Source organism: Erinaceus europaeus, chromosome 13, assembly GCF_950295315.1.
Source record: "Erinaceus europaeus chromosome 13, mEriEur2.1, whole genome shotgun sequence".
Classification (NCBI taxonomy): domain Eukaryota; kingdom Metazoa; phylum Chordata; class Mammalia; order Eulipotyphla; family Erinaceidae; genus Erinaceus; species Erinaceus europaeus.
This window is the reverse complement of record NC_080174.1, coordinates 52855475-52916422: the sequence shown is the minus strand read 5'-3', so window position 1 is coordinate 52916422 and position 60948 is coordinate 52855475. Positions and strand designations below refer to the sequence as shown.

The following is a 60948-nucleotide window of genomic DNA, read 5'->3' as shown; positions in this document are numbered from 1 at the left end:
AAATGGTCTCCAGGAGCAGTAGATTCGTGGTGCAGGCACCGAGCCCAGCAATAACGCTGGAGGCAAAAAAAAAAAAAAAAGTTAAAAAGATATTAACTACTGATAGATACAGTGACAGTTCTTGGGTCAAAATTGTCTAGGCTTAATCTGTTGTTTTTCTTGCCTTGTGCTAGTCCTCTAGGAGTGGGACAAGTGGTTATTTTCTGTATCCTGAAATTAATCTTAAACTGTAAAGTTTATCTAAGGATACTATTGATATCTGTGCAGTCCACAAAACTTTTCTTTTTTAATAAGTGTCAATGTACAAGAAGGGGCAAGTAGAATCTAACTGCTCTAAGGCATAGAAGGCCAAAGTTTCCAGGGGTGGTAGGGGCTGGGGCGGACTAGAACCAAGTATGAGAGAACACTGGGCCCCCCAGCGGTTTTCTCCCAGTTCAGGTCCCGCCTGGAGAGTTTGCCTCTCAAATTACGCTTGATGAGAATGTGCAGAGCTACTATAACAAGGTTCAAAAAACCACCACAAGGAAAGTTCGTTTTGCAAAGCAAGAGGATCCGAATTTGGCAACCAAGAAATCTCCAAACCTCTCTCAGGCTCTTTTGACAAGAGGAGCAGCGACCCGCCAACCCAACCCAGATTATTCTTGTAAAGGCAGCTCAGAGACGCTTTGTGATTGGTGGGACGGCGTGAAGGCGTGGCCTCACGTAGAAAGCCTCCTCCGGATTGGTACAAATCCTCGAGGGTGGGGTCTCCGTGCTTGCTGGGCGCGAAAGCGCGAAAGGGCGCTGACGGGTTGGGAACGGCGGGAGCAGTTGTGCTCAGGCTGAGAGAACCCAGGAGCTGCTTGGTCCCAAACAGAGTGCTGGGGCGACCGGAGTCATGACGGGCGAGGTAGTGTCTGGGGTAAGTCCATGTATTTGCCCCCAACCCTGGCTGCGGAGGCCCGGCGGAGCCGGGGGTTCCGGGACCGTAGTCGAGCTCCGCCAAGTCGGTCGCGCCCGCAGGGAGGACTACAGTTCCCGGCGTGCCCCGCGGCGGCTCGACCTCGGGGCTTGCGGCTCAGCTGTGGGTCGCGGCTGCAACTTCCCGCGTCCGGGTCATTATGGGCGCCTAGCCCATAGTGTGTGTGGCACGTTTCCCTCTGCGGTAGCCCTTTCTCTTACAGCTCCTCCCAAGAGAAGAATGCCCGGGCCGGCCGGGGTCGCTGGGAGCAGTGGCAGGGTTCTCTGTAAAGCGAGGATGAGGGTCTTTGCGCGGGGAAAGATGCTACATCTTCGGGGTTTCCCGGCTGGTGACTGGTCGCTGGCAGAAACGAGCATAAACCTGACATCAGTATTGAGACATGTGTTGTGTTCTTTTATCCGGGCTCCGGTGACACACCTCGTGAGCAGGGTCTTGGAAGGCACCCCTCAAAAAATCCCCACTCTTGTTATCCATAATATTGTAATTAACTTTTTCTCAATGAAAATAAATTTTTATTAGTGACTTAATATTGGTTTACAAAATTACATGATAAAGGGGTCAGGCGGTGGCGCACCTGGTTAAGCGCACACATTACAGTGCGCAGGGACCCGGGTTCAGGCCCCTGGTTCCCACCTGCAGGGAGAAAGCTTTATGAGTGATGAAGCAGGGCTGCAGGTGTCTCTCTGTCTCTTTCCCTCTCTATCTCCCCTCCCTCTCAATTTCTCACTGTCTCTATTCAATAAGAAAGAAAAAGAAAAAATTAAAAGCAAAACAAAATTGCATAACAGGTATAATTCCACACCGTTCCCACTACGAGAGTTCCTTGTCCACATTTCCTCCATTGGAAACTGCAGTAGTTTTCCCAAGGTCACAGACATGGCTTAACTACCTACCCTTCCTTCCTTCAGTTCGTCTTTCCTTCATTCTTCCCTTCCCTCCAGGGTTATCGCTGGGGCCCGGTGCTGGCACTACTAATACACTGCTCCTGGCAGCCAATTTTTATTTTTATTTTTATTGGATAGGACAGAGAGAAATCGAGAGAGGAGGGGGAAGATAGAGAAAGATAGACACCTGCAGACCTGTTTACCGCCTGTGAAGTGACTCCCCTGCAAGTGGGGAGCTGGGGACTCGAACTGAGATCCTTACGCTGATCCATATGCTTGGCTAGTAACTGGTCAAGTCGTCTAACATACAACACACTCCTCCTTAGATAATTTACTTGTGTCTTTTCAAATGTTTATATGTATATGTGTGTGTATGTATATATATATATATATATATTAGAATGTTTAATATAATGTAGAAAGGTTGATATAATGAACTCATCACCTACATTCAATAATCACCAAATCATACTAATCTTTCTTCTACTATATCCCTACCCACTTAGCCCTTCATGAGTCATTGAGAATCACATTCTAGACATCATATTATCCACCAATATTTTATTCTACTTCTTTTTAGATAAAAACTTTAAAAAATAATCACAACATTATTGCCTTGTAACAAAAATTAGAATTCTTAGTTAATATGAAATGGATAGTCAGTGTTCAAATTTCTTGGCCTCTGACCAGGCATGGACATGCAATGTAGTGCACACATTACCAAGTTCAAGTCCCAGTCCCCACCTGCAGGAAAGCTTTGTGAGTGGTGAAGCAGTGTTGCTGCTATTTCTTTTCCTTTCTACCTCTCCCTTCCTCTCAATTTCTGACTATCCAATAAATAAATAAAGATAATTTTTTAAAAAATTTAAAAAGGAAAGAGAGAAGAAAAGAAAAAAGATGTCTTGAACTCATACATGTGCTTTGTTTGAAAGAAGATCTAAACAAAGTCTATTTGTTATAATTGATATATGTATCTAAATCCATAGGTCTCCCTCTCTTTTTTGTTGCACTTTATTGTTACAGAGGCCACATAGTTTACCCTGTGATGTTGGCAGGCATTTGGGTTACATTTCTGTGATGTTATTAGCATATAATTTAGATACATTGAAAAATAGTTCACACAGATGAATCATACTTGATCATTTTCATTGATTTACCCTTACTCAAAATAGTGAGTTGGTACTATAACATCCTCCAGAGGTGAACAGTGAATGTTTTATTTATTTATTTATTTATTCTTTCTCAGTGAGAGAGAGACACCAGAGTATAATAATAGAGCAGTTCAGGTTTTTGGTGGTGCTATTGATTGAACCAGGGACCTCAGGACCTCAAGCATGAAAGCTTTTTACATAACCATTATGCAGTCTTCCTCCTCACCCCACCCCCACCCCTTTTCCTTCCTTCCTTTCATTCTTTTTATTATTATTATTATTTTAAAGCAATTGTTACTTTTTTTTTCTTTTTCTCCAGTGTTACTTTTTATTAAGACAGGAATAGAGCATGTGTACTCTGCACTAGGGCCTTTGGAAAACAAGACAAAGAAACAAGTTAGAACCCCTTAGCTGTTCAGACAGTAACCCTAGAAGAAGCCTTTTCTATTTGTCTTCTGGAGCCAGTGCACTAAAGGATTTCTACCAGAAGGGGTCACCCACTCAAGGTTTAAGAGCTTTACTCTGGAAGTGATTGACCTGGAGGCCCACCCAGCCTGTCACATGGTCCATATGCATCTTGGCAGCTGGACTTCACCATGGACATGGATCCCATCCCAGGCACAGTGTATATGTGGAAAGAAAAGAGTGCTTTCTTCCTCACATAAGGCTGGTCATAGAAGGAATGGCTAGGGTTGGGGAGACAGCAGCATGGTTATGCAAACAAACTCTGATACCTGAGGCTCTGAGGTCTCAGGTTCGGTTCCATACAGCCAGAGCTGAGCAGTGCTCTGGGGGAAAAAGACTCAGAAGGGACAGTTAGCCAAGTTGGGATGAGACTTGTTCCATGTAGCTCCACTGATCTCCAAATTCAAGAAGTAGTTCAGTCCAGATACTTCATGCCTGTGGGCATACAACACCTGCATCATATGACTATGGTATGTGTCACATTGTTATTTACGTTGTATTCACTGAAAGTGAAATCCAGAGCCCTGCTTTACACAGAGCCCTTCTCCTGACTTTGGTGTCTGTCATGCCTCCCATCAGGTGTGAGAATGTGACTACCCTTGTTCCATTCAGGGTTGTGGGACTCATGGCCTGGGTCAAGGTGGCCAGCAGGAGCAGGAGGATGTGCAGGGACCCAGCCACAATTGCTCTGGGAGGACTACAGCTGATACCCAGTGATCCTTGATATCATTTCATTATATATGTGTTTCCTTATTTAACCCGATGATTGATTTGTGTATTAGTGTGAACTTAAAGCTTCCTGTTACCTGCTGGTTAAAGTATGTTCTTATTTTCTAGGTGCATCTAGAAATCAATGATCCAAAACTTATTTTACAAGAGGAAGCAGATAGTCCTTCAGACAGTGGACAGGGCAGCTGTGAAACAACTGGACCTTTGCTTGAAAGAGGTTTGTAATATTCAGTGTTTTTTATTTGTAGGAATAGATATGGGGCTTGGGTTGATTTCATTATTTTCTTGACTTGCTAAACTATCAGTGCCAACTTTCTACCTTTTCAAAAATGACTTTTATTATTGAATATATACAAAGTGTCTAGAAACTGCTGCATTGCCTGATTGAATGCATTCATTCTGTAATAAAAGAATTTTAACACCTGTCAGAAGCATCAGAACAACTTTAACATTGTAAATACACATTATTACATTTCTCAGTCAGAGACATTTTTCCATGGAAAATGTTTTTTTCAAAAGTATTTTTAGATTTGCTTTGCTACAATAGTTCTTCGTGGCAGTTACATAATTTCACAATGTGACATATCACTTGGATAACTGACTTTGTTTTTTAGGAGCAGTGTGACTAGGAGGAAGGCCAAGTGACATTAGATCTGTTTTTAAAAAATATGTGTTTCCTTTAGATTCAGATGATGAACTATTTGTGAGTAAGAAGTCGAAAAACAGAACGGTACTACATGACAGTGATTCTGAAAAAGAGGACGCAAATGCATCTGCAGAAAAGACTACCTATGACAGTGATGAGAAAAATAAAGAGAATTTATATGCTGGAAAAAATGGAAAAGTCAGAAGAATTTACAAAACTCTGGTGGACAGTGATGAAAGTGACCTTGAGAATTCTTTGTATCAAGAAAATCTGGAGGCCCAAATAACACCTTGCTTAGAGCTGGGCCTCCAATCTGAAAACTCAGTGGACTTTCCAGCTGAAGGAAAGAGCTCAAAAAAGTCTATATTTGATAAAGAAAGAACTGGAAGAAAAATAAGGTCAAAGAGAAGACTTGAGAAAGAGGAGAAAAAGATGGAAAAAATCAGGCGACTAAAGCATAAGGAAACAAAAGATGAGGTACATCTTAAAGGATAATTTGCTTTTTCTAAGCTGGAATGACATTTTAGATCTGGGAAGTGGTGCAGCACATACATTGTTGGACCCTCAGTCGGGAGGTCTCAAGTTTAGTCTAAAGCATTTCACATACTAGAGTGATACTGTGTTTCTCTCATGTGAATAAATAAATCTGGCTCTGGGGATAGTGTAATAGTTTTACAAAAAGACTTTAATGCCCTGGGTACTAGAGGTGTCAGGTTCAATCCCCAACACCACCATAAACCAGAGTTGAGCAATTGTTGTAGAAAAAAAAATCAATAAATAAGAGGCTGGGGGAAGTGGCATAATGGTTATGCAAAAGACTATCATGCCTGAGGCTCCAAGTCCCAGTTACCACTGTAAACTAGAGGTGAGCAGTGCTCTGATCTCTTTCTCTGTATTTTTTTCTATACATCTGTCATTAAAATATTATTTATTTATTTATTTTTAAGGTTTTTAAAAAAATTTATTCCCTTTTGTTGCCCTTGTTTTATTGTTGTAGTTATTATTGTTGTTCATGTCGTCGTCATTGTTAGATAGGACAGAGAGAGATGGAGGGGAGGGGAAGACAGAAAGAGGGAGAGAAATATAGACACCTGCAGACCCGCTTCACCGCCCGTGAAGCGACTCCCCTGAAGGTGGGGAGCCAGTAGTTCAAACCGGGATCCTCACGCTGGTCCTTGTGCTTTGCACCAAGAGCCCTTAACCCACTGTGCTACCGCCCGACTCCCCCCATTAAAAAATATATATATTTTTTAGAAATTTATCTTTTTTTATTCCCTTTTGTTGCCCTTGTATTTTATTGTTGTAGTTATTATTATTGTTGTTATTGATGTCGTTGTTAGATAGGACAGAGAAATGGAGAGAGGAGGGGAAGATAGGGGGAGAGAAAGACAGACACCTGCAGACCTGTTTCACCGCCTGTGAAGTGACTCCCCTGCAGGTGGGGAGCCGGGGACTGGAACCAGGATCCTTATGCCGGTCATTGCGCTTTTTAACTTGCTGCTCTACCGCCCGACCCAAAATATTTTTAAAAAGAACAAATCCAAAAGAAGGAAGGAAGAAAAGAGTTGTTATTTGTAGCCAGGGAGGTGGTGCAATAAATAGGTAGAGCACAGAACTTGAAGCCCTGAATTCATTCCCTAGCACCTCATCTATCGAAGTGATGTTCTGGTTCTTGTTCTCTCATTAATAGATAAATAATTGTTTAAAAGTGGGGCTAGGGAGACAGCATAATGTTTATGAAAAAAACTTTCATGCCCAAGGCACCAAACGTTCAGTCCCCAGCACCACCATAAGCCAGAGCTTAGCAGTGATCTGGAAAAAATTTTTAAAAAGAAAAAAAAAAAGTTCCTTTTAGTTCTTGAGGTTGTTTCTACTCTCAGATAGCTTCTTCTTTTTTTTTTTTTTTTTTTTGTGAGTAGTGAAGTAAGTAATTTAAAATTTGTTAATTCCGTTCTCCTTTTCAAATACATGGAGAATACTATCAATATATGGGTTTCTGATTTTCTTTTTTATTAGAGATTTTATTAAAGATTTATTTATTAATGAGAGAGAGAGAGAGAACCAAAGCTTTGTTCTGGTGCATACAATGCTGTGTATTGAACTTGGAGCCTCGTGCTCTTTTATTTTTTTTATTATCTTTATTTATTGGATAGAGACAGCCAGAAATCAAGAGAATGGGGAGTGGGGGAGATAGGGAGGGAGAGAGGAAGAGAGACACCTGCAGCCCTGTTTCACCACTCACAAAGCTTTCCCAAGTTCCAGCCCCCTAGGTCCTTGCGCATTGTAATATGTGCCCTCAACCAAATGTGCCACCACCGGGCACCAAAATATTTTTTTATTTGTTATTGGATAGAGACAGAAATTGAGAGAGGAGGAGGAGATAGAGAGGGAGAGAGATAGAGAGACACCTCCAGTACTGCTTCACTACTTGTGAAGCTTTCCTCTTGCAGGCGGGGACCAGGGGCTTGAGTCTACATCCTTGCTTAACCAGGTGCACCACTGCCTGGTCCTGGCACCTCATGCCTTTAAGTCCAATACTTTAGCTGTTGAGCTGCCTTCTGGGATTCAGATTTCTGATTTTTTTTTTTTTTAATTATCTTTCCGCATTGGATAGAGAAAGCTAGAAATAGAAAGGGAGGGGGAAGATAGAGAGACCTGCAGCCCTGCTTCACCACTCTCAAAGTTTTTCCACTACAGGTGGGGTCCAGGGGCTCGAACCCAAGTCTTTGTGCACTCAACATGTGCACTCAACCTGGTGTACCACCACCTAGCCCCTCTGATTTTTTTTCCCTTTTGTTGCCCTTTTTTTTTTTTTTAATTGTTATAGTTACTGTTGTTGATGTCATCGTCGTTGGATAGGACAGAGAGAAATGAGGAGGGGAGGGGAAGACAGGGAGAGAAAGAGAGACACCTGCAGACCTGCTTCACCACCTGTGAAGCGACTCCCCTGTGGATGGGGATCTGGGGGCTCAAACCGGGATCCTTACAACAGTCCTTGTGCTTTGCACCACCTGCATTTAACCTGCTGCGCTACCACCTGACTCCCCCCAACCCCCTGATTTCTTTATGAGCATGGAGAGTCATTCTTTACTACTTTTTTAAATCCATTTTTAGTAGCTTATTTATTTAATTGACTGGATGGATACAGAGTGAAAGCAATAGGGAAAGGGAAGATAGAGACATCTGCAGCCATACTTCACCTATTGTGAAAACTGATGAAAACTCACATTCAGTGACCTAGGAGGTGGCACAATGAATAACACATTGAACTTTTAAGCTTGAGGTCCTGAGTTCAATCCCCAAACGTTACATGTACCAGAGAGATGCTCTGATTCTCTCTTTGTTCTTTCTTTCTCTATCTCATTAGTAAATACATAAATCTCTAAATAAAGAAAAGACTTTTATTTATTTAAAAAAATTTTTATTATCTTTATTTTGTTTGATAGAAACAGCCAGAAATCAAGAGGGAAGGGGGTGATAGAGAGGGAGAGAGGCAGAGAGACACCTGCAGCCCTGCTTCACCACTTGCAAAACCTTCCCCATGCAGGTGGGGACCGGTGACTTGACCCCTGGTCCTTTCACACTGTAATGCATGTACCCAACCAGGTGTGCCACTACCTGGCCCCTGACACTTTCTTTTCAAAAGGTTTCTTCTGTTTGTTACTCATGTGAGAGAGTTTCACATGAGGTAGAGGTAAGGAGAAAGAAAAAGAAGTCAGAGCACCACTCTTGTACATGCAGTATCGGGTAGGACAGAAACCTAGGCATGGAAGTACAACACTCTGTCAGTTGATGCTTTCCCTAGTCACAAACAAACAAAAACAATTTCAAGGGAGAATTTCTGTTTTTCTTTTTTCCTTTTTTTTTTTTTCTGCCTCCAAAGTTATTTCTGGGGCTCAGTGCCTGCACTGCAAATCCACTGCTCCTGGCAGCCATCTTTTTTCCACTGTTGTTGCTGTTGTTTTGTTGTTGGATAGGACAAAGAGAAATTGAGAGAGGAGGGGAAGACAGAGAGAGGGAAAAATAGATACCTGCAGACCTGCTTCACTGCTTGTGAAGTGACCCCCCCTCCCCACAGATGGGGAGCCCGGGGCTCGAACCTAGATCCTTATGCCAGTCCTTGAGCTTTGCACAATGTACATTTAACCTATGCACCACCACCCACCCCCCTGGGAGAATTTCTCTATGTATCCATCAACTAAAAGACCATCTCCAAGTTTTATAAACTTAGTACTAAACAAGTAGTTTGAATTAAAAATATTTACTGATTGTTAACTTTGCTTTGGAGAGTTGCATAAAGTCAGCACAGACTTCAACAGATAACTCTGGGGGTTGGCAACACAGGTCAGTGATAGATTACATAGTTTGAATGTGAGAGGCCCCAGGTTTAATTACCTAGACTAAAACAACAACAACAAAATGATTTTTGGATTAGGAACTGATGAGTGTGTTCTAGAATGCCATATACTTCTCTGCCAGTGAAACATGGCTTTTTCTGACCTGATGCAGATTGTCATATGGTAGTGTGTGCCATGTTGCATTTTTAAATATTTGTATTTTTCTTTTTCTCTGTGCATCACCCAGGAAGGAGATGTAAAGCATCCATTTAATGACAGTGGCTGTCTTCTTGTGGATAAAGACCTTTTTGAAACTGGGCTGGAAGAGGAAGATAACTCTCCGTTGGAAGATGAAGAGTCATTAGAATCAATAAGAGCATCTGTGAAAAACAAAGTGAAAAAACATAAGGCAAGTAAAAGATGATCACTATAAGCCAACCAGCTCTGTCTTTTGCTTTACTTTCTGATTTACTATTGAAACCTTGACTTGTTTATTTATGTATTTATTTATTTGATAAGGCATAGGGAGATAGACACCTGCAGACCTACTTCACTGATCATGAAACTTCCCCTGTGCAGGTGGGAAGCAGGGGGCTCAAACCCGGGTCTTTGTGCATCATAAAGCGTGTGCTCAACTGGGTACGCTACCTGGCCCTTCTTTCTTTCTTTCTTTCTTTCTTTCTTTCTTTCTTTCTTTCTTTCTTTCTTTCTTTCTTTCTTTTTAATCTGAGAAAAATGTGTCTGTACAAGTTTTTCAGCTTTTAATTTTGGAATCTTACAGTTCAAGCAATAGACATACTATTTGGTTTGGAAACCAGTATTTTCATTGCTCTTACAGAAATGTTGGGGGGTGGAGGGAGCAGGTAATTTATGTAAAAAGCAGGTATAGAATGGAGCAAGAGGGGCCGGGTGTTGGCACACCTGGTTGAGTGCAGACGTTACAGTGTGTAAGGACCCAGGTTCGAGACCCTGGTCCCTACCTGCAGGGGGAAAGCTTCACAAGTGGTGAAGCAGGGTTACAGGTATCTCTCCCTCTCTCCTTCCGCCTTCCCTCTCAATTTCTGGCTGTCTGTTCAATAAACAAATAAAAGTAATAAAAAATTTAAAGAAAATAGAATGGAGCAAGAGAAAAATTTTATCATCCTGCAGCTGCTGAGAAATGAACTTACAAGGCTAGTAGAAAGACTACTAGAGAGTGGCATTAGTCAAAGTTTTGTTGTCCACACTGTCTAGAAGAATAAATGTTCTTTCTGAGATTATTTTTAGCTTCCTGGGAGGCATTGTTCCTCCTTAGGGAAAAATGTAATACAATGGTGTAAAAAATGAGGGTTTCAACTCCATGTGAGACATTTATCTTCAAAGTATTATAGAATACTGTTTAAAATTTTTTGTACTTGGCAATTCTTTATTAATAATGCAGTATGATGGAGCAAGCTACATCTTCTTTCCTTTTAACTGTTGTCTGTATTAATCAACTTGGAATCTTCTCTTTTAGAAAAAAGAACTGTCTCTGGAAAGTGGGGTCTGTTCCTTTGAAGAAGAAAGTGAGTTGTCAAAAGGCACCGTGAGGAAGGTGAGATAGACTATATATAGTTGCCAGGTTGATTTCTCTCTCTCTCTTTGATATTGTAGCTTTCTCAGGGATCGATATTTTATCACACCTATCTTATTTTCCTGGTATCCCAGCTAGCACTTTATACGTGGTAGTGATGCAAATATGAATTGAATTAATTCTTTAAGAATTAGGAGTAAGTGGGAGTCGGGCGTAGCTCAGCGGGTTAAGCGCAGGTGGCGCAAAGCACAAAGATCAGCATAAGGATCCAGGTTCGAGCCCCCGGCTCCCCACCTGCAGGGGAGTCGCTTCACAGGTGGTGAAGCAGGTCTGCAGGTGTCTCTCTTTCTCTCCCCCTCTCTGTCTTCCCCTCCTCTCTCCATTTCTCTCTGTCCTATCCAACAACGATGACAGCAATAACAACAACAATGATAAACAACAAGGGCAACAAAAGGGAAAATAAATGAATAAATAAATAAATGTAAAAAAAATTAAAAAAAAAAGAATTAGGAGTAAGTAAACTCGAGTGTATGCTTAATAGTCTTAATATGCTTAATAGTGTATGCTTTTTCTTAGAAAGCAAATTCTTAAGGGGTAAGTATTTAGCCTTTTAGATAACAATGTTAATGTCTCATTTTTTGTTTCTTCAAGGAAAGGAAGGCAGCCAAGTTAAGTAAAGAAGCATTAAAACAGTTGCACAGTGAGACCCAACGCCTTATTCGAGGTAATGCAAATCATAACATTTCATTGTATACTCAACTTTAATTGTACAGTACTTTGTTTATTGTAACACTTTTGATGTAAATTAAATTATAATATCAAATTTAAATCTTTTTGGGTGAAATAACCATTGTCTTAAAGCCCTTGAGATCCTATTATCAACAGAAGATGTCCAGAGTAACAGTGGAAGTGGGATGCTTTTGTACTGATTTGTGTATGAACCAGAAGTATCAGGGTTTCATTTGGAATTTTCCACATATGTAAATTCTTGGGCTCTCAGAATAGAAAATCTGATTCAGTGAGAGTGTGGTGGTTTTGTTTGTTTGCTTTTTGTTAATTTTTAAAATTTTTTTTAACTTTTTTCTTTTTTAATATTTATTTTTTTTCCTTTGTTGCCCTTGTTTTATTGTTGTAGTTATTATTGTTGTTATTGATGTCATTGTTGTTGTATAGGACAGAGAGAAATGGAGAGAGGAGGGGAAGACAGAAGAGGAAAGAAAGACAGACATCTGCAGACTTGCTTCACTACCTGTGAAGCAACTCCCCTGCAGGTGGGGAGTCAGGGTCTCGAACCGGGATCCTTATGCCGGTCCTTGCGCTTTGCGCTATGTGCGCTTAACCCTCTGCACTTCCGCCCGGCTCCCATTATTTTGTTTTTAATACCATCAGGGATATCACTGAGGCTCATGCCAGCACTATAAATCTGCCACTCCTGGTGTCCATTTTTTCCTTTTTTTTTTTTTCTTCTTTCTATTTGATTTGATAAAATAGAAATTGAGAAGGGCAGGGGAGCTAGGGAGAGCAAAAAGTAGACATTTTTAGACCTGCTTCACTAGTCATGAAGCATTCCCGAGCAGGTGGGGAGTGGGGGCTCGAACCCAGGTCTTTGCAGTGTATTTTTCTAAACTACTGAGTCAGTTTAATTGCACGTGTATGTTTAAAAACCTGCAACCCACAACGACCCTGGATCCATACTCCCAGAGAGATAGAGAATGGGAAAGCTATCAGGGGAGGGGATGGGATATGGAGATTGGGTTGTGGGAATTGTGTGGAGCTGTACCCCTCGTATCCTACAGTTCTGTTAATGTCTCCTTTCTTAAATAAAAAATATTTAAATAAAATAAAAAATGTATTTTGTTTTCAGAGAGTGCTTTTGCACTTAGATCCTATCTCTAAGTTAGGATTGTTTTCTTTTGGTTGTGACGTTGGTTTTACTGTTTACTTAACTGACTGTGAAGTGACATTTCAGAATATACAGTAAATGCATTTTCTTTTTTTGTTTTATTTTATAGAGTCTGCACTTAATCTTCCATATCATATGCCTGAGAATAAAACCATTCATGATTTCTTTAAACGTAAACCCCGACCCACTTGCCAGGGAAGTGCCATGTCACTGCTAAAGTAAGAACTTTATTTTCCTTCTGATTATGATTCTCATTAATGTTTGGTTTAGTAGCAGACATCTGGTGTAAAAGTTCTGGCTCCTCACTTCCTTAAAATGATTTAACTTCTTTCATTATGAGCTAAGGGATAAAACTTTCATATTTATGTAAATTTTTAATTCTGATTCCTTTTCCTTTTCTAGGTCTTCTAAGTATCAGTTGAGCCATTACAAAGAAGTTATAAATACTGCAAATACAACGGGTGTTGATAGTGACCAACAAAACAAAAATTCTGGGCAGACAATAGACACAAGACATGAAATGGAAGTTAATGCACACACTGAAGTTTCAAAAGAGCACCAGCTCACTGCTGGATCAGATGAGTCTTGCAGTAAGGATTTGCTGAGAAGTAAAGAGCTAGACGTTAAGGAGAAACAGGAGCAGTGCAATTCTACACCTTCACTTGGAGGAAACTCGATAGAACACCAGGAATCCAGCTTCCTTGAGAACCAGGACAGTGAAGAGCTTCAAGCTGGAGTACTTGTGGCATCTGAGCCAAAGCCCTTGATGGAAGAAATAGACCTGAAAAAAGCAGAAAAAACAGATGAGAAAGTGGAAGAGCCCAGGCAGCAAGCTAGCGTGGCAGCAGTAGTGCCACCTGAAAAAGTCAGGAAGTTTACTCTGGAGAGACTTAAGCAACTGGGAGTTGATGTTTCCATTAAACCCCGACTGGGTGGCAATGAAGATTCCTTTGTGATACTTGAAGAACCTGAAACCAACAGAGGTAATCCTTTGGATTGGGGGGAAATCTCTCCAGAATGATTTGTTTCGTTGGCACTGTGGAGTATAGAGAAGGCAGGATAGCCACACATGATCTTATTCTACAGATGAAACTGATATTGATAGAACGCCAGCCTTGCCATGTGCATGACCCAGGTTCAAACTCTGATGTACCACATAGGAGTGCCACAGCATCAGGGTTCTGTGGTGTCTCTGAACAAGCTGACCTGGAGTGGTGAAATCATGTGCACACAAGGACACACACACGCAGTTTAAAAAGAGAAAAATAGATCTAGTCCTTTAAAATGAAAACCAGTTAAAAAAGTTAAGATGTAGAATAGATACATTATTATGTGTGGTACTTAGGAACTTATTTCTGCCTCTCCAACCTGAATTCTAATCTTCTCTCTGTTTTCATGTTACGTCTTATTAAGTGATTCATAAAAGGATTATCCAGTTTCATAGTCACAAGAAAGATTATTTAGTTTGCAGATAAAGAAGTGTTTTTGTTCAATAAATTGTAAAACCAAAATTTTTTTCTCACTCAATATATATATATATATATATATATATATATATATATATGCTGTAGGGGTATACCTAAGGAAATCTGACATCTATCCTACATTTAAGCTACTTACATTCTGTTAGGGTGACAGGAACTATGCAAGTAATAATAATTCAAAAGAGAAAGTGTGAGTGACATCTCCTATAATGAGCATGTCACTGATGATTGGGAAAATTCAGTAATGCAGAAAGAAGAGAGATTTGTTCTTTGCTGAAAGTAATATTTAGAGTAGAGAGCTGAGAAGTTTAGAGGATAGATTGGCTTCTTCCAATAGCTGCTTAAAAGAGGCTTGAAGAGTAGGTGGATGTAATTACTTTTCACAATCTTCCCCTTTATACTTTTGAGTGGGGATCTTCTTGTTCCCGTCTCTGTCTCTACTCTTCCCCAATGCATGACTCATTGTAAACAACCATATTTATTAAATGAATGAATGAATGATACTTTAAGACAGAACTCCAGTATTAACACATTGTATAAACTTCCTGGCTCTTCAGTAGAATGGAGTGTTCATTCTTTTTGCATCCTAGCAAAACGTGTGATATAATAAAAGCTTGGGCTCTGTAGCAAAACCAGGGGTTGGATGTAGACATGCTATTTACCATTTAACTTTGAGTATGCTATTTGGCCTCTTTAAGCCATTTTAAATTTTTTTTTACATTTATTTATTCTCTTTTGTGTCCTTGTTGTTTTATTGTTGTAGTTATTATTGATGTTGTTGTTGTTGGATAGGACATTGAGAAATGGAGAGAAGAGGGGGAGAGAAAGATAGACACCTGCAGATCTGCTTCACCGCATGTAAAGCAACTCCCCTGCAGGTGGGGAGCCAGGGGCTTGAACCGGGATCCTTACGCCAGTCCTTGCGCTTTGTGCCATGTGTGCTTGACTCACTGCGCTGCCGCCCGACTCCCTTTTAAGCCATTTTTTAAGAAACTGAGGTACTAGCACTGTCTAGGCTACAGAACTACAGTGATCACTTGTTGAAATCGTGCTACAAATGGATAGCATAAAGAGACACACAAATAGTGGATGCTGCTTCTACTGTTAATGAAACTGTTTACAGCAAGTCTCTCTTGCAGAGGGGGAGAGAAAGAGAGACACTTGCAGCATTGCTTCATTGCAAGTAAAGCTTTCCTTTATAGGTGAGAACTGGGAGTTGAACCCTTGTCCTGGCACATTGTAACGTGTGCTCAACCAGGTGAGCCAACACCAGGCTCCGTCCTTGCACATTGTATGTAATGTGTGCATTCAACCTGACTCACAGCAGGCATTTACTTTTTTTTTCCCTTTGTTGTCATTCGGATTTCACCACTCTAGGTTGACCTTTTCAGATAGAAAGAGGAAAAGACCATAACGCTGAAACTTTCTTCAACACGGCATGCACCAGCTCTAACCTGGCTTATGTGTACAATAAAGCAAGTACGCTATTCAAGTATGCTGTCTTGCTGGCCCAGCAGGCTCTTGTTTATTTATTTATTTATTTGTTTTTAATTCACAATAATTTTTCATTTAAAGGTAATATTTGACATGAAAGTTGGGTTTCCAAACCAACCTGTTCCATAATATATATGAATTTAGGATCAACATGCTTGCACTCATACAGTAAGCATTTTAGCATGGTGTTTGGTGCTGTGTGCACAAATAAGACTTACTCTTTCCTCTCAAGGACATTAGAATCTATTAATAGTAGAGGGCTGGGAAGATAGCATAATGGCTGTGCAAACAGATGCTCATGCCTGAGGCCCCAGATTCAATCCCCCACACCACCATAAACCAGAGCTAAGCAGTGTGATGGCTAAAATAAAAAAATCTTTAAGTGATAGGCAGGCAAACAGACCATTACACCACTTGATGGTTAGTGTAATGCATGCTTTTATGTCATACTTTCAGCACTGAGTCCTGAAAGCTAAGTAGAAGATAACCAACTTGGAGAACTAAAAAGGATGGTTTTCTTGGTGAAGGGGTGACCTGCAAAAGATACAGAGATAAGAGAAAGCATAGAGTATTCTGGCTGGCTGGAGTGAAAATTACAGGGGTGAAGAATTACAATTAGCTGCTAGATTATATAGAACTTATTATATAGAACTTTTATTGTTGGAGGAGGAAGAGTTATTTTTTCCTTTTGCTCTTATGCATGCCTTCTTAGGCCTGCCTTATCATTCAACATATATGTATATATATGCATATATATGTGCATATATATATATATAGAGAGAAAAAAAAATAGAGAACATAGTACAAAAATTTCCTCTCATGTAATGCCAGGGCTTGAACTTGGGTTGCACAGATAGCAGAGAAAGTACCCTACTGGGTGAGCTCTATCTCTGGCCCTGATAGTCCTTTTTGTATAGAGTCTGTCTTGTCTGTATAGTATAGGGCCTACCTATAGGTGAGATTTCCTTTTCAGATCGTACTCTTGATGCATGTTAAGTTTCACCTAGGTAACTCTCCCTGTTCTGAATTACATCTCTGACCAGATTGATTGTTTTCTTTTTCCTTTTTAAATTTGACCTTGGGTAAAACTGCTAATAAATAGTGCAGTATTGGAAATAAGGAGTTTTTAAACAGGAGACCGAGACTCATGAAAAAATAAGCCCTGGAATAATTTAAAATTAAGGTATTTTTTTTTAAATACTGTGATACTTTAGTACACAGAGACCAAGAGATATCTCACCTGATAGAGCAGATACTTTACCATGTGCAGAGACCAGGATTTAAAAAAAAAAAAAGAATTTGCTACATCTTTTTAGTGGAATCATGTGGGCATGAATCCCTAGGGAAGTCTTGGTGGCAAAAAATATGAATTTAATGGAGTTGTTAGCAGTAAAGGAGTTTTGGGTGTGTGTGAGTTTGTGTGTGTGTGTGTGTGTGTTACAACTCTATTAAGCTAAAAGCTTATCTTCTAACTTTTCACTGGAATTTTAAGGGAAGATATTTAACTATGACAAACTGATAAACCGATTGATGTTTGGATTTAGAACTGGAAGACTTGAAGCAGCGTTTCTGGAAGCATGCTAATCCAACAGTCAAGCCCAGGGCAGGTCAGAAGGTAAATGTGAATGTCATAGTGAAAAATGTGGGCAATGATGGAAAAGAAGAGCTAAAGGCAGATGTGGTACCTGTGACCTTGGCAGCTGAGAAGCTGGAAGAAACAAGTCACACAAAACCAGGTATTTGAGTCCACTTTTTTTCCTTTACATTTTGTATTGTGAATATTTATGACTTCTGAAAACCCTAGAGTGTGTGATACCACCAAGCCACCTTCCTGTCCCTATTTAAGAGAGGTAGGGGTGGAGATCTATTGGGTTGTTGAAAAATTCATGACATATTTTAGTATGTTTTTCTATGCAAGAATGTGTCATGACTTTTCCAATAGCCCAACAGTTCAGCCTATTAGAGCAACAGCCTATTAGAACCAACAGCCTCAGAGGCTGATGGTTCAACTCCTGGCAACACCTCAGCCTGAGCTGAGCAGTCCTCTGGCTCTCTCGCTCTCTTTTTCTCAGTTTCATTCCCTTTTCTCTCATCTTCTTATAATAAAATTTAAAAAAATCTTTGAAAAATGGTGAATTTAGATTCTTTTCTTTTTTTTTTACACTTATTTATTTTTCTTTTTAAAAATATTTTATTTATTCCCTTTTGTTGCTTTATTGTTGTTGTTACTGATATCGTTGTTGTTGGATAGGACAGAGAGAAATGGAGAGAGTAGGGGAAGACAGAGAGGAGGAGAGAAAGACAGACACCTGCAGACCTGCTTCACCGCCTGTGAAGCGACTCCCCTGCAGGTGGGGAGCCGGGGGCTTGAACTGGGATCATTACAGCAGTCTTTGCGCTTTGCGCCACGTGCGCTTAACCCGCTGTGCCACCACCCGACTCCCCATTTATTTATTTTTCACAGGGGTTATCTCAGGGGTTTGGTACCAGCACAATGAATCCGCTGCTCTTGGTGGACATTTTTCCCTTTTTTCTTAGCACTCAACAGGACAGAGAGAAATTGAGAAGGAAGGAGGAGATGCCTACAGCACTACTTTACCACTTATAAAGTGTTCCCCCTTCACTTAGGGAGTGGGTGTTTGAGCTCTAATCCTTATGCATGGTAATGTATGTACTCAGCCACGTGAGCCACTGCCCAGCCCCCAGATTAAAATTTAAAGACTCACAGTGGGTGTGTAGTATTAGAGTATTTAGACTTGTAAGCATGAGGTTCCAAGTTCAATACTTGCACTGCATATTCCAGAGTGCTACTCTGAGCACACTCTGTCTCTCCTTTTTAAAAATATATTGTTTATTTCTTTTAGTGAGAGATACATAGAGAAAAAGATACAGAGAAAGAAGGGAGAGAGCACTGCTTATCCACCTGGGGATGGAACCTCAGAGCCTCAAGCATGAAAGTCTTTTGCATAACCACTATGCTATCTCCCTACCTCCTAACATGCATACTCTCTCTTTCTCCTATCTCTTTCTATCTCTCACTCATGAAATCTTTTAAAAAGAGAGAAAGAGAGATACACCATCCATGGGGGAATGCTGTTCAGGGTGTTCCATGTGCTAGAGATCAAACTCAGAGCACCTACACAGCAAGATGTTTGCCATACCAAAGACTGGGCTATCTCCTGGGCTTTTCTTTCTTCCTCCCCTACCAACTCCCCCCAGCCCTCCAACCCCTCCCCCCTGCCCTACCCCCATTTACCAAAGTACTGCTTAACTTTGACTTATGGTGGTGTAGGGGGTGGGTTGAAATTAAACCTGGGGGGAACTGGGTGGTAGTGCAGCAGGTTATGTGTACATGGTGCAAAGCTCAAGGGCCTGCATAAGGATCCCAATTCGAGCCCCTGGCTCCCCACCTGCAGGGGGGTCGCTTCACAGGCAGTGAAGCAGTTGTACAGGTGTCTATCTTCTCTCCCCATCTCTGTCTTCCCCTACTCTCGATTTCTCTCTGTTCTATCCAATGACAACAAGTGCAACAACAAGGGCAACAAAATAGGAAAGATGGCCTCTAGGAGCAGTGGATTTGTAGTGCAAGCACCGAGCCCCAGCGACAACCCTGGAGGAAAAAATAAATAAAATTTAAAAAAGAAAAGAAATTAAACCTGGGACCTTGGAGTCTCAGGCATGAAAGTCTTGCATGACTATTATGCTATCTCCCAGGCTCCTATTTGTGGTTCAGTGATGGTATGTATGATCATAACACTGTTGTTGTGATTTCTTTATTATTATTATTTTAACCAAAGCACTTATCAGCTCTGGTTTATGGAAGTGTGGGGGATTGAATCTAGGACTTGAGAGTCTCTTTGCATAACTATTATGCTATCTTTTTTTTTTCCATTTTTTTAAAAAATTTATTTCTTTATTGGGGAATTAATGTTTTACATTCAACAGTAAATACAATAGTTTTTACATGCATAACATTCCCCAGTTTCCCATTTAACAATACAACCCCCCACTATGTCAATTATCATCCTTCATGGACCTGTATTCTCGCCACCCACCCACCCAACCACCCCAGAGTCTTTTACTTGGGTGCAATACACCAATTCCAGTTCAGGTTCTACTTCTGTTTTCTTTTCTGATCTTGTTTTTCAACTTCTGCCTGAGAGTGAGATCATCCCATATTCATCCTTCTGTTTCTGACTTATTTCACTCAACATGATTTTTTCAAGGTCCATCCAAGATCGGCTGAAAATGGTGAAGTCACCATTTTTTACAGCTGAGTAGTATTCCATTGTGTATATAGACCACAACTTGCTCAGCCACTCATCTGCTGTTGAACACCTGGGTTGCTTCCAGGTTTTAGCTATTACAAATTGTGCTGCCAAAAACATATGTGTACACAGATCTTTTTGGATGGCTGTGTTGGGTTCCTTAGGAAATATCCCCAGGAGAGGAATTGCAGGGTCATAGGGTAGGTCCATTTCTAGCCTTCTGAGAGTTTTCCAGACTGTTCTCCACAGAGGTTGGACCAATTGACATTCCCACCAGCAGTGCAGGAGGGTTCCTTTGACCCCACACCCTCTCCAGCATTTGCTGCTGTTACCTTTTCTGATGTATGACATTCTCACAGGAGTGGTGGTATCTCATTGTTGTCTTTATTTGCATTTCTCTGACAATCAGAGACTTGGAGCATGTTTTCATGTGTTTCTCAGCCTTTTGGATCTCTTCTGTGGTGAATATTCTGTCCAAGTCCTCCCCCCATTTTTGGATGGGGTTATTTGTTGTCTTATTGTTCAGTCTGGCAAGCTCTTTATATATGTTGGTTATTAAACTCTTACCTGATGTATGACATGTAAAGATCTTCTCCCATTCTGTGAGGGGTCTCTTGGTTTGGGTAGTGGTTTCTTTTGCTGTGAAGAAGCTTTTTAATTTGATGTAGTCCCATAGGTTTATACTTGCCTTAGTCTTCTTTGTAATTGGATTCGTTTCATTGAAAATGTCTTTAAAATTTATGCAGAAAAGAGTTCTGCCAATATTTTCCTCTAAGTATTTGATAGTTTGTGGTCTAACATCCAAGTCCTTGATCCACTTGGAATTTACTTTTGTATTTGGTGAAATACAGTGATTCAGTTTCATTCTTCTACATGTTTCTACCCATTGTTTCCAACACCACTTGTTGAAGACTCTGCTTTCCCCATGTAATAGTCTGGGCCCCTTTGTCAAAGATTAGATGTCCATAGGTGTGGGGGTTCACTTCTGGGCTCTCAATTCTATTCCACTGGTCAGTGTGCCTATTCATGTTCCAGTACCAAGCAGTTTTGATGACAATGGCCCTATAATATAGTTTGAGATCTGGGAGTGTGATGCCTCCAGTTCTGTTCTTTTTTCTCAAGATTGTTTAGGCAATTCTAGGTCTTTTCTGGCTCCAAATAAACATTTGTAGCATTTTTTCTATTCTAAAAAATGTGCTTGGGATCTTGATGGGGATAGCATTAAATTTGTAGATGACTCTGGGTAGTATACTCATTTTGATGATGTTAATTCTTCCAACCCATGAACATGGAATATCTTTCCACTTCTTTGTGTCTTTTTCTTGAGTAGTGACTCATAATTTTCAGTATACAACTCTTTCACTTCTTTGGTTAGGTTTACTCCTAGATATTTTATTGTTTTTGTTGCTATAGTAAATGGAATTGATTTCTGGATTTCAATTTCTTCTAGCTTAGTGTTTGCATAGAGGAATGCCACTGACTTTTGAATGTTAATTTTGTAGCCTGACACCTTACTGTATTTCCTGATGATTTCCAAAAGCTTCTTGCTGGATTCCTTAGGTTTTTCCATGTATACTATCATGTCATCTGCAAATAAGGAGAGTTTGACTTCTTCTCTTCCAATCTGTATCCCTTGAATTCCTTGTTCCTGCCTGATTGCTATGGCAAGAACTTCCAACACTATGTTGAATAGTAATGGTGATAGTGGGCAGCCCTGTCTAATACCCGATCTCAGGGGAAATGCTTCCAGTTTTTCACCATTGAGTATGATGTTGGCTGTAGGTTTGCTATATATAGACTCCACTATCTTCAGGAGTTTTCCATCTATTCCCATTTTTTGCAGTGTTTTGATCATAAAGGGATGTTGTATTTTGTCAAAGGCTTTCTCTGCATCTATTGATATGACCATGTGGTTTATGGTCTTGCTTTTGTTGATGTGGTGGATCACATTGATTGATTTACATATATTAAACCAACCTTGCATGCCTGGGATAAACCCCACTTGGTCATGATGAACAATCTTTTTGATATACTGCTGTATCCGGTTGGCTAGAATTTTGTTCAATATTTTCGCATCTATGTTCATCAGAGATATTGGTCTGTAGTTTTCTTTTTTGGTTGTGTCCCTGTCTGCTTTTGGTATCAGAGTGATGTTAGCTTCATAGAAGCTGGCAGGGAGTATTCCAGTGTCTTCAATCTTCTGGAAGACTTTTAAAAGTAGAGGTATTAGTTCTTCTTTGAAGGTTTTGTAGAATTCATTTGTAAAACCATCTGGTCCAGGACTTTTATTTTTGGGGAGATTTTTGATAACTGTTTCAATTTCATTAGCTGTGATGGGCCTGTTCATGTTATCCACTTCCTCTTTACTTAGTTTTGGCAGTTGGTAGGTATCTAGGAAATCATTCATTTCTTCCAGGTTCTCTAGCTTGGTGGCATATAGTTGTTCATAGAAGCCTCGCATGATATGTTGAAGTTCTGCGGTGTCTGTTGTGATATCTCCTCTTTCATTTACTATCCGATTTATTTGGGTCTTCTCCCTTTTTTGTTATGTGAGTCTGGCTAAAGGTTTGTCGATTTTGTTTACTCTTTTGAAGAACCAACATTTATTTTCGTTGATCTTTTGTATGGTTTTCCTATTCTCAGTGTTATTTATTTCTGCCCTAACTTTAGTGATTTCTGTCCTTCTGGTTGCTTTCGGGTTCCTTTGTTGTTCTTCTTCTAGGTCTTTAAGATGTGCAATCAGGCTGTTTATTTGTGCTTTTTCTTGTTTCCTAATGTGTGCTTGTATAGTTATGAACTTCCCTCTTAGGACTGCTTTAGCTGTGTCCCAAATATTTTGATAGCTTGTGTCTTCATTTTCACTGAACTCTCGAAACATTTTGATTTCTTCCTTGATTTCCTCTTTGGCCCAGAAGTTGTTAAGAAGTGTACTGTTGAGCTTCCACATTTTGGCACTGTTACTAATCTTTTGTTGATTGTTAAGTGTTAGTTTAATTCCACTGTGGTCTGAGAAGATGCTTGGGATGATTTCAATGCTCTTGAATTGGCTGATGCTGTCTTTGTGGCCTAATATATGGTCTATCCTTGAGAATGACCCATGTGGATTTGAGTAAAATGTGTATTCCAGTTTCTTGGGATGAATGACTCTGAAAATGTCCAATAGTTCTAGTTTATCTATCTCTTCATTTAGCTCCTCCCTTATGTCTTTATTGATTTTCTGCCTGGATGATCTGTCAAGTTGAGAGAGTGGGGTGTTGAAGTCCCCTACTATGATTGTGTTACTGTTAATATATTGCTGTAGCTCTTTCAGTAGAAGTTTGATGTATTTAGATGGCTTCTCATTGGGTGCATAGATGTTAATAATTGTTAAGTCCTCTTGATTGACTGATCATCTGAGCATTAAGTAGTGTCCATTCCTATCTTTTTTAATCTTATCTATTTTAAAGTCTATCATGTCAGATATGAGAATAGCTGTTCCTGCCCTTTTTTGTGGGCCATTGGCTTGTATAATAGTTTTCCATCCTTTCACTTTAAGTCTGTGTTTGTCTTGTTGAGTTAGGTGGGTTTCCTGTAGACAGCATATTGTTGGGTTGTGTTTTCTGATCCATCTTCCTACTCTGTGTCTTTTAATAGGTGAATTCAGGCCATTGACATTTATTGATATCAAAGATTGAAGATATTTTAACGCCATTCTTGTAGAGTTTTAGAGTGTTTTGATATATGTCCTATTTGTGGTGGTCTGGTTGTTTATAGGAGACCTTTCAGAACTTCTTTCAGGGCAGGCTTGGTGATGGTTGCTTCCTTCAACTGTTGCTTGTCTGAGAAGGTTTTGATTCCTCCATCTAGTCTGAATGACAGTCTAGCAGGATACAGTATTCTTGGCTGAAAGTCTTTCTCATTGAGCACTCGATAGATATCTTGCCATTCTCTTCTGGCCTGTAGTGTTTGTATGGAGAAGTCTGCTGCTAATCTTATGGGTTTTCCTTTGTAGGTGACTCTTTGTTTTTTCTCTTGCAGCCTTGAGGATCCTTTCTTTATCCTTATTCCTTTCCATTCTAAGTATGACATGTCTTGGTGTCTTTAGGTCTGGGTTAATTCTGTTTGGGACCCTCTGGGCTTCTTGAATTTTTATGTCTTTGATGTTGTCTAGACTAGAGAAGTTTTCAGCTACTATGGCCTGGAAAATCTTTCTTCCTCTCCTTCTCTTTCTTCCTCTGGTATGCCAATAATGCGTATATTGTTTCTTTTGAAGTCATCCCATAGGACTCTGCTGTTGTTTTCAGCATCTCTTAATCTCTTTTTGAGATCTCTTACTTCTTTTTTAGTTGTCTCTAATTCGTCCTCAATCTTGCTAATTCTGCCTTCAGCCTCATAGATTCTATTCCTTCTGCCCTCTGCTGTTTTCTGGAGTTCATCTATTTTGTTGCCCTGCTCTGATACTGTTTTTAGCTTGTTCAGCTAGTTGCATTTTTAGCTCAGCGATGTCAGCTTTCAGCTCTCTAATAACCATGAGATAATTAGTATTTTCTTCCATATTCTCTGATTTCTGATTACAATTTTTTCAAATTCTTTACTCACTCCTGTTATTATTTCCTTAGCTAATGTTTGGATGTTGAACTCGTTATTTTGTGCTTCACCCCTCTGGAGGACTTTTAGCTGGACTCTTGTCCTGGTTCGATTCTCCAATATTTTTTCTTGTTGTTTTAACCATTTTATATATTATGTTATGAGTTCCCTTTATCAGTACTTTTCAAATTATTGATCACTATTGCCTGGATTAACTTGTGTCTAAGTAAGTTAATTAAAGGGTTCACAGTGGTAGAAGTTAACAGTTATTTCAATCCCTGAGTTGGAGCTCAGTGGTTTAAAAGCCTCTTTTTTTTTCCCTTCCCTGTAGGCTATGGGAGCCTGAGGGCTTTTAAACTATCAATAGGCTTCTTAGCTAAATCACTGACTCCTGACCAAGAGATAAAGCAGGGTGTGGCAGAGATAATCCAGTGGTTATGCAAAGAGACTTTCACAGCCCCTCAGCTATGCCACCGAGGTATAGGTCTTCTCCTGAGTTTCCCGGTTAGATCTCTGTCCCCTGGTGTCCCTTCCTGTCGCTGCTCCAGATTCTGAGGGTAGTAGCAGTGGAAACTCAGAGTTGCACTTGGTGAGTCTCTGGGTAGTCCTCTTCTCCCTTCAGCTGTCCCCTTGTTGGTGGAGCAGACTGGAGGTGGTGTGTCAACTGATAAACTGCTGAACTGTTAGCAGTCACTTAATCTCTCCTTAGGCTCCTCTCTCCTCTCTGTCACCAGCTACTCGTGTTTGTACTCACCGGTGATTTACTGGGTTCCTGTGGTCATTTTAGTCCTGTCTTGTTTCGGTCCAGGGTGGTCCTTTGGTATTCCTAGTTGATCTTGGAGAGGAGAGGAGAGGAGAGGGGAGGGGAGGGGAGGGGAGGGGAGGGGAGGGGAGGGGAGGGGAGGGGAGGGGAGGAGAGGAGAGGAGAGGAGAGGAGAGGAGAGGAGAGGAGAGGAGAGGAGAGGAGAGGAGAGGAGAGGAGAGGAGAGGAGAGGAGAGGAAAGTGATCTGCTGCTCGTAGCTCTGCCTCCGGAAGTTGAATCACTATTATGCTATCTACTCCCACCTCGTTTTTTGTAATTTCATGTTACCCGCATGAATACTGTTTTCAGATGCTACAGTCATGATGTGCTTCTTATAGAAGTCATAACTTGCATGTCCTATCCTTTGAGGAGCCAGAGACTTTTGAAGTCTTCTCCTATCCTTTTTCTTTTTTTATTTTTATTTTATGGTTTTTTTTTGCCACCAAGGTTTATTTGTGCACCTTGGTTCCTGCACCAGAAATCCACTGCTCCTGACAGCCATTGTTCATATATATATATACACACACACACACACACACACACACACACATATATATGTAAATTTTTTTATTAGGTAGGACTAAGATAAATTGAGAAGACAGGGGGGTTGGGGGAGAAGAGACATTTGCAGACCTGCTTCTCTCATGAAGCAGCCTCCCTGCAGGTGGGAAGTAGGTGTGCTGAAACCTGGGTCCTTAGGGATGGTAATACGTGCACTTACCCAGGTGCAGCACCGTCCAGCCCCTCCTTTTCTTTTTTAGAGAGAGGCTAGAACAGTGTGCTATGGCAGTGGTACAACCCAGGACCTCACACAAGCATGTCCTATGTTGTGCTTACTTAGTGTACCACCTCCCTGGATACTTTTTTTGCATTCTTTAGTAATAATTTTATGATATTTATTTAACATTTTATCTCAGGATATTTAATAATTATGGGAGTTCTCTTTCAAACTAAGTTTTCAAAAGTCCCATTTGTTAACATAACAAAAGTCTAGAGTACAAAAGTTTCAACTTTTCCTTTTGAATGTGACTAAGACCACTTCCGGAATTGCCTACAATGCATACTTACAACATGATTGTAGTATCTAGGCTAAAACTTTCCTTCATATTTCTGCCTAGGTGAAAAGCTTCAGGTGCTGAAAGCTAAACTGCAAGAAGCAATGAAGTTCCGAAGGTTAGAGGAGCGACAAAAGCGTCAAGCATTATTTAAATTAGATAATGAAGATGGATTTGAAGACGATGAGGAAGAAGAAGAAGAAGAGATGACAGATGAGTCTGAGGAAGAGGAAGAATTAGAAGAAGCTGAGGAGAAAGAAGAGGAAGAAGGCAGTCAGGTTCCTGGCAATTGTGTTATCTTGTTACTTAATCACAATGAGTAAGGGGAAAGAAAATCAGTTTGAATAAGAATATAATAAACATGTTCAGTGTGTAAGAAACTTTAGGGTCAAAGATGAATGTAGTCAGCTCATCTGTAAGGAAATCTTAGTGTGCTTTGAACACCTACAGTTTACAGAGCTATTGCCTTAGCTTCTTCCTGTTATTTTACTTTCTCATATGATTATATTGATATGGCTTCCCATTATTTAATTAATTAGTAGTGTACAGTTTATTTAGATTTCTCAGTTCAGAATAAAAAAGCAGTTTTAACCATAGGTGGATATCTGGAATAGATTCTCTTGCATATATATAAATATCCTGAAATGGGTATTTATAGAAAGGAGGGTTTCTTGCCTTTGTTCTAATGTGTTGTTAGAAAAGCAAAGAGTAGGGAGTCGGGCTGTAGCGCAGCGGGTTAAGCGCAGGTGGCGCAAAGCACAAGGACTGGCATAAGGATCCTGGTTCGGACGCCAGCTCCCCACCTGCAAGGGAGTCGCTTCACAGGCGGTGAAGCAGGTCTGCAGGTGTCTATCTTTCTCTCCTCCTCTCTGTCTTCCCCTCCTCTCTCCATTTCTCTCTGTCCTATCCAACAACGACAACAACAATAATAACTACAACAATAAAACAACAAGGGCAACAAAAGGGAATAAATAAATAAAATAAATATTAAAAAAAAAAAAAAAAGAAAAGCAAAGAGTAGGGCCAGGTGGGACGCACCAGGTAGAGCACACACAATACAAAGTTCAAGGACCGGGATTTGAGTCTCCAGTCTCCACCTGCAGGGGGGAGCTTTGAGCGTGGTGAAGAAGTGCTGCAGGTGCTCCCTCCCTATATTACCATTCCCTCTCAATTTCTGACTGTCTCTATCCAATAAATAAGGATAATTTTTTTTAAAAGAGAGAAGGGGTAGATTGTATAATGGTTGTGCAAACAGAATGTCATGCCTGAGGCTCCAAAGTCCCAGGTTCAGTCCTCTACACCACCACAAGCTAGAGCTGAGCAGTGCTCTGGTTTAAAAAAAAAAAAAAAAAAAGAGGTCTATTTAAAGAAAGGGTTGACATATAATTATTGACAAAAGAAAGAGAAAAGGAGTGACCTGGGCAGCATCTCACAGTCTGAGATGGTTTGAGATTAATAGTTACCCTGCAGTCCCAAACTAATCATCCATCTAGTTCCTGTCTCAAAATGATATCCCAGCCTTTCTTCATAACCTTGTAGTGATTTGGGGGAAGATAAAAGATTTAAGAAAGTATAGGTGAGTTAGGGAGAATTAATGAGAATGGTGAGACTGAACTTCTTTCAGGTTTACCTATTCAGATTTAAGATGTAAACTGTAGGGTCTGGGTGGTGGTGCACCTGGTTAAGTGCACACACAAGGACCCAGGTTCAAGCCCCTGGTCCCCACCTGCAGGGGGAAAGCTTCACAAGTGGTGAAGTAGAGCTGCAGGTGTCTCTCTGTCTCTCTCCTCTCTTTCTCCCCCATCTCCTCTCAATTTCTTTCTGTCTCTATCCAATAATAAATAAAATTTAAAAGATGTGAACTGTAACCATGCAGATTTTAGGCTAACTATATTTACTTTCTAAATTTCTTTGTCTTTGGTGTTACATGATTGATAAAGGTTACAGAATTATTCCTCAGTGGTGAAGAAACAGAAACCAAAGATGAAAAAGAAATGGGTAAAGAAAACAATGATGGAAGTAGTGAAATTGGCAAGTCAGTTGGCCTCTCCGTTCCCAAGCCTCTCTCATCGGATTCCACCTTACTTCTGTTTAAGGACAGCTCTTCCAAAATGAGGTAGGTAATTCTAGGGGAAATAAGATTCCTTTGTATTTGCTCCTCTGTTAGAAAGCAGAAACAGATACTCAACAATTTGCCATTTTATTTTGTAGTTACTTTCCTAGTGAAGAAAAGTCTGAAGCAGATGAAAACTCAGGCAAAAGATCTAGTAAACTGGGTGAGTAGTGAGTCTCTTATGCAGAACTTGAGATTTCTTTGATCCACCAGCTTCAATACTTAAGGACTACAATTCCATAAGGTTCCATTTTTTTTTTTGAACCTTGGTTTGTTTATGCTAATCTTACATGCAGCAGTAAAAAGATTTATGACATAGAATAATCTTTTCTTGATGCAGTTTTTGAGAAATTACTTGCTGTTTTTACATACTTGATTGTGGGCATATGATAGGTCTTTAGTGAGTATATGTTGATTGAGTGAACCATGAAACATTTATCATGTATAAGGAAGATATATAAGTAATTGGGTAATGGAGAAAATGGTTGTAGGAATTGAACTGGGTATGAGAAAGGCAGGGAACTTAGCTCAAAGGTATAAACCCTGATTGTATAATGCTATCTTTGTACTGTCATTTGCCTTTACTTAATGTTTTGGAACATATAACTTAAGAGGTTTGTCTATGAATGTCCCTTGACAGTTTTATTCTTCACTCTTTTTCCTAAACAAATCCACCCTGTTTCTAGAGTCACGCACTTGAAAGTTATTTCTCTTTCTTTAGATGAAGATGATTCATGCTCGTTGCTAACAAAGGAGAGCAGCCACAATAGCAGCTTTGAACTGATTGGCTCTACGATTCCATCTTATCAGCCTTGCAACAGACTGGCAGGTCGTGGCACCAATTGTTTCCCTATAGCATCAGGATTCAGATCTCCTTCCCCTGGTTTATTTCGAGGCAGTTTGGTCAGCTCAGCTTCTAAGGTAAAATGGTAATAGTTTTCTAATCTCCTTTTGCTTCCCACATGGCTAAATAAAGTGTGCCCAGCCAACCAACTTCTACCACATTATGTATGTTCATTAAAAAAAAAAAAATCCACCCCCTTTGTGTATTAAAAACAAACCTCATCCAGTGTTCCTACTTTCCTGGGAGTTATTTTTCTTTATGCTTCTCTTTGCTATGCATTGTCCTCAACTGTAGTTGCCTGAGAGTAGATTAAGCATTGCAAATAGCAGCTTCTGTTGTTGTCATGACAGTGAATGACATTTGTAAAGTGTTTTGTTTTTGTTTGCTTTTGTTTTGGTGCCAGAGTTCAGGAAAGCTGTCTGAGCCTTCACTTCCCATAGAGGATTCCCAGGATCTGTATAACGCCTCCCCAGAGCCCAAGACACTTTTCCTAGGAGCAGGAGACTTCCAGTTCTGTTTAGAAGATGACACTCAGAGTCAACTGTTGGATGCAGATGGGTAGGTAGTTTTATGTTTCTGTGGGTGGGAATGGTGCTGAGTTCTGCTTAATTTTGTTTTAAAAATAAAGTGAGCTTCTGTCACTCCATCTGTGCTCTCTCTTCTGAGAAAGAAGGTGTACAGACCATTAGTATTATATTCTACAAGTTTGAACAAAGTCTCTTTAGAAAACAAAATGTAAATAGCTCTTGCTGGCATTCTCATCTTTTGCTTTCTGCCTTAGTTGAAATGCATAGCTCTCTAATTTCCCTGTGTTCATCCTATGTTATGATTATTGATTAGGACTGAGAACTGATATACTGTGGCACATTATAAGGACATAATACCAAGTCCTGCTCTAGTGTCATCTGAGACCAGAACTTATACGCTACCTTTTATTTTTCAAATGGCATTTATCCTTTTACACAGTTTCTTCCTCCCTCTTTAGATTATCACAGGCTAATGTTTGAACCATTCGTCTTTTAGTTTAAGGTTCAAAAACCTTGGCATTGAAAATGTGTTCACAATTTTACACCCATTACTTTTCTTCTTCCCTAGAGAATTAAAAAATTTTTTTTTATATTTATTTATTTTCCTTTTTGTTGCCCTTGTTGTTCTTCATTGTTGTTATAGTTATTATTGTTCTTACTGATGTTGTCATTGTTTGATAGGACAGAGAGAAATGGAGAGAGATGGGGAAGGCAGAGAGGGGGAGAGAAAGATAGACACCTGCAGACCTGCTGGACCGCCTGTGAAGTGACTCCCCTGCAGGTGGCGAGCCAGGGGCTGGAACCGGGATCCTTACGCCGGTCCTTGCGCTTTGCGCCACATACGCTTAACCCACTGCGCTACTGCCTGACTCCTGAGAATTTTTTAAAAAAAGATTTTTAAATTAATTTTATTTTTGAGATTGATGCAGAGAGAGAGACACACACACAAACACAGAGAAACACCAGAGTACTGCTCAGCTCTGGCTTATGGTGGTGCAGGGGACTGAACCTGGGACTTAGGAGCCTCAGGCATGAGAGTCTGTTTGCATAACCATTATGCTGTCTCCCCCGCCCGAGAATTTTTTTTAAAAAGAGATTTACTAGATAATTATAGAGCAGGAGAGGAAAGAGAGAGAGAGAGAATACACCAAACGTCATCTGGCACATGCAATGCTAGGGATCAACCTTGGAACCTTGTGCTTGAGAATTCAGTGCTTTATCCACAGTGCTACCTCCTGTGTCGCTCCATAGAGAATGTCTTCTATTCTTTATTTTGCTTGTAGGTTCTTAAATGTTAGAAACCACAGGAATCAGTACCAAACTTTGAAGCCTCGATTGCCACTGGCCAGTATGGATGAGAATGCCATGGATGCTAATATGGATGAACTATTGGATTTGTGTACTGGAAAGTTCACATCTCAGACTGAAACACCTCTGCCCAGGAAGTGCAACAAGCAGGAGAACATGGAAGAACTTCTCAATCTTTGTTCAGGAAAATTCATTTCTCAGGGTAAATATCCAACAGAAAACACCAGTCTCACCACATCCAACTATCTTTTTTTAAAAAAAAAATTTTTAAATATGTATTCCCTTTTGTTGTCCTTGTTGTTTTATTGTTGTTGTGGTTATTATTGTTGTAATTATTGTTGTTGGATAGGACAGAGAGAAATGGAGAGAGGAGGGGAAGACAGAGGGGGGAGAGAAAGATAGACACCTGCAGACCTGCTTCACCGCCTGTGAAGCAGCTCCCCTGCAGGTGGGGAGCTGGGGGCTTGAACCAGGATCCTTAGGCTGGTCCTTGTGCTTTGCACCACCTGTGCTTAACCCACTGCGCTACTGCTCAACTCCCCACATCCAGCTATCTTAAGTCAGTGTCTTTGAAAAGAAGCTTAGGTGATCATAGAAAACAGAGTTCGATGGATTCTTGAATGTAAGTTGAATCTACTACTTAACTCCCTGACACAGTGGTCTTATTTTTTTAGAATGATAGAGTGAAACACTGTTAGCTTTGGCCATATGATTTATCATTTATAATTAATATATTGGCAGAGCTTGAACAATGCCTGATGGCTAGTGGGTTGCTTATAAAGGATAACATTATTTCCATGTGCAGACCCCCCCCCACCCCTTTTGCCATACTTGAAGCTTTTCAAGAACTGAGATCTTTGTTTTATTTACTACTGTATCTCTGGTGCCTTAGCACATGTTAGCACTAAATAAAGATTTCTTTAATGAATGGATTGGTAAGCTCTTTTTGGCAAGTTCACCTTAGAACTATATTGAGCTGGAATGTATTTAGATGACTGGAAAAAGAATAAAGCTGCCATTCCATGGGGGCCAGGCATTGGCACACCCAGTAGAGCTCACATATGACAGTGCATAAGAACCTAGATTCAAGCCCCTGGCTGCCACCTGCAGAGGGGTGCAGCAGTGCTATAGGCATTTCTCCCTCTCCTCTTCTCCTCTATTTCCTCCCTTCCCTCTCAGTTGCTCTCTGTCTCTATCCAAAATAAAGTAAATAAATGCTGCTATTCCTTGGTGACAAATCTTTTTGTTGTTGCTGTTGCTGTGATGTAGATGGCTCCACTCTTGCTCCATCAGAGTTAAACAAACAAGAAATGGAGGGCAGCATTGGTGATCCAATGGAAGAAGCACTTGCTCTTTGTTCTGGCTCTTTTCCAACAGAGAGGTGAGTCTCAGTGATTAATGGGAACTTGGAAAGGCCTATTATGCTGATAGAATCCTGGGGTCAGGATCTCTGAACTTAGCAGTAACTGTCATATCATGAGCTCCATATTCTGTCTTATGGTGAGTTTGAGTGTTACACTTGCATAATCTGAATGTTTTCATTTAGTTGGTGCAGAAAATGGTAAAAGGAAAAATAAGCACATGGATGATACTCTATCACTAATAATTAGGGAAATTAAAATCAAATCCACATGGGTATGAAACTATACCCATTGAAATCTTACAATTTTTATAAGCCATTGTTAAATCATTAATAAAAAGAAGTTAATCAAATCTCTAATAAAATACTACCTCCTACGCATTAAGATGACTGATAATCCCCAAAATGCAGAATAGTGGAGAGGGAAATAGATCAACTGGTGGGGTACAGGACTTGCATACCTAGGGTCTGGCTTGAAGCTCAGTAATGCATGTACCAGAATGGTACTTCTTTCTCTCTCGCTCTCTCTTTCCCTCTCTCCCTCTCCCTCCCTCCCTCTCCCTCTCTCCCTCTCTCTCTCTTTGTCTCTTTTACTCATCAACTTTTCTCTCATATTAAATACAATAAATGAAATAAATCTTTAAAAAAAAAAAACAGGGGGAGCCGGGTGGTAGTGCAGCAGGTTAAGCGTAGGTGGCGCAAAGCAAAAGGACCAGCATAAGGGTACCGGTTTGAGCCCTTGGCTCCCAACCTACAGGGGGGCTAGCTTCACAAGCCGTGAAGCAGGTGTGCAGATGTCTATCTTTCTCTCCCCCTCTGTGTCTTCCTCTCCTCTCTCCATTTCTCTCTGTCCTGTCCAACAACAACGACATCAATAACAACAATGACTACAACAAGGGCAATAAAAGGGAATAAAAAATTTAAAAAAAAACATAGGGGCTGGATGGTGGCACATCTGGTAGAGAGCACACGTGACTTTGCTCAAGGACCTGGGTTCGAACCTCCAGTCCCAACTTGCAGGGGGGAAGCCTCATGATTTGAGAAACAGTGCTGCAGATGTTTCTCTCTCCCCTTTCTCAGGTTCTCTCTTTCTCTATCTAATAAATAAATATATAAAAATATTAAAAAATAAATGTTGGTGAGGATATGGAGAAATTGGAATCCTTGAGCACTGCTGACAACCATACAAAACAATGAAGCTGCTATGGGAAATGGTACAGCAGTTCTCAGGAAATTCCAAATAGATGCCAAGGTATATTGTACATTGGTAGAATGTAGGAAGTGTGAAGACAAGTGTGAAGACCTTAGATTTGAATTTTTAAAAAATATTTATTTATTCCCTTTTGTTGTCCTTGTTGTCATTATTGATGTTATTGATGTCGTTGTTGGATAGGACAGAGAGAAATGGAGAGAGGAGTGGAAGACAGAGGGAGGAGAGAAAGACACCTGCAGACCTGCTTCACTGCTTGTGAAGCAACTTCCCTGTAGGTGGGGAGCCGGAGGCTTGAACTGGGATCCTTATGCCGGTCCTTGCGCTTCGCGCCATGTGCACTTAACCCGCTGCGCTACCACCCAACTTCCCAGATTTGAATTCTGACACTACATATGCTGTTGTGATGCTCTGATTTCCTCTCATTAATAAATAATTTGTTAAATGTAAAAATATAATTAAGTTTATTGTTAAATTTAAAATTAGAATAGCCTTGCATGACCCAAGTTGAAGCCCCTGGTTTTCACCTGCAAGAGAAAAGCTTCAGGAATAGTGAAGCAGTGTTGCAAGTGTCCTCTATGTTTCTTTTTCTCTATTTCCTATCACTTACCCTCTATCTAAAGGAAAAAATGAAATGAAATGGCTGCTGGGAGGAGTGGAGTTGTCATGCGTACACCAAGCTACAGCAATGACACTAGTGTCCAAAAAAAACCACCTTTTTTTTAAATTTTAGAAATCAACTCCACTTTGGGATATATAATCAAAAGAAGTGAAAGCTGAGATTTGAATATTTGTAAAGCCATGTTCATAGCAGTATTATTTATAATGAAAAGCTGGAATTATCTCAAGTGGATAAGCAAAATATATTGTGTATATATATGTGTGTGTTGTATGTGTTTATATGTATATGTGTATATGTGTTTCTGTATATATAAGTTTTTTAAAAAAATATTTATGGGGACAGGTGGTGGCACATTTAGTTAAGAGCACACATTACAGTGCACCAGGATCCGGGTTCCAGCCCCTGGTCCTCACCTGCAGGGGAAACTTCAGGAGTGGTGAAGGTTTCTCTCTGTCTCTTTCCCTCTCTTTTTCCCCCCCTCTCAATTTATGTCTGTATCCAGTACTACTACTATGATTAATAATAATAATATACTTATTAATGAGAGAGGAATAGAGCCAGAGCATCACCCTGGCACATGCAGTGTTGGATATTGAACTTGAGACCTCAAGGTTGAGAGTCAAACACTTTATCCACTTTGCTGTCTCCCAGGCCACATAAACTTTTTTGTTCAACTTTAAAAAGAAAGGACATTTTGATACATGATTCAGCGTGGATGAATTGTGAGGACTTATATTAAATGGAATAAACTAGTTACAGAAATATAAATACATATGATTCCACTTGTATGAGGTACATAGAGTAGTCAAAATCACAAAAACAGAAAGTAGAATGATTTTAACCAATAAGTGAAGAGATAGAAGAATTGGGAATTGTTTTATTTTTTTAATTTATTTTATTTTACTTTTTAATATTTATTTATTTATTTCCCTTTTGTTGCCCTTGTTGTTTTTCATTGTTGTTGTAGTTATTGTTGTTGTTGATGTCATCATTGTTAGGACAGAGAGATATGGAGAGAGGAGGGGAATACGGGGGAGAGAAATATAGACACCTGCAGACCTGCTTCACCCTTTGTGAAGCAACCCCCCTGCAAGTGGGGAGCCAGGGGCTTGAACCAGGATCCTTACCCTGGTCCTTGTGCTTTGCGCCATGTGTGTTTAACCCGCTGTGCTACCTCCCAACTCCTGGACTTTTAGAGATTGGAGATTGTGGACTTTTAGAGATTGGAGATTGGTTCCACAGCTCTGGAGATTGGTTACACAGCAATGTGAATATGTTTATTATTACTCAACTGTACATGAAAAATGGAATTTTATGGGGAAACAGCATAGTGGTGGTGACAAAGATTTACATGCTTGTGGTCCCAGATTCAATCCCTGGCACCACTATAAGCTATAACTGAATAGTGCTCTGGTTTAAACATAAAAACAAAATGTTAAAGTTACTATATATTTTTGCTGCTACATGAAGAAGTTGTTAGGTTTTAATAAAAACTTGACTAATATCTTATAACTCGACAACTAACTTAGAGGCTAGGGAGATAACTTATGTGGTAAACTGCCTGCATTGTCGTGTGTGTGGCCCAGGTGTGAGCCCCCATTTCACCACATGGAACTATTACAGCACAACAGTGTGGTGTCTCTTTCTACCTGAAAAAGATAACCCATGTTATAGTGCTCAAGGACCCAAGTTTGAGCCCCCGGTCATCACCTGCAGGAGGAGAGCTTCATGAGTGGTGAAGCAGTGCTGCAGGTGTCTCTCTGTCTCTTCCCTTTCTTCTACCCCCTTCCCTCTCAATTTCTGGCTGTCTATATCCAATAAATAAATAAAGATAATTGCATGTACAAACTATTGTATTTACTGTCGACTGTAAAACATTCATCCCCCAATAAAGAAATTTAAAAAATAAAAATAAAATAAATAAATAAATAAATAAAGATAATAATTAAAAAAAAAAAAGATAACCAGAGTGGTAAAACTCCCATCAGCAACCACATAGAAACCTATTTATTTGCATTTTAGAGATGACGAAGAAGGTGACGAAGAAGATGAAGAGGAAGAATTTGGAGACTTTCGACTTGTACCAGATGAAAATGAGCTTGGCAGTGATGAGGTGAGTTTTAAAGGAGGGAACAAAACAGGACTGACAAGATAGTTCACCTGAATAGTTTTCCTGCTTTGCCATTCATATGATCTAGCTTCATACCTGGCCCCCACGAAACTGGAGTTAGCATCAGTGCTTGATATTATCCCTATACCCCTATCTCTATCTGAAAAAGACTGCTAGGAATGAATGGTGAAACTCTAGGGAGGGGGAAGAGAAGAGGAGCGGGGAGGAGGGGAGATGACGAAAGGACCAGAGTAGTCGTAACTAAATCTTCATGTATTGCTGATTTTCATTCTCTAGTCTGAGTTCTTGAGAAGTCTAAGCTTGAGATCTTTTCAGAAGCAATTTCCTGGAACAAGATATTTAGGCAAAAGTTTATACATATTGTTTTAGTTGAGGAAACATTTTATTCTGTTTAACTTTGGGTGTAATACTATGATTTTTGCAGGATGAGCACAGTGACTCTGAAAATGAAGATACAGCACTGGAAGATCATGAAGACGATGACGAAGAAGAGCTTCTGAAGCAGTCTGAGAAGCTGAAAAGGCAAATGTAGGTACTATGTTCATTCCTTCAGTTGCTAGAATGTTCTTCTGGCATCTGAGCTGCAACCTGCCACCTCTTTATTTACATTAGCTTGTTCTATTTTTATTTGTGTGTGATTTTTGTTTGCTGTTTGTTTTTATTATTATTTGCTTCCAGGGTTATTGCTGGGGCTTGGTGCCTGCACCATGAATCCACTGCTCCTGGAGGCTATATTTTTCCCTTTTGTTGTCCTTCTTGTTTTTCTTTTTTATCGTTGTTGTGGTTATTATTGTTGTTGTTGATGATGTCATTGTTGTTGGATAGGACAGAGAGAAATTGAGAGAGGAGGGGAAGACAGAGAGAGGGAGAGAAAGACACCTGCAGACCTGCTTCATCACTTGTGAAGCGACCCCCTTACAGGTGGGTAGCCGGGGGCTCGAACCAGGATCCTTAGGCCAGTCCTTGCGCTGCTTCATACCATATGCGCTTAACCCACTGCGCTACCGCCTGACCCCCCCCTGTTTTTATTGATTTAATAATGATTGACAAGATTGTAAGACAATAGAGGTACAATTCCACACAATTCCCATCACCAGAATTTCATATCCCATCCCCTTAGTTATCTACGTTTTTTTATAATCTCAACACAGATTGAGTGAAATCCTTTCACATGACATCTTGAGTATTCACAGCTGGTTATGTCCTCCTTAAGTGATTTCAGTACCAAACATGTACTTCCTTCAGCTGTTTCTCACATGACATTGGTTCCAGACTCTTCACATGCTGGATGTTCTTTTCATCCTCAAATACAGTGTGGCTACTTCTGTATGTAGTAATACAATCACAGCCCTACTCTGCATTTGTATTACATTTACACTCTATAAGATCATAAGAGTTGAGTCTCTTTAAATCCTGAGATTCTAATAAAGATCTAAAATTCCCTGGGTCTTTTTTTTTCCCCCACTTGTTTATTGTCATTCCAGATTTTCTTCATTCTGTTCTTGGGCAAATGATGTCTCCTTATTTTTCAGTGCTTTGTTATTGTTCTGATCATGAAAGTATCTATTTAAGGGCTTAAAAAAAAAAAAAAAAAAAAAGACTGTGGTCCGGGAGGCAGCACACTGGGTAGGCCACTGGACTCTCAAGTGTGAGGTCCTGAGTTCAGTCCCCGGCAGCACATGTACCAGAGTGATGTCTGGTTCTTTCTCTCTCTCTCTCCTATCATTTCTCATGAATAAATAAATAAAATATTTTTTTTAAAAAAAGAATTCTTTCATGTCTGATGCTCTTGATGTGCCAGGTTCAATACTAGCACTGCCATAGTCTGAGCTGAGTAGTGCTCTGCTACTTAAGAGAGAGAGAGAGGGAGAGAGAAGACTTATTCATTTTGTTTTTTATTGCCACCGGGATTTTTTATTACCACCAGTTATCACTGGGGCTCAGTTACCTACGTGATGAATCCACCACTCCTGGTGGCCATATTGTGGCTGTACACAATGAGTGTGCTCTCAGCTTGGTTGCTATATTTCAGGATATTTAAAGAATAATAATAATAAAAAAAACCCAATTGAGCATACATTACCAAGGTGTAATGTGCAAGGACCTTGATTCAAGCTCCCAGTCCCTATCTGTAAGGGGGAAAACTGTACAAGTGAAGGATAAAAGGGCCACCAGGAGCAGTGGATGCATAGTGCATTCAGTTAATATGGGTTTGGGGGCAGCAGGGAGGTGGCGCAGTGGACAAAGCATTGGGCTTTCAAGTATGAGATCTCAAGTTCAAAATCTCCAACATGCCATGTACCAGAGTGATGCTCTGGTTCACTCATTAACAAGAAAGTCAGTTCAGGAGTCATATGTATGAGGGCTCAGTGTCTCTAAAAAAACAAACAACTTAAAGTTGAGCTGCTTAAAAAGAGTGAATTAGAATATTGGGAAATTTTAAGTCAGTAACCCTAAAGTTTACCATGGGGATGGGGAAATAGCTCAGCTGGTTCATGCCCAGTACTCCCTGTGTTCAATTCCCAGCACTGCATGTCCCTGAGTGGTGCCCTTGACTCCCCCCCCCCTCTCTCTCTCTATATATATATATATATATCTGGCTCCTTTCTGCCTCTCATATGTAATAAGTTAAACCTTAAAACAAAAAAGTTCTCCAGGCACATTGAAGTTTAAAGTAACTAGACTGTGTGTGTGTGTTTGTGTGTGTGTGTTTTGAATGGAGACAGAGAAATTGAGTAGGGAAGGAGGGAGGTAGAGAGGGAGAGAAGCTTGAAGCTTGTAGTACTGTTTTGCTGTTCATGAAGCAGAACCAGGAGCTTAAACCCAGGTCCTTGTGCACTAATGTGCATGCTTTACCAGCTGCGCCACCACCTGGCCCTGAGGAACTTGACTTTTAAAAAATAATAGAAATTGGGTGTCGGGCAGTAGTGCAGCAGGTTAAGTGCATGTGGCACCAAGTGCAAGGACCGGCGTAAGGATCCTGATTCAAGCCCCCAGCTCTCAACCTGCGGGGGGGGGGGGGGGTCCCTTACAGGTGGTGAAGCAGGTCTTTCTCTCCCCTTCTCTGTCCCTCCTCTCTTGATTTCTCTCTGTCCTATCCAACAGCAATGACATCAATAACAGCAATAATAATAACCACAACAATGATAAAACTGAGGACAACAAAAGGGGGAAAAAAATAAGCCTCCAGGAGCAGTGGATTTGTGGTGCAGGCATTGAGGCCCAGCAATAACCCTGGAGGCAGAAAAAAAAATAGAAATATTTTATCATCATCCTTCAGGAAATCAAACTTCTTCCACTCATGATCATAGATAATAGTACTTTATTTTTTTAACTTTTTTAAAAAGACACTTTAAAAAAAATTATTTTATTTATTCCCTTTTGTTGCCCTTGTTTTTTGTTGTTGCTGTTGTTGTTGTAGTTATTGATGTCATTGTTGGATAGGACAGAGAGAAATGGAGAGAGGAGGGCAAGACAGAGAGGGGGAGAGAAAGATAGACACCTGCAGACCTGCTTCACCGCCTGTGAAGCGACTCCCCTGCAGGTGGGGAGCCAGGGGCTCAAACCGTGATCCTTGCACTTTGGGCCACCTGCGCTTAACCTGCTGCTCTACCGCCCAACTCCCAGGTGATAGTACTTTAAACCCAGGGTCACACATTTGTTTTCAATGAGAATTGAAATTAGAAGAACTAATAACTAATTTTGATAGCCAGTAACTCTAAGCCTTGTTCAGACTTCTAATTTGGTGGGACGATCCTTGTCTCTAGTTTCTACTAAAACCTCTAGTTTAAATACAAAACAAAATAGATTGGGTCTTCCAGCAGGACAAAGTCATTAATTTCATTTAACCCAGGCTCTGCTAATCTTAGCTGTTTAGACTTGGACAAGTCATTTACTCTTTTTTTCCCCCTTTTGTTGCTCTTGTTTTATTGTTGTAGTTATTATTATTGTTGTTATTGATGTCTTCATTGGATCTGACAAAGAGAAATGGAGAGAGAAGACAGTGAGGGAGGGAGAGAAAAACAAATACCTGCAGACCTGCTTCACCGCCTGTGAAGCGACTCTCCTGAAGGTGGGGAGTTGGAGGCTCAAACTTGGATCCTTACGCCGGTCCTTGCGCTTTGTGCCATGTGTGCTTAACCTGCTGTGCCACCCATCTCCCGCAAGTTATTTACTCTCTATGTCTTAGTCTTTTTACCCATAAACTGGAGATGATAATAGTAGCTTTTCTTGAGATAATGCTATGATGCCCATAATGTAGTTATTGGCACACATTTTGTATTAAATGATAGACTTAAGTATTACCGAAATGTATTATTATAAATTTAAATTCATTTTTGTTACTGTAAGTGTTGTTTGTTTGTTTTTTTTCCCGTCCCTCCAATATTCTTAGGGTATATTGTTTTCTAATCTTTAAAATTACCTTCCAGGAGATTTAAGAAATACCTAGAAGATGAAGCAGAGGTGTCAGGAAGTGATGTGGGGAGTGAAGATGAGTATGATGGGGAAGATATTGATGAATATGAAGAAGATGTAATTGACGAAGAGCTCCCTTCTGATGAAGAACTACAGAATCAAATTAAGAAGATACACATGTCAGTATCCCAACAAATCTCTCTGAGTAATGGGATGTGTCTTCAGGTAGGGCCATAAGTAAAACAGTAGCTCTGGTTTTGAACACTGTATTTATCCATTTGTAGGAAAACAATGTTGGATGATGATAAGCGACAGCTACGTCTATACCAAGAGAAGTACCTTGCTGATGGGGATCTACACAGTGATGGCCCTGGGAGAATGAGGAAATTCCGATGGAAAAATATAGGTATCTTCATTGTTGTCCTTCAAGGTGAATTATGTATTTGCCCAGTTTAAGATGTCAAGTGGAAATCAAAATTATAGCCAGCTATTGTGGAAGACCTAGTTTGAGCCATTCATTATTTTCTATTACTGACCGGGACAAATTTGTGTCCATATATGTAAATGATGTGGCTCACTTTTGTCTGTCTAGATGCCCTGCAAGATGCTAAGAGCTCTTTTTTTTTTTTTTTTTGCTTTGATTTGATTTTTTTTATTTCTTTATTGGGGGATTAATGTTTTATAGTCCACATTAAATATAATAGTTTGTACATGCATAACATTTCCCAGTTTTCCACATAATAATATAACTCCTAATATGTCCTCCTCTGCCATCATGTTCCAGGACCTGAATCCTCCACCCACCCCAGAGTTTTTATTTATTTTTTTTTATTTTTTATTTTTTTATTTTTTTATTTTTGAGAGAGATGCAGAGAGAGACACACACATAGGAACACCAGAGCACTGCTCAGCTCTGGCTTATAGTGGTGCGGGGGATTGAACCTGGGACTTAGGAACCTCAGGCATGAGAGTCTGTTTGCATAACCATTATGCTGTCACCCCCACCCAGAGTTTTTATTTTTACTTTGGTGCAATACACCAACTCCAGTCCAAGTTCTGCTTAATGTTTTCTCTTCTGATCTTGTTTTTCAACTTCTTTTTATTATTATTTTAATGTATTTATTTATAAAATGGAAACAGTGACAAGACCATAGGATAAGAGGGGTACAATTCCCACTACCAGAGCTCTGTATCCCATCCCCTGATAGCTTTCCTATTCTTTTTTTTAAAGATTTTTTAAATATTTATTTCCTTTTTGTTACCCTTGTTGTTTTTTATGTTGTTGTAGTTATTATTGTTGTTGATGTCATTGTTGGATAGGACAGAGAGAAATGGAGAGAGGAGGGAAGACAGAGGGTGAGAGAAAGATAGACACCTGCAGATCTGCTTCACCGCTTGTGAAGCAACTCCACTACAGGTGGGGAGCTGGGGCTCGAACCGGGATTCTTACACCAGTCCTTGTTCTTTGCGCCACGTGCACTTAACCTGCTGCGCTACCTCCCAACTCCCAGCTTTCCTACTCTTTAACCCCGTCTGAGTGTGGACCCACGGTCATTATGGGGTGCAGAAGGTAGAAAGTCTGGCTTCTGTAATTGCTTCCCCGCTGAACATGGGTGTTGATAGGTCCATCCATACTCCCAGCCTGTCTCTCTCTTTCCCTAGTGGGGCAGGGCTCTGAGGAAGCGGAGCTCCTGGACACATTGGTGGGGTCATTGGTCCAGGGAAGTTCAGTTGGCATCATGTTAGCATCTGGAACCTGGTGGCTGAAAAAGAGTTAACATATAAAGGCGTACAAATTGTTGATTATTCATGAACCTAAAGGAGGGAATATTGCAGATGAAGATTTGGGGTCTCCATTTTGGAAATAGCTAGTAGGTCTATACTAGCTATTTCCAAAATGGAGACCCCAAATCTTCATCTGCAATATTCCCTCCTTTAGGTTCATGAATAATCAACAATTTATTCCAAAGGGCCCATGACTATACTAGTTTTTGCCTGAGCCTGACATCTGATTTGCAGGTGGACCCAAGTTATGGTCTGGGGAGATGATGTCATGGCTAGAAAAAGGGCTAGAAGGCTGAATCAGGGAAGAGAGTAGCTCCCAAATATGGGAAAAGTATATTAGTGTTGGTGACTGTAGAACCCATCAATTTGATTTGGGCCTCATATTCTGCATAGGAGCCTATCTATGTAACCTCTACATCACTGTAGGTCCAAACTTACATTCTGTGGTCATCAGTAGGAACATTCCGAGTTACACCAATTTCAGGACTCAACTTCTTCAGGTGGTAGATAGAGTATGTTATCCAACCCCCTTCAGAGGATGGAACATTCTCTACCATTGTTGATCCACATTGAGGACAAGGTCCTATGGGGGCCCCCAAATGGGTCCATTATGTTGTTCTTGATGGAGATGACCAGAGGTAATGGAGAGAGGGATCTATTCAAGGTCTAGGCTCATCATGTTTGTGTGGGAATCCCAGGACTCCCCGACTAGGGCCCCAGCTGATGGGGTGGCCTGATAGTGACTAAAGAGTCATCACTGAAGTATGCCAGTCTCTTGCCCTTAATTCAGCTTTTGTAGTCCTTACTTTGATAAGGATAGCTTTGAAGTGACTGAGGGAAGTGTAATGGGAAGTAGGTGAGGAGCTAATAGCTTTTTTTTTTTTTATATAATTTTTTTCTTTTAAGATTTTACCTATTTATTAATGAAAAAGATAGGAAGAGAGAAAGAACCAGTTCACACTCTGGTACATGTACTGCTGGGGGTTGAACTTGGGACCTCATGCTCGATAGTCCAATGCTTTATTCACTGCGCCATCTCCTGGACCACAGAGGAGCTAATAGCTTTAACTCTGCTTTAGATGATGCTTCCCAGATGGACTTGTTCCACAGAGACTCTGATGATGATCAGGTTGAAGAACAGCTTGACGAGACTGAAGCCAAATGGAGAAAGGAACGAATTGAACGAGAGCAGTGGCTTCGGGACCAAGTAGGAAATATGCAAGAAACTGACCTATTCTTGTCCTAGTTTATGAGGTAGAGAGAACCCAGTTATCCATTTACCTAGCTTGTCATGATAGTTTCCAAATCATGGGCAGCACATTACTGTCCCTTATAATCTTTGGAAAAGTCACCATGAGGAGCCAGGTGGGAGTGCACTCAGTCAAGTGCACATACATGAGGACCCTGGACCAGGCCCTCGGGCCCCACCTAAAGGAGGAAGCTTCATGAGCATTGGAGCAGTGCTAAAAGTGTCTCTTTCTCTTATGTCCCTCTCTCTCCCTTCCTCCCTCCCTCCCTCTCTGTTTCTGTCTCAATCAGAAAAGAAAGAGGAGAGCTAGGCGGTAGCGCACCTGGTTAAGCAAACACATTACAGTGTGCAAGGACCCAGGTTCAAGCCCCCTGTTCTCCACCTACAAGGAGAAAACTTCACAAGTGATGAAGCAGTGCTGCAGGTGTCTCTCTCTCTCTCTTTCCTTCTCTAGCTCCTTCTCTCTCAATTTCTCTGTCTCTATCCAATAATAAATAAACAAATATTTAAAAAAAAGAAGGGGGAAGGCCACTGAAAACAGTGGAGTAACTGTGTAGGGATCAAGCCCTAGCATTAATCCTGGTGAGAAGAAAAGAAGGAAGAAAGTTGCCATGAGCAGTTCTCTTCTTGTTTTTCCAAAATTAATCAATTATTTTTGGTTTAAAACAATGAGGTTGTAAAAAAAAAAAAAAAAGAAAGGAAGAAAGAAAAGGAGACAAATGATAGCCAGATACTCTTAACTTCACATTGCAGACTAAGCTACTTATAGGGGACGGGGGGGGGGGGACGATAGGCTTCTGTTAATGCTATCTGATTTTTATTTTCAGGCACAGCAAGGGAAAATTGTAGCTGAAGAAGAAGAAATTGGAGAAGACAGTCAGTTTATGATGTTGGCCAAGAAAGTTACAGCCAAAGCACTGCAAAAAAATGGTGAGCTTTTCATAGGTTCTAGCTCTCTGAATTGTAAATGCTGGAGCCTTGCAGGTAAATCCACATCCATGTCACTTTTGTTTTATCTCATTACTGTTAGTAACTGATTGGAAAGTTCAACTTAATTGTCTTCTGGTCACTAACTATAATTTCAGGTCCCTGTAGAAACATAATTAGGTAGAGCCAGTGAGATGACTCACCTGAGAAGAGTGCTGGCTTTGCCATGTATGCAGCTCAGATTTGAACCCCAGGTCCACCACAAAGGGATACTTTAGCACTGGGGGAAGCTTTGCTCCTCATATTCTCTTCCCCTCTCTCTCCCCCTCTGAATCAGAGCAGTAAAATTCATGGACAAAAGTCAGATGGTTAGGTTGGTGACATGGTGAGTGGAGCACAGGCCTTGCATGTGTAAGACCCTGGGTTTGATTCCTGTACTGCATATGCCAGATCAACATTCAGATTTCTTGTAAAATAGATATCTTTTTTTTAAATTCTCTTTTGTTGCCCTTGCTGTTTTATCATTGTTGTGGTTATTATTGTCATCATTGTTGGATAGGACAGAGAGAAATGGAGAGGGAGAAAGAAAGATAGACACCTGCAGACCTCCTTCACCGCCTGTGAAGCGACTCCCCTGCAGGTGGGGAGCCGGGGCCTCGAACCGGGATCCTTATGCCAGTCCTTGCACTTTGCGCCATGTGCATTTAACCCACTGCTCTACCGCCCGACTCCCAAATAAACATATCTTAAAAAAAAATCAAAGTTCCGAGGGAGCTGAAGGGAGGGGAAAAAAATTATTGACAGTTAAATAAAATTCTATCCAGCTTGCCCAAGAACAAACTTTGTCTTTTCTTTTTAGTCAATCGCACTATGGTCACTCAAGACTCAAAGACTTTACTCAGAAATCCCTTCGAACTTATCAAACCAGGAAGTGCCAACCAGGTCAGTGGGGACTTTATTAGCCTGATATCATGATTCACACTATTAGGCCCAGTTCAAGCAAAGGGTATACTCTAGTATTAGGGGAGGGAGGTTACTTTGGGAAATGGGAGTAGTGTCAAAAGAACCTGCCATTTCTATTCTACTTGAGTAGGAAAGGAATATATGCCTTTAGCATGGGATGACGGTAGAAAAAGCTTCTCATTTCTTTCCTTGGTATTTGGAATCTGATACTAGATGACTCTTCTTCCCCAGCTGATGACAGGCTCACTGCTAAACCAGCCCAAAGCTGTCCTTCAGAAACTGGCAGCCCTCTCTGATCTCAACCCCAGTGCTCCCCGAAACTCAAGAAACTTTGTTTTCCACACACTGTCTCCTAGCAAGACTGATGCGGCAAAGAAATCGTCAAAGCCTCAGGTAGAGACTTCAGGAACTGATGTGGTGATCCTTTAAACCAAAAATTTTTCATTAAAAAATAGTATGTTTTTTGTGTGTGTGCGTGTGTGTGTGTGTGTGCGCGCTAATTGAAGAGCTAATTGAAATCAGTACTTGTGTGAGGGTTTTGAATTGACCCAGACTCTCTAATCTCTAGGTAAGGAAAAGAAGTCCATCTGTAATGACGACTCCTTCACCTAAGCGCCTTAAAACGGATGATAATAACACTTCCGGACTGAAACAAAGCGTCTTCAGATATTTGGAAAGCTAACATCATCAAGGATACCCACATCTAAGATAAAACTGCTTTGAGAGGTTTCTTGTGTTAAAGGTTGGAATGAATGCTCATGTGGGTAATACCTTATAACCCATGCACTAAGATTGCAGACAGATTCTGGTTTTCCTTACTGTGTAACTCTGGGCATCTCTTTCCTAATATTATTTCCTAGGTTGGCCACCGATCTTAACTCTCCATTGTTTACAATATTGACTTGTGGGGTGCTTAGGTAAAGGTATAATATCTTCCATTATTGGACACTTAGGCCTTCCTGGGTTGATACTAATTTGTAATAGGGATGATTGGAAGAGGTATAAAATGTATGGCATTTATACCCCAAAGATCTCCTTGACGGTAACTGGGAATCAGTGAAAAAGAAGCATCTTAGAGGACCTAGGAATCAACAAGTGGACTATTGTGGTAGCCTTGCGGTATGCCTCTTCCAAGGCAGTCTCAAATCTCCAATTTACTTTTGCTTCCTTTATAATAGTGACTCACACTGGAACCTAGGTCAGAAAAATCTTGTTCCTAATTTTATGAAGTGTAGTAGTGAAGAAAAATGATTATAGCCAGAATAGATATCCCATGGGACAGAGAGCTCTATCCCAACACTGAATTCTGTGCTTCAAATACTGCTTCTCAAGGACTCATCCTGACAAAAAAAAACATGACCATGTTTTTTTTTTCTTTGCATTCAACTGGGTAAGGACCACTGGCCTAATCTATCAGAGGATAATTTTATATTTCACTACTTATTTTCAAGAAGACCATCAATCCCAGCACCACCATAAACCAGAGCTGAGTTTAATTAAAATATTGTTGAAGAGAATTGATTTCTCCTGATTTTCCCTGAATCCCCATAAGGATCTTGGAATTTTAGACTCCCCCTGCCCCACCCCCTTTCACAACTGAGGGTCACTATTGCTTTGGAAAAACATTCTGTGTGAACACTGTGGTTTTACTGACACGAGTTGGACTTGGGGAATTGAGTTGATTTTGCCAGTTTTTTCATTGGCAGATGGGGAACATCGATTTAACAAGGTTAGATTGTAGATTTTCTATAGTTTCTAAGACACAAAATGCTGACCATGACAGGATTTATGTTTGTATATTTGTAATTTTGTGATGTGGACTATGTATATAAAGATGTTTTAATATGTATGTAGTTTTTCAATAAATCTCAGTGTTCTGAAGACAAGATTTGCTGTCCAGATCATTCCTAGGTCAGTGTCTGTGTTGTTCCCCGAGCTGGGAATTGGATACTTGGAGGGATGAGAGTCCATGAGGCTGTCAGCTCTAGAGTATGCTCAACATTGATCCTTTACCTCTCCTCTGCACACTGATGTTTACTTCACATATTTAAGTCACACTCTCTGATCTCATTAATCCAGTCCACAATGACATAAGCCACTTAAGGGTCATTTCCACAGAGCATCAGGTTGTATTCACCAAAGTACTATGGAGACAAGGTGCTTAGCTCTCTGTGACCCCTCAGCTTCCTGAGTGCTTCTCTACAAATTTCCCACACACTGAGAATTTCTACCAGCTTAGAGTTTGGATTTTATCTCCTGCAATTATATCTAATACTTTTAATGCTTTCTATGCTGAGGCTTGTACAACTAAGGATATAGGAAAGTATTTCTGGGAGAAATATTACAAGATCTGACCATATCATCCTTGAGACAATGTTAATCTCTTCTACCTTTGTATCCTATTCATTGCCTGGAGTGTTGCCTCAAATGTTTGGGTATGTTAGGGTGTAATTATGTGTATATTTCTCATTAATCTTTTTTAAAATGAGATTCTGAAATTATATATATATATATATATATATATATAGTTTGTCTAGTTCATAGGGTTATAGTATAAGAGATACAAATTAATGGGGTATTGGTTAAGGCTATACTGATGCTAATTAACCTTTCAGCTTAAAAGAGTGTGGAGCCGGGGAGTCGGGCTGTAGCGCAGCGGGTTAAGCGCAGGTGGCGCGAAGCACAAGGACCGGCATAAGGATCCCGGTTCGAACCCCGGCTCCCCCACCTGCAGCGGAGTCGCTTCACAGGTGGTGAAGCAGGTCTGCAGGTGTCTATCTCTCTCTCTCCCTCTCTGTCTTCCCCTCCTCTCTCCATTTCTCTCTGTCCTATCCAACAATGACGACAACAACAATAATAACTACAATAATAAAAAACAACAAGGGCAAGAAAAGGGATTAAATAAATAAAATAAAAAATATTTAAAAAAAAAAAAGAGTGTGGAGCCGATTGTCTCATGGTCTGACTGAGTGGGAGAGAGAGGCCAAGCCTCTCGAGAACTCCATAACCTCCAGCCCATGGGTTAGCCAAGGACCCATGATTATCTCTGTGCTGGGCTTTGTGACTATGGTCAAGATGGGGGTGTGCCTGATTCTTGCAGAGAGTTGGGGGAATAGGCAGATAGGCCTTTGTGTATGCCTTGCGTCATCTTAGATTTTACCTTTTGAGACTCAGGTGCCAGATCTCTCTGTTCCCATAGTTAGACTGTCTTGATCTGTCCTTCCCATCGCCTCTTTCTGTCCTCTCTTCTCTCACCTTAAAGGTTTTTCATTTGCAGTTTATTGATCTAGTTCTTCCCTGTGGTGGGGATACATAATGGGAAAGGGGGATTGAAGTAGCTACAGCCTAAGGGTGACTGGAGAAAGCTTTGGAAACTGGACATCTGAGTTCTTTCCATTCATTTTAGAGAGAACCATAATCTGCTGTTCTTGATGATTGTGGGTCAGGGGTGGGGTAAGAGGTAGCTCTTAGCTCCAGGTGAGAAAATCATTGGACATGGTATAGGGGTAGAAAGTGCTGGGGCAGTTAGAAGTGAGTTGTGGCTTTTTAATCCCCATCTCCATCACAAGCTAGGAGAAGGGGAAAAAAATCTGCCCACCCTTCCCTTTGTCTTGTCTAATTTAACTTATGTTATTTATCAAAAAGACAGGTTATTTGAAAAACCAGATGGACCCAGGAAAAAAATCATCTGGGTTTTTCAAACATGAAAAATTAGGTTCTGGGGGCCCAGGAGGCAAGGCGTGTATATGGGGAGGGGGTGTTGGGAGGGGGTGAGAAGCATTTGAGGGTATTCTGTAGTCAGACTCAGGAATTGCTTCATAACGTTTAGACTCCCACCCATTCCCATTTTTTCCTTTAAAATTCTTTATGACGGGTTGGCAAGGTAGTTCACCTGGGTAGTGCACCTGCTTTGTCATGTGTTTTAGCTAGATTGGATTCTGCACACTGCATTTGGGGAAGCTTTGGTGCTGTGGTGTCTTTACTTCTCCCCCTTTGCCTCTCTTTTTTTTTTAAAAAAATTTAAAAATATTTACTTATTCCCTTTTGTTACCCTTGTTGTTTTATCATTGTAGTTATTGTTGTAGTTATTATTGATGTCACTGCTGGAGAGGACAGAGAGAAATGGAGAGAGGAGGGGAAGACGGGGAGAGAAAGACACCTGCAGACCTGCTTCACTGCTTGTGAAGCGACTCCCCTGCAGATGGGGAGCCGGGGGCTTGAACCAGGATCCTTGCTCTAGTCCTTGTGCTTTGCGCCACCTGCGCTTAACCCGCTATGCTAGGTAGCCCGACTCCCTCTTTCATATATATATATATATATATATATATATATATATATATATATATATATATATATATATATATATATATATATTATTGGATAGAGACAGAAATTGAGAGGAGTGGGGGAGATAAAGAGGGAGAGAGACAGACATCTATAGCTCTGCTTCACCACTCTTGAAACTTTCCTTCCCTCTGCAGGTGGGGACCAGGGGCTTGAACTCAGGTCCTTGAGCACTATGATGTGTACACTTAATCAGGTGCATGGTCAGGGGGTCAGCAGTGGTGCACCAGGTTAAGCTCACATAGTATGAAGTGCAAGGATCCTGGTTCAAGGTCCTGGCTCCCCGCCTGCAGGGGCTGTCACTTCACAGGCAGTAAAGCAAGTCTGTAGGCCCTTTCCTCTGCCTATCTCTGTTTCCATCCATGTGAAAGTCTGAACAGGAAGGCCCTGGCAATGAAAATAATATTTAGAATTTAAACAAGAAAACTAAATTCTTTATGTTGATGGCTGAGAATGCTGAAAGGTTCGATTTGCCAAACATAAGACCATGTCGACACTGTAGCAGAACAGCAGCAGGCAGCTTTCTCTGGCTCTTCAACCCAACCCTTGCTTCCACAGAGCTTGTGGCTTAGCAAGAGGAGCGAGGTTCAAAGAACTCTGGAGCAGACACTTCCATCTCTTAGCACTTTAATATGTTCCAAACTACCACCCCAGATAAAGGAAGAACTTATACTTTCGTAATTTTCTGATGCTCAAATGGGCAAAGGACACGGGGGATTAAGGGTTGTCTATCTACTAAATGTCCAGTGAAGGAACTAATTATGGATCCACAAGCAAGAATTCTTATGGCCTGGGGTTCTGCTACCTCCAGGCAGCAACACTGTGAGGAAGGAACTGAGGCAGGAGGCTATGGGGGCAGGACTCCTGGCTGTGATGGGCTAAAAGCAGAGAGAGCAGTCAAGCCCCTTCATGGCTCAAAGGATCTTTGACAGCAGCCATCACACTTGTCCCATTGTGAGTGTCATTTTTTAAAAAGTGCCATTGGGCTGTGAAAGCCACTTAATAACTTGATCTCATCTGAATAATCTGAGCTAATGCTACCTCCACAGTAGTGAGGATTAGGTAAAGAACATTTGTAAAGTGTCTTCCTCTAGACATGGCACATACTAAACCTCTGTGAGTGCTTGTTCAATGAATGGATCCATGGATTTGAGCACAAAGTCTCCCCCTGACCATTTTTAACTGACTGTGCATAGCAGTTTGAATGATTGAGACTTGTGGGCTGTTCTCTGAAGCCTGAACCCTGATCTAACTGCTGTTTACCTAACACATGATTAATGAGACCCTAAGGTGTGTGGCATAGGTTCCATTCCCTTCAGTGAACTTTTCTTGGGCTAAGTGGGCTGCAATGCAGAAAATATCTTGCACCACATGCCCCCACTCCCAACACATACTTCTTTCTTTCTTTCTTTTTTTTAAGTTTTAAAAATTATTTATTCCCTTTTGTTGCCCTTGTTGTTTGATTGTTGTAGTTATTATTATTGTTGTCATTGTTAGATAGGACAGAGAGAAATGGAGAGAGGAGGGGAACACAGAGCTGGGGAGAGATAGACACCTGCAGACCTGCTTCACTGCCTGTGAAGCGACGCCCCTGCAGGTGGGGAGCCGAGGGCTCGAACCAGGATCCTTACACCGGTCCTTGTACATTGCATCACCTGTGCTTAACCCACTGCACTACTGCTCTACTCCCCCTTTCTTTTTACTTCCAGGGGTTTGGTGCCTACACTATGAATCCACTGTTCCTGTGGCCATTTTTCCCTTTTTTTTTTTTTTCTTTCAATTTTTTGGATAGTACAGAGAGAAACTGAGAGGGGAGAGGAAGTGGTCCAGGAAGTGGTGCAGTGGATAAAGCATTGGGTTCTTAAACATGAGGTCCCAAGTTCAATCCCCAGCAGTACACGTACCAGAGTGATGTTTGGTTCTTGCTTTTTCTCTCTCTCTCTCTGTCTCTCTCTCTGTCTCTCTCTCTTTCTCTCTCCCTCTCTCCTATCTCTCTCATGAATAAATGAGTAAATTCTTTTTTAAAAAGAGGGGAGAGGAAGACAGAGAGGGGGAGAGAAAGATAGATACTGCAAACCTGCTTCACCACCTGTGAAGTGAACCCCCCCTGCAGAGGGGGAGCCAGGGGCTTGAACCAGGATCCTTGTACTTCATACTATGTGTGCTTAACCTGGTGCACCACTGCTAACCCCCTGACCATGCTTCTTTCCAGCATAGCCTGCATCTAATGACAGCTTATGCCTGAGGCCCTGAGGTCCAGGTTCAGTCCCACAACCACCATAAACCAAAGCTGAGCCGTGCTGTGGTAATAAATAAATAAATAAATAAATAAAAATTCAGATTGATGAGGTTTACAGTTAACAGTATTTATATACTTTTCCCATGCCTGGGAACTATTCTCTGCCCTGATCCAGCTTTCTAGTCCTATTTCCAACTCTGACACCATTTCCCTAGACAATACCTTTAGCCCACCTGCATCTTAGATGTCAGGCTCAGGCAGAAATGAGGAAAGTTATGGAACCCTTGGGATATACCTAAAATAGACTTCTTAGCTTTCTCCAAAAAGAGACCCCGAAGCTCACCTGCTGTGGGCTTACGGTTGGGCTCCTGATTATTAAACAATTTGTTCTGCTTTATATCTTAATGCTTTTCAGCCACCAAGTCACAATTGCTAATATGCTGCTAAATTGACATCCCTGGGCAGACAAGACAGCCTCACCAGTGTGTCCTGGAACCCCACCTCCCCAGAACCCTACCCTACTAGGGGAAGATAAAAAAAGTCTGGAAGTATGGATCGACCTGTCAACACCCATGTCCAGAGGAGAAGCAATTACAGAAGCCAGACCTCCCACCTTCTGTATCCCATAAAGATCTTTGGTCCATACTCCCAGAGGGATAAAAAATAGGGAAGCTAAAAAAAAAAAATAGGGAAGCTTCCAATGGAAGGGATGGGATACAGAATTCTGGTGGTGGGAATTGTATTGAATTGTATCCCTCTTCTACTAAAGTCTTCTTAATCATTATTAAGTCAATTAAAAATTATTAAAGTAAATATTTTTTAAATGTTTGTAAGCAAACAAGAACCTAGCTCTCTCAAGTCATTACAATTTCAGAGCTCCTGAAAGGGTTGGCTGAGGCTCTATTGAAGCTCAGTTTGTTTCTTTCCCCTCTCGTCTAACAATGCTGATCTCAAGGGAACTTGGAATGTTAAGAAACTTCCTGTCTGCTAGACAGTTTCAGGGTTTGCTTCTTGAGATTTGTAAATTCTTTAGCTAAGACTTAAGGACCAGAGTGGTCAGACGCCTGAAGTTTCCAGCTTTGGAGGTGGTGCTGCCTTGTTAAGCCCACCAGAGGGCAGCAGTATCATTGCAACGCCCGCCTGAGGCTCTGGGGGAAGCGGGTTTGAAGCCTTTTCCTTGATTCCCTCCCACTCCGCATCAGTAGTACTCAGTATTTGGATGCTCTCTTCTTCCCCTTAGTGCGTCCACTCTCCTGTGTAAAGAAAGAAAACTTTCTGAGACTATGGCAGTCTTTGTATTATTAGTCTCAGTCCTCCCACTCCTGCCACCACCCCCACCCCCAGAAAGCCATCAGTCTCTCCCTCTTGGCCCAGAATCTCCTACCTCTTCACACTTTGCTCCCACAATAGATTTGTTTTCTGTATGACAAGGTAATTATGAGCTTGGGGCCAGGAGGCCCAGGGGCCAGTCTGAGGATGTTCACTTCAATCTGGTTTTTTCTGTTCTGCTAGCATTATTGATTTTCAGTATTATTTATGATATGAGTGTGTGTGTGTGTGTGTGTGTGTGTGTGTGTGTGTGTGTGTGTGTAAGAGAGAGAGAGAGAGAGAGAGAGAGAGAGAGAGATCTGGCCCTGGTGACATGCTGTATGCAGGCGAGAGGGAAAGAGCAAATTTATTCTTGTCACAATTTGGCCTCTTGAAATCACCTACCCACCTGATATACCCCCCCCCCCTTAAACTGCTAGGTCTTAGCATCTTTTCATACCTGTCTTCATTCTATTCTCTAGTCCCTAAAGTTCTCCCAACGGTTCTTCCAGGAATTGGAGCCCTGGGTAACTAGAGGATGGGGGCTGTGGAGAAAAGTGGGGACAACAAGTATGCCTTTTGTTACCAGCCTTTACTATATTCAGATTACCTGTCAGCTATTTCTAGGCTAAGCACCCCAATCCTTCCATCTTTTCAGTCTGAAATAGGCCAAGTCATATCTTCTTTTATTCCCTGCATCAGTTTCTCTGGCTGTGAAATGGGTATAATATGCACCTGAGCAGGAAGCTTGCCAGAGAATGTGAGATAAAGATTTGGGATGTTCAGTTCAAACATCATGCCTGTTTGCCCCTGCTATTGCTAAATTAGGCCTCCCACTGTGTATTCTGCTTTCTTAACAGGGAAGAGGAAGGGCAAAATTTAGGCAAAAAATTGCATATGGAAAGGTGTGCTCCAAACCATCAGTGATTGCTATGGGAATCAACTGAGGGCAAGGACAATTTGTGGGGCCCTGTCCCCTAGTCTCTTTTTTCCGTGTGTGCCAGGAGAATGAATAAATCATTGTTCAGGGGTGGGAGGCAGCTGCGCGGACTCCTCCTTTTGGCACGTGGCTGATTCCAGCTCCTCCATTGAGGGCTGTTGAAGCAGAGTGGTTTATACACCCAGCTCCCTAAATCCTATTGAAGCCTCGCCCTCTGCACGAGCCACTGGCTCCAGGCCCATTGAGTCTGGTCCTTTGTGTGGGGGGCACCCAGAAAGGACCTGCCAGGTCCTGAAAGGCTGTATTGATAGCATGCCCTCCTCCAGCTGAATGGAGCGGATGGAGAGGAGTTGGGCGGCCAGAGGGGTAAGAGGGAGAAGGCATGGGGATTAGGAAGCCCATAGAGGCAGCTGCTAGAAAAGGGGTGAACAGGCACCCTCATTCTCTCTGCAGAGTAGCTTCTCTGTCTGGATCACTACCATTACATCTGTGTGGGCCCTGCCATGTTCAATAGCCAGCAAAATTGGGATTTGAGTATTCTGGTTTCCTGGAGGAAGAGAAGTTTGGACAAGGCTGTTTACCACTTGGGCACATGTGAAGTCTATGCTATTAATTCTTTTCATTCTTCTAAAGCTCGCAAATATCCTTTGGTTGCTTCTTTTCCTTTCATTTTATTTTTGCAAGGGGGAGGGTAACGGGAGTGGGAAATTTTATCTCTCAGATTCATATGGTGTCATAGATTTGTAACTGTGCCGTTGGAGATTTACAAATTTCCTGGGAGTTCTCTTAGGAATTAAAAAAAATTAATTATTAAATTAATAACATGGGAAAGAACCACAGTATCACTCTAGCACATGTGATGCTGGGGTTGAACTTGAGACCTCATACAAAAGTTCAATGCTTTATCCACTGCACCAGTTCCCAAGTCATTTGGGAACTTTTTGAGGTGAAGATTTTTTTGTTTGTTTTATTTTATTTTGAAAAGGAGACATTAACAAAACCATAGGATAAGAGGGGTACAACTCCACACAATTCCCACCACCAGATCTCTATATCCCATCCCCTCCCCTGATAGCTTTCCCACTCTTTATCCCTCTGGGAATATGGATCCAGGGTCCTTGTGGGTTGCAGAAGGTGGAAGGTCTGGCTTCTGTAATTGCTTCCCAGCTGTACATGGGCGTTGACTGGTTGATCCATACTCCCAGTCTGCCTCTCTCTTTCCCTAGTAGGGTGGGTCTCTGGGGAAGTGGAGCTCCAGGACACACTGGTGGGGTTGTCTGTCCAGGGAAGTCTAATCGGCATCATGCTGGCATCTGGAACCTGGTGGCTGAAAAGAGAGTTAACATACAAAGCCAAACAAATTGTTGAACAATTATGGACCTAAATGCTGGAATAGTGTAGATGAAATGTTGGAGGGTACTCACTGCAGACTATTGTGTACTTTTGCTTTCAGGTATATATTTGCTCTAGTTTATGGATACATTTGAACATATGCTCTGTCTCAGGGGACCTGGTCTATATCTAGGTTTTGGGACTTTGTTAGGAAGTGGAATGGAATTAGAGAATACTATGAAAGGAAAGGTCTCACCTGAGTAATGAAGCTGAAGGGTTGTCATTCCACACCTGAAGTCTCTGGACACAGTCTGAAATGAAGCATGCTGAGGTGACACTCGTTGCGTTGATTAGGTTGGGATCGGCAGATGCAATATTATTTAATATGGATTGAGAGAAGCATGCAGGAAAGTGGGCCCCATCCTAAGGTTCCAGGACTGGGGGAAATATAGGCTCTGTAGTGGAAATGTGAGGTTCCTGCTGTCTTATGGTTAAAGAAGACAATGGATAGTTATTGTTATCATCACATTATTTGGTAATTGGGTTAACTTTGAAGAGTCCGTTTGTTAGGATTTGCTGTACAATATCCCCAACATCTTGTATATAGCTGTGCCACTGGTTGCTTCTGTTCTCCCTGGTCTAAAGTTTTTTTTTTTTTTTTTAAGACCACATCTCAGCTCTGGCTTATGTTGGGGGATTGAACCCTAGGAATTAAGAGCCTTAAGCATGAGAATCTCTTTGCATAATCATTATGCTGTCTCCCCCACCCTTGAGGTGAAATATTTAGAGGAACAAGGAAGATCTCAAACCCAATTTTCTGAAGAGAGTTTTTGGTTTTTAATATTCCAAATCTTAAAAAAAAAGTTTTAAAATGAGGTGAGGAAATGGATGACTCAGAAACCCTGCTCAAGGAGGATCCAGGTGTGAGGCCCCAGCCCACAGTCCCCACAGAGGAGACCTGCACAGGGAACACTTCATGAGAGGATGAACAGTGTTATGATGTTTCTCTCCCTCTTTATCTCGCTGCCTCTCTATCTAAAAACAGCGGGTTAAGCGCATGTAGCACTTTGCAAGGACCTGCATAAAGATCCCCATTCGAGCCCCAGCTCCCCACCTGCAAGGGAGTCGCTTCACAAGCAGTGAAGCAGGTCTACAGGTGTCTGTCTTTCTCTCCCCCTCTTGTCTTCCTCTCTCCATTTCTCTCTGTCCTATCCAAAAACAAAGACATCAATAACCACAAAAATGTTAAAACAACAAAGGCAACAAAAAGGGAAAATAAATAAATATAAAAAAATAAAATAACAACAACAACAAAGCCCAAACAAACAAACAAAAAGAGTCCTCCTGGAGTGGTAAAGTCATGCAGGTATAAAAGCGAACAAACAAAAAGACTTTAAAACTTCAGATTTGAAGTTACTTCCCCCCCCCATTTAAAAAATTTTTTATTTATTATTGGATAGAGACAGGGAGAAATTGAGAGGGAGAGCAAGACAGAGAGACACCTGCAGCCCTGTTTCACCACCTGGGAAGGAGCATGCTTGCCTTGTCATTCATGAGACTCAGGCTCAAGCCTGGGCCCCAAGGCACTAGGGGAAGCTTTGGTGCCATAGTGTCTTTTTGTCTGTCTATGTGTAAAAGGTTTCCCAGATTTGAGAAGTCTCAGAGACAAATTAATTAATTAATTAATTAATTAAAAGGTTATATTTATTATTTGGTCTTCAATGGAGTTTCACTGCTCCAGGCTGATTTTTTCAGACAGAAAGACAGAAGAAAAGAAACAAAAAGACACCATGGCACCAATGTTACCCTCTGTGCCCTGGGGGCTGGGCTTGAACCTTGGTCATGCCCATGACAAAGCAACTGCAATATCCAACTGAGCTATCTTGATGGCCCAAATACATATACATATTCATATACATATATTCAGAAGGAAAAAGGACAAATGAAATACAAAGGGTTTATTATTATTATTATTTAAGAAAGGAGACACTAACAAAACCGTAAGATAGGAGGGGTACAATTCCACACAATTCCCACCACCCAATCTCCATATCCCACCCCCTCCCCTGATAGCTTTCCCATTCTCTATCCCTCTGGGAGCATGGACCCAGGGTCATTGTGGGTTGCAGAAGGTGGAAGGTCTGGCTTCTGTAACTGCTTCCCCACTGAACATGGACACTGAAAGGTCCATCCATACACCCAGTCTGCCTCTCTCTTTCCCTAGTAGGGTGGGTCTCTGGGGAAGTGGAGCTCCAGGACACATTGGTGGGGTCGTCAGTCCAGGGAAGTCTGTTTGGCATCATGCTGGCATCCGTGACAAAGGTGTTTTAAAATATATTATAACCCAAGAGGAATCCATGTTAGTTTGGTTTTGTAAATGGATGGAGGAGGGCATGGGGCAAGCAGAATTTCTTGGTTTGTTCAGTAAGATGAGAATCTCTTGGAAGCACATGTGCCCTAAAGGGTAAATTTTTTTACTTTTTTTAAAAAATATTTATTTTACTTATTTATTCCCTTTTGTTGCCCTTGTTGTCTTATTGTTGTAGTTATTATTGTTGTTGTCGTTGTTGGATAGGACAGAGAGAAATGGAGAGAGGAGGGGAGACAGAGAGGAGAAGAGAAAGACAGACACCTGCAGACCTGCTTCACCGCCTGTGAAGCGACTCCCCTGCAGGTGGGGAGCCAGGGTTCAAACCGGGATCCTTATGCCAGTCCTTGTGCTTTGCGCCACCTGCGCTTAACCCGCTGCTCTACAGCCCGACTCCCAATTTTTTTTACTTTTTTGAAGGTTGTCTCCAGTAAAAAAAACAACAGCAGCAACAGCGACCTAATTTAATATGCCTTAGTTACATTTTTTATTTAATTAACTATTTGTTAAAGACTTATTTATGAAAAAGAGAGGGGTGGAGAGAGAGCCAAAGCATTACTCGCATAATACAATGCTGGGAATTGAACTCTAGACCCCATACTTGAGAGCCCAATAGCTTTATCCACTGCACCAACTCCTGGGGATATATATGTTCCCCCAAACAAACAAACAAACAAACAAACAAAAAATATAGTGCACTACTCAGTTCTGGTTTATGATGGTGCTGGGGATTGAACCTGGGACCTTAAGGGGGGCGGGTAGCAGCACATCTGGTTGAGCACCAATGTTACAATGTACAAAGACCATGGTTTGAGACTCTGGTCCCCACCTGTAGGAGAAAGCTTTATGAGTGGTGAAGCAGTGTTGCAGATGTCTCTACCTCTACCTCTACCTCTACCTCTACCTCTACCTCTACCTCTACCTCTCTCTCTCTCTATTACCCCCATCCCTTTCACTTTCTGGTTGTCTCTATCCAATAAATAAATAAATAAAGATAATAATAAGAGGAGGAGGAGGAACCTGAGACCTTGGAACCACAGCTTCCCTAACATCAACCACGTCATTTTGGTCTTGTCTTTATAGACAGCAGTTACTCTGTTCATTTTCATTACAAACAGGGTCCCCAAGCCCTCCACATTTTCATCAAGGAAGAAGAGCATAAGCGGATCAAGACTCATTGCATAGGTGCCTTAGAGGTTATTGATGTCCTGTGAGGAGGAAGCCACCAGGGCCAGACTGTAGGGCACTAGCTCCAGCCCTATCCCAGAAAGGATTTTCTTTCTTCTTAAAAGCATAGCTTTCATTAAGTGACTAAATCAAAGAAGCACAAAATGAAGAATATATAACTTCAAATTATGACACATGGCTATGAAGAAAAATAAATAAATTATGCTGGGATCATGTAAAGCGGGAAGTAATCCATTACTTTGCCTCTGAGGTCAGAGTAAGTTTATCCTCAAGAAAGGTATGCAATCTACGAAGGGGGAGAGAATTTTTTGGCAAGGGGAAAAGTGCATGCAGAAGCAGCGTGGCAGAAAGGAGCTGAGACAGATTAAGTGCAGAGACAGATGCAGGGCAGGCTCTACAGCTGGAGAGGGAGCCGCCAGGGCTGGATGCGCAGAGCCCTACGGATGCAGCCAGAAGGCATTTCCCTGAAATATCCAGTCACTTTTAAGCAGGAGGGTGGCGACATCAGATTCTCTTTTTGCAAAGGCCATTGTATCTCAGTGAGAACTAATCATAGATCAAACGGGTTTGATTAGTTCTTCTCACTGAGGGAAGCTTTGGTGGAGGATGCTGGAGGCGGGACTGCAGAAAGCGGTCAGGGCCCAATTGGGCCCGCCGCCACGCCCCGCCCCGCCCCGCCCCGCCCCGCCTGGCTGCGCAGACGCAGCCGACTCCACCCTCCAGGCCTGAGACTGGGAGCACCGTCCTGGAGCTCGCCCCCCACGGCCGCGGTGCGCACCCCCAGGCCCAGGCCCAGGCCTAGGGACAGCTCCCCACCCTCGGCCCGGAGCGACAGGTTCCCACCGCTGGGCCCTCCGCGCCAGGCCAGGCTCCTCTAGGCCGTGAGTCAGGGCCCGAGGGGGGAGGGTTTGAGACCTGTGATGGGAGTGGAGGGCATTGAGGAGGCCTAGAGCAGCCTCCACCCTATGCCTCTTTTGGGGGAGATTTGGTCCCCATCCTCTGTTGCTCTCCCGCAGCCCAAGCAGGAAGGGAGGCCTTCTCCCTACATCCTCAAAGAGCTGCCCAGCCCCCCGCCACCCGACAAATTGCTTATTAGTTTGCTTGGCAAAAACCTGCTCCCTGGAGTGACTAGCTTCCCATTTTACCACATCTGGGAACCCCCCATGATCTTTAACATCACACCCACTGTACCCCAGCTTCTGCATAGTCTCAAGTTTAGGGAAAAAAATATTTGAGGAATCCAATAGAGTGCACACTTTACCATACTCAGGGTCTGGGGTTCAAGCCTCACCCCAGCACCAGGTATAGGGGATGGATCAGTGCTCTAGTGACTCTCTTAATCTGTCTCCCTCTGTTTCTAAGTATCTGAGATTGACAGGAAGGAAAGACGACTAAGATCAGTAGAATCTCAAAGTGCAGATGTGGAGCCCTGTGAAGCCCGGTTACAATATTTATACCTATATATCTATATCTATC

General features: G+C 41.4%; 2 protein-coding genes across 2 annotated transcripts in view; both read left to right on the top strand.

The window, feature by feature from the left end:
• The first annotated feature begins 753 nt into the window (after positions 1-753).
• Positions 754-47641, top strand: CLSPN (claspin). Its single transcript, XM_060205849.1, has 25 exons — positions 754-901; positions 4299-4407; positions 4874-5313; positions 9421-9582; positions 10669-10746; positions 11377-11449; positions 12738-12846; positions 13031-13611; positions 17151-17342; positions 26362-26576; positions 28239-28414; positions 28510-28574; positions 29133-29332; positions 29659-29813; positions 31066-31292; positions 32360-32471; positions 36305-36395; positions 36838-36941; positions 40844-41008; positions 41114-41235; positions 43694-43821; positions 44691-44793; positions 45650-45732; positions 45985-46146; positions 46322-47641. The coding sequence occupies exons 1-25, from the start codon at positions 878-880 to the stop codon at positions 46433-46435; spliced, it is 3990 nt and encodes a 1329-aa protein (XP_060061832.1). The 5' UTR covers positions 754-877; the 3' UTR covers positions 46436-47641.
• A 12542-nt stretch (positions 47642-60183) lies between these two features.
• The window catches only part of C13H1orf216 (chromosome 13 C1orf216 homolog), a 4544-nt gene continuing 3779 nt past the window's right edge, over positions 60184-60948 (top strand). Inside the window, exon 1 of the mRNA XM_007533107.3 lies at positions 60184-60353. The gene's annotated coding sequence lies outside the window, so the exon portion shown is untranslated. The remainder of the gene's footprint in view (positions 60354-60948) is intronic.

Bases quoted from the DNA above. Each gene is read 5' to 3' on its own strand.
- CLSPN (XM_060205849.1), top strand. From the start codon at position 878: ATGACGGGCGAGGTAGTGTCTGGG. The intron at 10,747-11,376 runs GTGAGATAGACT...TGTTTCTTCAAG, and splicing joins CAAAAGGCACCGTGAGGAAG to GAAAGGAAGGCAGCCAAGTT. The intron at 13,612-17,150 runs GTAATCCTTTGG...GTTTGGATTTAG, and splicing joins AGAACCTGAAACCAACAGAG to AACTGGAAGACTTGAAGCAG.